At 34.9% G+C, this 72,089-nt stretch overlaps 5 protein-coding genes across 8 annotated transcripts; 1 reads left to right on the top strand and 4 right to left on the bottom strand.

The window, feature by feature from the left end:
• The first annotated feature begins 1,200 nt into the window (after positions 1–1,200).
• LOC130641201 (annexin A7-like) lies at positions 1,201–8,473 on the top strand. Its single transcript, XM_057447899.1, has 4 exons — positions 1,201–1,329; positions 3,138–3,397; positions 7,971–8,108; positions 8,194–8,473. Exons 1-4 carry the CDS (start codon positions 1,317–1,319, stop codon positions 8,371–8,373), a joined length of 591 nt encoding a protein of 196 aa, XP_057303882.1. The 5' UTR covers positions 1,201–1,316; the 3' UTR covers positions 8,374–8,473.
• Positions 8,474–24,596: 16,123 nt separating this feature from the next.
• On the bottom strand, positions 24,597–26,096 carry LOC130641203 (uncharacterized). Its single transcript, XM_057447904.1, has 3 exons — positions 25,262–26,096; positions 24,990–25,040; positions 24,597–24,729 (listed from the first exon to the last, which is right to left on the bottom strand). Exons 1-3 carry the CDS (start codon positions 25,496–25,498, stop codon positions 24,643–24,645), a joined length of 375 nt encoding a protein of 124 aa, XP_057303887.1. The 5' UTR covers positions 25,499–26,096; the 3' UTR covers positions 24,597–24,642.
• Positions 26,097–26,234: 138 nt separating this feature from the next.
• On the bottom strand, positions 26,235–50,642 carry LOC130641202 (steroid hormone receptor ERR2-like). 4 transcript variants are annotated; one of them, XM_057447900.1, is made up of 5 exons: positions 50,553–50,642; positions 43,566–43,630; positions 27,968–28,347; positions 27,285–27,830; positions 26,235–27,094 (listed from the first exon to the last, which is right to left on the bottom strand). In XM_057447900.1, the coding sequence occupies exons 3-5, from the start codon at positions 28,332–28,334 to the stop codon at positions 26,838–26,840; spliced, it is 1,170 nt and encodes a 389-aa protein (XP_057303883.1). In that variant the 5' UTR covers positions 28,335–28,347; positions 43,566–43,630; positions 50,553–50,642; the 3' UTR covers positions 26,235–26,837. The 4 variants fall into 4 exon arrangements, with proteins under 4 accessions (XP_057303883.1, XP_057303886.1, XP_057303885.1 ...); XM_057447903.1 differs by lacking the exons at positions 43,566–43,630; positions 50,553–50,642 and adding an exon at positions 37,601–37,667; XM_057447902.1 differs by lacking the exons at positions 43,566–43,630; positions 50,553–50,642 and adding an exon at positions 29,808–29,852.
• An 11,569-nt stretch (positions 50,643–62,211) lies between these two features.
• LOC130641205 (mitochondrial potassium channel-like) lies at positions 62,212–67,577 on the bottom strand. Its single transcript, XM_057447906.1, has 4 exons — positions 67,232–67,577; positions 64,641–64,839; positions 63,896–64,057; positions 62,212–63,637 (listed from the first exon to the last, which is right to left on the bottom strand). The coding sequence occupies exons 1-4, from the start codon at positions 67,412–67,414 to the stop codon at positions 62,994–62,996; spliced, it is 1,188 nt and encodes a 395-aa protein (XP_057303889.1). The 5' UTR covers positions 67,415–67,577; the 3' UTR covers positions 62,212–62,993.
• A 138-nt stretch (positions 67,578–67,715) lies between these two features.
• On the bottom strand, positions 67,716–69,299 carry LOC130641204 (histone deacetylase 8-like). The gene has a single exon (XM_057447905.1). The coding sequence runs from the start codon at positions 69,183–69,185 to the stop codon at positions 67,890–67,892; it is 1,296 nt and encodes a 431-aa protein (XP_057303888.1). The 5' UTR covers positions 69,186–69,299; the 3' UTR covers positions 67,716–67,889.
• Between the last annotated feature and the right edge of the window lie 2,790 nt (positions 69,300–72,089).

Raw genomic sequence — 72,089 nt, forward strand, 5'->3', positions numbered from 1 at the left:
TGCTGACGTCAGCACACCCCGTTTTCCCGAATTTTAGCACCTTAGCGGGCTGTCGTGTGAATTGTTCCGAAATTGTTCAGACATGGCAGAAATTGCCAGTAGCGCATTTTCGACGCTATTCACCTGGCCTACACATCTCCCAAAGCGAAGCTTTTGCAGCCTGCCTGCAGAGTTTTGACAAGTTTTGACAGTTCGAGAAATAGCTTTTTCCAATAATATTACGATTGAAGATACAATTTACGCACATATAAAACTGTTCCAACGATACGAATAACAAAAAATGAATTATTTTGATGTTAGGGTTAGGGGGGAAGCTCTACCATGTTTCCGCCATTACGTTAGTTCCGCAAACACTCACTTTCGTTTTTTGATAGAGGAAAAAACATTTTCCTGGGTCGAAGATGCCAAACACTTTATTTTTCCTCCTTCGTGGGAGCGACCCTGTTGCTTTTTTTAAAAAAACATTGCGTCATTAAAAATCGACCACGGGAAATTGTTAAAAAATTGAAAACAAAATTTAACCTTAACCACGACTATGACTTTATTAAACAAATGGCTTGTGTTATTTTGGTAGCCAATCTTGTTTGGCTCTTTTTTCTTCCCTTTTTTCAACTATTGATAATTACTTTCGTGGAAGAGAAAATTTTTCTTCTGTTGACTTTCTTATGTTTTTATCTCCCCTTCTCCAAAGGCTGATTTTATTATAGCATATTTAGAGGTTTTATGAACTTAAAAACATCATGATGTGCAGCCATGTTATTTCAGACAGTCTAGGAAAGTTTGAAGAATGTATTTATTCCAATATTCAAGAATGCTTATACTTTTTAATTGGTTAGCTAAGATATTGTTTTAATGACTTCTTCCAGGAATTAACTTTCATAATAGGCAAGTGTTGATTATTTAAGAAGGACCTAAGAAAGCGTACCAAGCTATCATAGAATGCCATCAATGATAAAAAATCACATGATTTTAAGGATTAAGTGATTTATTTTTCAACTTTAAATTAGAATAGAAAAAGGTTGTGAAAACTTTTTCAAATGTAATACTGAGAAAATAAACTTTTGCGATAAAACCTTTTTAATTTTTTTGGCGGGCCTAACTTTAACGATTTCGACAAAAAATTGTGAAAGCTTCTTTTGCACAAATGTTTCTTCTTTTAAAGTAGACTAAACTAAAAATGAATTGTAGCTAAAGTGTATACTGTTGTGTTGTCCTTACTGACTTTTTTGGAAAGTTGTTGAATATTGTACATTTCATACTCCTTAGAAAAAGAGCTTATTATTAATATTAAATTGTTGATTTTGCATTGTTAAGAAATGGAAAAACAAGGTATGTAAATTTAAACAAGTGTATATAATTTAACTTTTGTGAATCTTGTTTTAAAAAATGCAATAAGTGGGTTTATTAGTTTATATATCTGTTAGTTGCTAAAATATACGTCACTTCATTTCATTCCATTTCATTTCATTTATTATATACCTGTCAACTGTTTTTTATATACAAAAAAAACTAAATGTTCCGTACAACCGTGCAATACCTGACCGATATTCCACACTTGTTTTGGTATTTTAATTTGCAATGCAATGACTTCTGTAAAACGTTCGAATCATCAATGCAATGATACAACACAAAAACGAAATCAAGATATTGTTACTCCCTTTAATGGGCCTTCTATTTGCCAAAAATGCAATAGAAAAATAAAAAATGTCTAACAAAAAAAGAGATTTTAGGTACATAATAATGCATATATTGCATGTCTGTTTGTCGACTATCAGATTTATCCACTTTTGATGAGGCAATATTGCTCACCTTGAGTGGATAAATCTTGATCTTCAACGAACGGTCCTGCAATATCTGCTTATTACTTTTGTGTCTGACGAACTGACAACAATGCCCGAGCAAAACATAAATAATGGCTAGTAATTTTTTAATACGTCACTATTGAAAAATGATTAGTAAATAAAAAATGATAGATTTTTCAAAACGCTGATGGACGCCCAAAAATATAAGTCAAAAATGGAATGTCTGCAAAGTTACCACTGAAAACACTTTTTGCTACCAGTTATGAAAATTAAGACCATCTTTAAAACATACCAAGCCAAGTCTGGGGTTAGAAGCAGACATGTACAGGGTTCAAATTATCAAATTGAAATACTGTCTTAGAAATTGTTAAAATTGCAATCTCATTTCTCATCAATCATTTGTATCATCTATTTTACTAATGGTTGTTGCAACAAAAAAACATTAACAACGGATTAATGGCAAGTTCCCTACAGTGCTTCCAGACAATAGCTGCAAACTGAATATGGAATTTATATTTTACAATTCAAACCCAATTATGTAAACTAGATAGATAAATAGGTACTATGCATTATAATCTTGATATTATGTTGGGAACAACGCATTTTAAAAAATTTACACCGCATTTTGATTTGCTAACTGCCCTCACCATTTTAAAAATGTGGAAAATCCACCTCTCCCTGTTATTAGACCCCTTGACCTGCCATAATTATGTTAAATTAAAGTATAAAATAAAATAAAGTGTGCAATTTTCAACGAGTCAGACATACCAAAATTAACAGAGTGAAAATCCACCCACTTCAATTTAATAAGGTTCTCCCAAACTATAGATTTGAGAAAAGTGATCTCTCTCCCACCTTAATAACCTGCCTTATTAAACCCCTCACCCCCTTCTAAATAACCCCACCTTCTCAACCTCCCTGCAATTAAGTTGTCATGAGTAATATATTTAAAATAACGCGAATTTAATTTTAAATAAATATGAATCGCAAAGCCGATGTTAGGAGTGTAGGTAGACAACCAATAGTTATTGTATTGTGCCCATCTCAGACATTTTGTTATGAAATGCCCTTTCTAAAATAAGTTTTTGTTGACCAAATATATACAGACAATAGGGAAGGGGGGTGTATATAGTACGAAAATTTATTTTTTCATATATGTTTATATATGTTTTTTATATGCAAGTAAAGAAAACAATGGTTTGTATTTTCTAAACTAATAGTTTCATGCCGCCACACAGTTTTATATGCAAAAATTTGTGTTTCTTACCATGTGTGATAAGTTGTCCAAAATATGTGTAATTACATGTTGTTCTCAACAATTTCTTTTTTCTTCAGGACCACCTCCTGATTATCAGCCACAATGGACTGCAGGCCCAGAACCACAACCTACAGATCCAATAAAAGGTCAGCCTGAAAACCCACAGTTCCAAGCTGGTCAACCAATTCAACAACAACCCCCAGGCTATCCCCCAAACCAGGGTTATCCCCCACAACAACAAGGTTATGCCCCACAACAACAAGGTTATGCCCCACAACAAGGATATCAACAGGCTGGTGGTTACCCCCAAGGATACCAACAACAAGCTTATGGCTATGTAAGATTATTATTGCATTAGATTATAATTTTCCAGCTGTGTACTAAACCTAATGTATATGCAAAACCTTAAAGCAGTTTAAAAAGCCGTAAAATTTACAAGAAAACAATTGAATCAACATTTGTGTAGTGTAGCTCTGATACCTCCTACTTCTTGGTAAGTTATTCTTAAAACGTAACATAAAAAACTTTTTTTTTGAAGGCATAAAAATTTATCCTTAAATGTTTTTCCTTAACTTCAGTTGCTTCCCCTCCACCTTATTGGCATAATCTGTGAAAAGCGACGAATTTCCGTCACTTTTAACCGACGAAAAGTTTTAACCCCCTCTCAGAAGAAAACAGTTTTTTTTACTTATATTTGACAAAACAAACGCTAATCAATAATAATAAAATCTTTTTTTTCATTTCCAAGTCATTCTTCGCTTTCCTCTTCCTCTTCTTGTACCTCAGTACTAGTACTTTCTATTTCAAGGTCAATTTTAAAATCACTATCGTCAGAGTTTTCGTCGTTTTGAATAATCCCAGTGAAATCATAAAAATCTTTCATTGTATCTCGAACCCATCGCTTGGGACAGGATTAAGTGATGGCTTGTAGTTTAACGACTTTACATTACCTGTGATTTTTTTCATTCTTTAGTTTAATGAAGAAGTAAGTGAAGCGGGAAATTCTTCTCGACACATGACCAACGGTTTTCCATCTATCGAAGTATCTTTCTTGTGCTTTTGCTGCACAGGCATATGGATCAATTTTATATTGGATCATGATATTCCCCAAGGTCTTGTTTTAAATCTTGACTAGTCCCCTCTCTCCCGTGTACCTCCTGGGAAGTATACATTTTCATTGAAGGGGGCAAAAAATGTCCCAATCAAAGGGCTTGATGACAAAAGACAAATTACAGCGCCTTTTGTTGTTTCTGCCACTAGTGATTTTTCTACCTGTGCAGTTTATTTATCAAGGGTAGTCGAAAAGATGTTTACCAAAATATGCATTTTCGACCAATTTTCATGTCACGTATACTCCAAATCATTGGTCTAATTTAGAAAAGTGTAAAGATCTATTTAAAATAATCATTTTCCCATATTTATCTGCCAAAAAGAAAGAGCTTGGTTACCCAGAAGAACAGTAGTCCTTAATTATCATTGATACTTTGAAAGGTCAAGACTACGACGAAAAGAAGCGATTATAAGCGAAAAACAATTGTGAATTGGTTATAGATTTTTTTATTCGGGATTTATTCCTATTTCAACGTCATTACGTTACTTTTAAGGTCTACCATTTTTATCTATCCTAATTTACAAGTTATAGGAATTCTACATACACTATTAGTTATGCTTCCATACATTTTAAGAGAAGTTTTTTTTTGCGAGAAGAAAAATTCCCGACTTTCACGAATTATCCTCGCATTTGCGAAGTTAAATTCTCGCGAGAAATTTGATTTTTTAAAACTTTTAACTTTCTTCAACAATCAAACATTTTTTTATGTTAGATTTCAATGGAAAAAGTTCTCCCTTTTCATCTTTACTGTCATTCACCTTGATTGTAATGGGAAATTTCTGAAAATACTGTTATTTATAATTAATGGGAAATTTTTGAAATTACTTTACTAAAAAAGTTAGATTTCTCCAAGATCTCGCAACATAGTGACATCTAAATAACTTTGCCGAAATTAAGAAACATATTAAACAAACAGGAGAAATCCAAGGCAAGAAAACAAGTTTTTTTTGTTATCGTGCATTAGCTTATACAAACTATCGTCGGTTGAAGATTATCGAAAATTTTGCCTGTTTTCACATCATTTTTCATCTTATTTCTCAACATCATAGTTGTATGAAATGCCATTTGTAGTATTTCTGAACATCAAAAAAAAATGGCTCTTTTAAATCATCATCATCATCATCATTCTCGGCTTAACGTCCGTTTTCCATGCTAGCATGGGTTGGACGGGGTATATTAATGACCCTCTTCCAATCTGATCTAGACTGTGTTAGATCTAAACTCAACTTCCTCTCTATCAAGTCTGTCCTTATAACCTCCTGCCAAGTCTTTCTCGGTCTGCCTCTGGGCTTTGCCCCAGGAACTATCAAGTCTCTACACTTTCTTACCCAATTATCCTCCTCCATTCTTTCCAAGTGCCCCAGCCAATCCAATCTTCTTATCTGGATAACATCTTTAATTCTACGGAGACTTAGCCTGCTTCTTAGCTCATCTGAACTCTTTCTGTCTCTCAGACTGGCATTACACATCCACCTAACCATTCTCATATCATTCCTTTCTAAACGGTCAAGATCTTCCTGCTTCACTGCCCATGTCTCACTACCGTACAACATAACACTTCTTACACAGGCCTCATACAACCTTCCTTTTACCTCAATTGACAGGACTCTGCTAGTCAATAAAGGAAGTAACTCTCTAAACTTTTTCCAAGCAGAACCTATCCTGCAAGTAACACTTCTTCCAACACCCCCTTCACTACCCAACATATCACCTAAGTAACAGAAGTTCTTAACTATCTCTAACGAGCCACTGTTGTACATCATTAAAGCTGGAAATACTTCATTCTCTATAATCTCACCTTTGCAACGCTTGCATACAAACTGTATGCCAGCTCTTAACCTTCCACTAATACTACTGCACTTCTTATGTACCCAATGCTTGCAAGTCTGACAAAAAATTGAGTTACTACCAACCCCTTTCCTGCAAACTCCACAAGGCCACTTTCCAACTACAAGGTCACACTTGGCTGCAATGCTACTTATCATGACTTTAGACTTTGCTGTGTTTACCTTCAGCCCTTTCTCTTCTAGTCCTTTCTTCCACTTCTCAAACTTTTCAACTAATTCTTCCATCGACTCTGCTATGAGAACCAAATCATCTGCATACAATAACTCCCATGGACAACCTGTTCTGAACTCCATCGACAGCGCTTCTAAGACTAGAATAAACAACAAAGGACTAAGTACAGAACCCTGATGTACACCAACATTTACACTAAATTCATCACTACGTGAATCGTTAATCCTGACACGACTTCTAGCATTGCTGTACATAGACTGAACCATCGTAACTAGCCACTCATCCACACCTAATTTTCTCATAGCCCACCAAATAACTTTACGCGGCACTCAAAATCTTTCTCTAAATTTACAAAGGCAAAATAGAGATTCTTTCTCTTTCCTAAATACTTTTCCTGAAGCTGTCTGAGTAAAAATATTGCATCTGTAGTGCCACGCCCTGGAACAAAACCAAATTGCATCTTATCTATATAAATTCTTTCTCTAAGTAACTTATCAATCACTCTTTCAATAACTTTCATTACTTGATCAACCAACTTCAAACCTCTATAGTTACCCCTTTCTAATGCATCACCCTTGCCCTTGAAACAATTCACTATTACACTCGACTGCCACTCACTCGGAATAGCACCATCCTTTATAATCTGGTTAGCAAGACTTGTAATAAGCTCAACTCCAATATATCCAGATGCTTTTACCATCTCTGCAACAATACCTGATACTCCTGCAGCCTTGCCAATCTTCAATTTCCTAATAGCCTCCACTACCCATTCTGTCTTGATCTGCATAGCTGGCCCTTCCACGACATCATCATCAGACAAATTATCCTTGTCCCAATCAAACTCAGTGTTAAGCAACCTCTGATAATGATTCTTCCAAGCTACCCTTTTCTCCTCCTCTGTGCTAGCCAAAACACCTTCATCATTACGTATACACTTCTCACCTACAATATCTTGATTAGTCTTCTTCATTTGCTTTGCTATCTTGAATACCTCATTGCGCTGGTCTTCCCTTCTTAACACATCTGCAAATCTGTTTCTCTCTGCTTCTGATTTTGCCTTATACACTGCTGTACGAGCGCGACGCTTAGCTTCTCAGTAAATATTTTTACTACCACCTGACTTCCACTCTTTCCAAAGTTTCCTCTTTTCCTTTATACACTGGTCAACCTCATTATTCCACCACCAGGTCTGTCTATGTCTAGCTGGTCCTTTCGTCCACCCACAGGTATCATCAGAAGCTTCTAGAAGACAATTCTTCAAAGTAGTTCAAGTACTTTCAACATTGTCACTATCACATTGACTATTGTAGGCTAACTGCTGAACTTTTGCACTAAATTGTCTTGCTACAATCTCTTCCTTCAGCTTCCAGACTTTTCGACGGGGCCTGTACTTTCCCTTGGCTTTTTTGACACTCTTCAAGATAATATCACAAACCAGCAACCTATGCTGGGAAACACACTCTTCCCCCGATATAACTTTCACGTCCTTCACCACTTTCTTGTCTGACTTTCTAACCAAAAAGTAATCTATCTGTGTCTTACAACCACCTGACTCATATGTTATCAGCCTACTCTGTCTCTTACTGAATGATGTGTTGCAAACCACCATGTCCGTTGCCATTCCAAACTCAAGCAATCTCTCCCCTTCCTTATTTCTGCTCCCAAATCCATAGCCTCCATGCACACCTCTATAACCTTCAGATGACTTCCCAACTTTTTTTAATAAACATATTTTATATAGACACGAAAAAGTGATGTTTATTTGAACTGTATGTTTTAGACTGCGAATACTGTTGTCATGCCGGCACCAACTCCATACGTTGGTACTGTTCCTGATAACCACAGTACACTTGCGTGGCTCACATGTTTGTGTTGTTGCTGGCCTTTGGGACTTATCTCAATCGTTAAATCCATGGAGGTATTTGATAGCCATATTTTTAACGTTATGATAAATATATTTTTAATGTTATGGACAGTGTTGATATTGATTGGTGTTATTTTAGGTAAATAACGCGGTTGCGCAGGGAGATCTGTTTCGCGCAAGAAGCGCTTCAGATATGGCGAAAAAGTTTGGATATGCCGCACTTGGTTTTGGCATTTTCGGTTATGTCTGTACGGCAATCTACTTGGTGATTTACTTTGCTGTGATATATCCGAATATAAGCAAGAATTATTACGATTGAAATGTAAATATTGAAGTGTAATTTTGAAGTAATATAGAACAGTTAATTTTGTAAGACGAAGATTTAATTACTATACTAAATGGCACGATAATAATTTTTATAGACGCCTGATAATTCGATTAAGCGAGGAGTCTAGTATAAAACATCAGGTATTTTTCAAAGATATACTTAATACGAAGGCTAGATATGATTTGGACAAGTCCGCCTTACAATATTTTTTCACAAACAATAACAAACCTTATTGTTTTTTTCTGGTTTGTTATTTACGAAATCGAATCCTCGTGTAATGAGAAGTAAGATTGATCATACGTGAATTTTATTTGGCGGGAAAACTACTTCAAACAGCGCTGCACCAATACGTCGTTGTAAAAGTAAGTACTATAAATCTTGATCAAATAATTATGTTTTTTTTTTAATTTAGAAAATTGATGTAAATAAAAAATACATTCACTGTATATAAAATACAAGCAATTTCTTTTTTGTTCTACGAATTAGCCGGTAGAACTTTCAAATTAGCTTCTTTTTTGTCGCCGTTTTTACTATCGAGAATAGTGGAGCACGGAAGGGTACCAGTCTAGAGTAGCGGTAGCTAGTAGTAGTAGGGAGTGATTATAATCAGGTTTTCGCTCCTCCTACACCTTTACCCCCCAAAACCCCGCTTTCACCATTTCCACCACCACCTCCATCCCAAAACAAGTAAAAATAAATCATATGCTGATATCAACACAAAATAATATTAAATGATATATAATAGAATATACTAATATTATACAGAATATGAGTAAAGGGAAATTCCCTGAAATATCCAATCCTTGACCAAACCAAAAAAAAATGCTGGTTGAAATTGAAATCTACCTATGATAAAGATGAGTTGGTTCAAAAATGAAATCAGTAAAACATATAACACAGTATCAGCACCAGCGACGTGGCAAATTACCACAAAACCAAGAGCTCCGGGTCACTATCAAGCATGGCTGAAATCGAGGCTTTCATCGATGAATGTGAGATGAAACGCCTCGATCTGAAAAAGGCGAATTTTGGACGAAAGCCTATTTGCCACCGGAAAGGACTATCGAGACACCAGGAGCATATGAAGGTAAAATAATATTCAAGCACGTACAAGTCAAGATAATTTCTACGAGGGAGTCCCTACTTGGATGTGGCCCATTACCAGATTGGTTGCGCGGAAAAAGGTGCATTTATAGCTTTGACAAGACGGACGAGAGAACAGACAGCTGGTGCTTCTGGAGATGCCTAGCTGTTCATTACCGGGAAGGGCGAAAACAGTGCGAAAAGTTCCTCACAAGTCCAGCCCTCAAATTAGCTCGTGAGTACTACGAGGAACCCAAATTAAAGAGGGAAGAGGTAAGGGCCACGAGGCTCGTGGACTTGGAAGATCGCCAAAAAATTTGAGATTAACATAAGAGTATTTGAGCCAAAGACAAACTCCGACAAGGCCCCATGGCGTCTCGTATATGGCCAAAATCAATACAAAAAGGGGCTAGACACGATTAATATTGGTATGTTGGAAGGTCATTGTTTCTATATCAAAAAGATGGAGGTCCTAACGCAGCATTGGGAATGTGAGGTTTGTACACAAAGATTCAACAGATCGGAGAACCTCACATGACACAAGAATAACGAATGCGAAGGTATTATGACCAAGATCATTTGCAAAGGTCGCCAAGTAGAACGGATGCAGAGTAGCCACAGCGAACAAAAGCCGATAAAAATAATTTCAATCGTACCAAATTTAAAGAAGACCACATTCGGGGGCTGGGGTACAATCTTGTGACTGCATGGGAGTGCGAAAAGCTTCCCAAGGCTAAGAGGTTATTCACGAAAAAATTTCGACCATATCCCCATTTCATCGTTTTTGATTTCGAGGCTCTCCTGGCGGCATTGAACCAGCAGCAAACGCCTGATTTAACATATATATCCGAGCATATCCCCGTAAGTGTAGCCATCCACGATAGCTTACAAGAACATCCTACCTTCATTCATGATGAAGACCCAAAGGTGCTTGTGCAAAAATTCGTCGAACAATTGGAGCAGAGACAAATGAGCATTGTGGAAGAAGTCAAAAAGATGTACCCCAAGCCAGATGATTTCGATATGCTCCCGGAACAAACTCAAAATGCTTGGCACGAATGGATAAATCAGGTGACGGTGATAGCCTTTAACAGCGGTAAATATGATATCAACATGATAAAGCGGTAATTTGTCGAACGAATTGCGGATGATGATAATATCAAAGTAGCGAAAAAGGATAATGATTATATGTTTCTAACCACCTCGAGGTTCAAATTTATCGATATTAAGAATTTTCTCGCACCAGGCTTGAGTTATGAAAAATGGTGCAAGTCATTGGATTGCAATCTTGAGAAGCCCGTGTTTCCGCACGAGTGGTTGTCCTGCTACGAAAAGTTGAACCATGTGGGCCCAGTAGATCATGAGGCGTTTTATAGCACACTCAGCGGTAAAAACACACTCTCACCCGAAGATTACCAGACGTTCAGGGAGTTTTTTAAAAGAGAATGCGTCACGGTGCTGGATTAGTTAGCCGAATACAATATGGCGGACGTAGTATCCTTTGTTGAAGCCGTGGATAAGACCCGCAACACGTACCACGAGGATGAAATAGACATTCTAAAAGATGCCGTGAGCATTCCGGGTGTGTCTATGCGCTACGTCCTGAACAAGTCTCTACGAGTAAACCCCGAGATCCAGCTTTATGCTCCGGGTGATCCCTGTAAGCGTAAATGCGAGGCTCGTTGCACCAAAGCCCGATGCGAGGATTGTAAACAGGTTCAAAAAGATTGTACATCTTGTACAAAGAACGAGGCGTATGAGCTCCTGCAAACTGGCATGGTGGGTGGCCCCGCAATCGTATTTTGCAGGTACCATGAGAGTGATGTGACTGGTATTCGCTCACATACTTATACCGAACCGAAAAAATGTAAGACCATCCTGGGATATGACGCCAATATGCTCTTCCCTAGCACCTTGATGCAGGACTTCCATTGTGGGAAGGAGAAGCTGGTAAAAATGGTAGACCCTGCTGAAAAAATAGACGATCTGGTGCGAGACATTCTTGATGGATCACTCTTCGGGTTTGCCCAAGTTGATATTGAGGTGCCTACCGAGCTGCACAACAAATTCAGCGAAATGTCCCCGTTATTTGTAGCCAAAGAGATACCCGATGAAGCCATTCCGCAGCATATGCACGAGTATTTAACCAAGACCGGGCGAAAACGTATACCGCGCACTAAAAAGCTGTTGGGAGTGATGAAAGCTGAGAAGATCCTGCTTTGTACGGATGGTATCTTAATCATGGGTTGAAAATTACGGCTTGTTATCAAATAATCAAGTACTCAAGGGGTAAACCATTCGCATGGTTCCCGGAAGAAATAGCGGATGCGCGGCGCCAAGCTGATAAGAACCCTGATAAACGTATTGCGGGCGATGCTGCCAAACTTGCGGATGCTCGAATTTTACTATAATTTTCTCGACAAGTACGTAGATCGTCGAGATTTTGAATATGTGTACATGGATACCGATAGTGCTTATTTCGCGATCTCTGGAGATAAACTACGTGATGTTGTTCGTCCTGAATTACTCGAGCAGTACGATAAGGATGTAAAAAACTGGCTCGTTACCGATAAATATTCAAGCAGAACCGGAGGGCTATTTAAAGAAGAATTCATCCAGAATAATAGCGCTAACAGCCAAATGTTATTTCGTCGAAGGTAAAAATGGCACTAAGTTCTCGTGTAAAGGTATGTCGAAAAGGCAGAATGAATTGACATGGTTGAGATATATGGGAGCACTGAAGGGAGAGCTTGATAATGCAAAAAATGTGGGCTTCCGCGTATATAACCAGGGTATGGTCACATATCAGCAAAATAAGCTGGGTTTATCGGCTTTTTATGACAAGAGGTTAATGCTAGAAGATCGTATACATACAAAGCCATTAGATTTATAAATGATGACTATTGTCCCAAAGTTTGTATATACTGATAGTATATACAACAAAAAATGGAGGAGACTAAATGCTGTTCAAACTGTAAAAGATCTTGTTCTTTGGCTAATTTTAAGATTAAGGAGGACGGACAACGGACAAAACAATGTATCAAATGCTTGGATAGTCATAATGCGTCAAAGGAACGTACCAAATGCCCGCATAAAAAAGAGAGATCACACTGCAAGGATTGTGATTTTCCTGGGTATCAGCATATCCTTATTCTAAATAGGATTCGTGCTGCTCTAAACAATGACACTGAGATAGCATCCACAGAGTGCCTAGGGTGCGGTATCTGCACATTTATTGGGCATATCCAAGCTCAATTTAGAGATGGGATGTGCTGGGGAAACCGAGGTCAATGGGAGTTCGATCACAAAATCCCTATTAAATATCGAGTAAATGGTGTTCCACCTAGTATAGAGACTCAACTCGTGCGGTTACATTATACGAACATGCAGCCCCTGTGGGCAATAGAAAATCAAAAGAAGGGTTATCTAAGGGTGTTGTGAGACACCACCTTTACACAAAGCTGGAAATAAAAATGGAGGTATTGCTATTAATCGCATTGCTACTACCTTATGTCTGTATCATCCTCGGTTATTTAAAATATAAACGAGTATTAATAAAGATGTCTGAATTAGCTGAAATTTTGATGTTGTAGATACACCAGCAGAGGTCGTTGAACAAAAAAATAGACAAACGTCAAACATTGAAAGACATCCGTGAGACCAAGCCACATTTACTGCCTAAAAAATATAGCGAAGGTTTCCTGGACAAAGCATCGCCTGAAGTTATCGAGAAAATATATGATGAGTATATAGAACATGACCTCCATGAGAAAGGAGAAAAAACTGCAAAGGCATTGTCAACTCAAGCCCTTGGGTTATATAGCAAAGCTATTGGTAACCTTATATCACTTGATAGTTCTGAAGCCCTCAGTCATGATTTGGAAAACGATCCTATTATTAGGGAGAGCATGACTGATCTTGGAATCCTCGTCTATACAGCGTTCGGAAAATTTTTAGCGCCTCTGTTGGTGGTTGTGCACATAGTTAACCACTGTCAACTACCCGCGTCCAAGATGAATGAAGATAAGGTTGATGTAGAGCAAGAAAACAATGGGGAATACTCTATCAAAGATACACATGGAAAATCCTGAAGTGTTTGAAATGGGACGTATCATAGCAGATTCATTGGGTAATAGCAGAATAAAATCGCGGTACACGGATTGGTGTGGTATCTACAGTGACTCCTACTCACGTGCTTTGGAAATCCTGACACCAGCAGCTGATCGATTTCCACCACAAGCATGTATAATTGTAAAGCCCCACATATGCATCAAATAAGATACGCTGGCAGAAACGGTTTAAGGCCCTCCGTGATATATCAATACCTGAATGCGTGATCAAGATCTTTTATGTGTACTCCTTGGTACACATAATAAATGAACGAAGCAACCTGGTAGAGTGGCCCAAGGCTACAAGCTAGCAGCACTGATGAAGAAGAGGAAGGAAGATCTTAAACAACAAGAGGGTACTGTACAGCCTCCAGTCAAAAACTCTTCTGGGGTGAGTTCTGTACAGTCAGGTGGTGTACTATACATTTGTGGAAGCCTTATTATCCTCGCATGTATTGGAAGTGTCCTATATTTTACTCGTAAAAAATCCGCGAGTACTCAGCAGCCTCCACCAGCGGTTCATCAAAAACCTACCACGAACCACGATATCGATATTTTTTGTATGAGATAAGCCTATAATAAAGTATGAGTTCTAATGTTACTCCCCAACAGAAAGAGATTATTGATATGATACATGAGACCGTAGTCGACCTCGGTTTTACTTTCGCTTACGCGATGGCTGGAAAAAAATTCCTAGGGATCTCGAGTCCTATTACTAAGCTGGATGGCAGCGATGTTATGAAGATGGTTGCGTATTTCACAGCTGGTAGAGGAAGCTGCGAAATGGCAGTAAGCAGAGGATGGTTGCCCGCGAGTATAGTCCCAAAGCCTAAGTAAGCATATGCAAATTTCGTGTATACCACGTGGTATACATGAAAAATAAAATGACTCTAGACATCGTTAAAAACTCCTGCACTACAATCTTCACGGGTCCTACCTCATCTGGAAAGACGCAGCGCGTGCTTGCCCTCCTGGAAAATGAATACAGAGGACACTTTCATAACATCGTGATCCTATGTCCAACGATCCGGTGGAACAACACTTACCTTGATAGATCATCACTTTTGAAGGATGATTATGTGTTTTTGATAGCACCGCAGGATCAATTGTTTGAATGGATAGGCAAATTTTCGTCGCTGCTGGCAGGTGAAGAAACATTATTTATTGTCGATGATATCATAGCTGATGAATCTCTCGACAAACGAAGGCAACCTTTACTTGAGCTCGCAATCTCTGGGAGACATCGAAGGCACTCGTTATGGATCTTGACTCAGAGTTATTCGACAGTGCCGAAGAATTTAAGACGACAAAAGAAGCAGCGGTTTATGTGGTACCCTAGTGAACGTTCCGATATGAAAATTATTGATGAAGAGACGAACCTGATGGATTACTGGGAGCCTATAAAGAATCAGTTGAAAAAGTCTAAGCACGCGTGCCTATATATTCGTCTCGAGCACCCTAGAAATTGGAGCATATTGGAATAAATAAACATGTCATATATCAGAACCTTGGAAAAACAGCTGAAGGCTTGTCACAATGAGATGGACAGAATACCCTATCTAGAGGGGAGTCTGGAGGCCCTTCAGGAGGAGCTTCGTGATGTTCTGGAGAGAGAAAGGATCCACAGGAATATTAATCATTTTGTATTAATGTCAACCGTCCTACTCATTGTGACCCTGGGTGGAACCATTATTTAAATAAAGATGTCCTCACTTGCGTTAAACACATTGCCCGCCATTGAGATATTGGTAAACAATCAAGGCCAACCAATGTTTAAGCGTTCAGATCTTGGAAGGTTCTTGGGTATTGTTGATATAAAAACATCCTGTAGAACGCTTAATATAACGGAGAAGACGCGTATGGAGCTAAATGTTCAGGACCAGGCGTGGTATGCCGGATCAAAGGAAACTAAAAATGCTCACGATGTATTCATCTCTTTGGACGGTGCTCTTGAGATTTGTGTACATTCAAGAAAACCAAAGGCTCTTAAAATTATGAGATGGCTTGCGGCGAAAGGTATTAAAAAATTACAAGAAACTATCGAAGAGCATCATCAAGCTCTTGCAATACTCAAAGATGACCTTCAGGAAAGGGTCCTAACCATTGCCAACCTTCAGGATGATCGAGAGAAACAGCTCGACCTAAGAACATTGGAAATTGCGGGACTTCGTCAAAGACACGTACCACATGCCAATGATGTGGTCAAGGATAATGTGATCATGATTTTTCGGAAACATACTACTCCTGACGACGATAGGTATCATCATCTTACTCGCGACGACTTATACGACCTGGGTGATACGGCATTAGAAGATTAGAGACGCGTGGTTTTGTGTGTTATGAACACACAAAATCGAGAAAATATTACCAATCTTTCACATGCTCCGGAGGTATTTTAACATCTTTGGAAATCAACATTAATTCCTCTGACACGAAATTCCGATCAGGCCCATCTGCCAAGTAGTATAACAATCTCGTTCCAGTTACGATACGGTCGAGCCTGTATGTTTTCTTACTCCACCAGGCATCCGTAGCGCGGCGTCTTACATCGTTGTGCTCTTCGCCGGGTTGAAGCAAGTACAAATAGAGCCCGTCCTCAGGTAATGCGTTTTCCTCAGGATGCTCATCGCTTTTTGCGAGTGGTACATAATCAAGCTTGATAGCAGATGAAGGTTTAATACCAATCATAGCCGTCTTGGAATTGTTCATGGTTTTTACAATATTGTATAGGTGTTTTACCCATGTAGTTCTGGTTTTGTCAGAGGCAAGCTCCTGAGCATCTTGGGGTTTAAAGAGTCTCTCCGCGAGTACCTTATTGTAGCTTTCGACAAACGCCGTGAAAGTATGATGGTATTTGGTAGTTGCCCGCTTGATTTCCACACCTTTACCTTCCCGGAGCTTCGTGATGTCCGATTTGAATTTGCTACCTTGGTCACATTGGGAAGTCTTCGGATAACGGAGAGGTCCCGCTTCATAAATATCCTTGAGCATCTCCACAACCTCCTTGACCCTCTTGCTACGTAACGGCCGCGCTACCTTATACCTCGAGGCAACGTCAATATCCGTGAGGATATATTTGTATGTGTTTTTATACACATAACCGACGTCGGGAGGAACAGCGTGCTGCTGGATAGAGTTTAAAGGAATTAGAGGAAAATATGAGACAGTACTATATTGCAACGATCGAGAAGGCTCCAAAGCGATCGAGAAGGCTCCTTGGCCCTCCTCGGGTTCGTAGCGTACAAATACATGTAATCGTTTTTTATATATAATAAATGTCAAAGCATATCATTACTTCAGAAGAAGCGGAAAAATTAAGCAGCATCTATTACCAACCAGAACATCTTTGGACTGGACGAAAAGCCATTACGATACTCACTGAAAAATCTGGTCTTTCCAAAAAGAGAGTTATTCACTGGCTGAGTCGCCAGCTCTTGTGGCTGAGACATGTCAAGGGTCCAAAGCGCATTAATTACCCTCATTTCACTGTTACGAGACCTAATGAGATCCACCAATTCGACCTGCTCTATATGCCTCATGTTCCATATGATCCTTAGGCACCATGGCATGTGAATAGAGCTCATTGGGGCTCCCTTCGATTGAGATCTTCTCGATCTTCGGATTATAAAATTTTTCGTTATTCCCAGCATATTCCTTAACAACGGTAGGATACTGGAATAATAGGAGGACTCCCTTTAAGCTCTTGGCAGGGGTATCTAATTATAGGTTGTAGGATGTGTCAGCCTTTTTCAGGGTCACCACTTCACTTCTGAGGATCCTTTCATATGGTAGGGCAAGCCTCGAGTATCTCGACATCATGGTACCTGCCAATTCTTCGTTGGTCACTTTATCAAACTCTAACCAAATATTGCTGATCTTATAAGAGGAATCCGCGGCCTTTGCCGCTGTGCTTCCAGATGCCGCAGTGCCGGAGTCCTTTATCACGTCACCGTACGATGCAAAATGAAAAATGAAGCTGCGTCGGTCATGGATTCCAGCCTGGTAGAAGGGTAAGTCTCGTGTCAACGAGAACATCTTACCGATAGGAATACAGAACGTGTTACCGTAGGCCTCAGCGATGGCCTTCTCTTCGTTATTACCAACATGGTCGCTGGCTTTGACTTGGAGGGACCTAATGGTACCATCGTTCGGATTGATACCCTGAAGGATCAGGTTATTGTCCCTATCAAATTTTGGCAGCCAGAGATCACGATAAACCGCGAGCATGTTGTAATCTAGTATGTTTTGTATTTCGTTGTTGTTAAGGCTAATTCTAAGGTTTTGAACCAATGCTTTGCCGATATTGCTCACAATTGTATGCTTGCTGTTTGTACCAGTCAGCTCAAGGTCGAACATCAACTTTATTGAGCCGGGGAAAATGACCTGATTTTCACCCATATTAGGAAGATCCACGTACAAATTTTCATTGGCACCAATGGTAGAAGGCACGTGGCTTATCTTTACCCTTTGCCTTTTGCCTTTCATAGAAAACATAGTCTTGATTTCCCTGTATGGATTTAGTTTATTTCCGAATATGTCAGACATGTTTATTTATAGCAGTTTGGACTTGAAAAAAACTATGGATAATCCGGGATATGATGACTTTACGCCAGAGGAAGATATTCCAGACGAGCCTGAGGAGTTTAGTAGCGAGATCCTTTGACCCGAGCCTGATGTCAGCCTAACACCAGGACAACAGCAGGGAGGTGCGCGTGGGCGATTGGATGTTGGGCTTGGGGAACAGAATTTAGAGGAAACCGTCGATGATCTTTATGCTAAACTTAGCGAGCATTTAGTATTAAGGCTGTCAACCGATAAAAATTATCATTATTTTAGGGTCGATGAAGGTAAAAAGCTTGTTTTTAGGGCGGTTACGCTGGGGAGTAAAGAATATAAAGAGATAGCGCTTACGACTGCGACCGGTGAGTTAAGAGCTATTACAGCTATAGAGACAGCCTTAGGACCTACGCGTCTGAAGGGTTTTGCCGACTATGTTACACCCAACAAAAGCAGTAAAATGAGAGCTCAAAAACTCCTGAATGATATTGATACAGTCGCGAATAACTCTCGTGAAATCGAGATGCTGCCGCTACTCGAGAACGTGCTCGATGACACGGAGAGCCTGATCGAAGATACTTCCTTTGGTGGGAATATCACAGAGAGTGAAAGAGGAGGGTTAAACCTCGAGCTTCAAACGTTACATGGTAACCTCAAGCACTTGAAAGGCAAGATGGTCTTTTACGACTCTCAGATCTCCGAGAGAGAAGCCAAGGTGAAAGAGCTCGAGAGCAAGAAAGCCACACCTGGGGCATCTGATGAACAGCTAGCTATCTGGGACAGGGATATAGCCAAGGCCAAGGAAGACCTGGAACGACTACGTGATCACAAAGAGGCTACTGCAAAAGCGCACGGTTTACTATCATCCGACACTCAGAGCCAGCTGCTACACATTAAAGACACATTAATGAAAATCGCAGGGGATGATAAAACTTTGGTTGAAAAGCTCAAGATTCTCTTCAAGGAACAAGGCTTGACTATAGCGAGTATTATCTCAGCCGTGGGCTTACTGATATCAACCCTGGTCCTAGCGCTCACGGGAGGTAGTGGGGCAGCAGCAGGTGCAGGAGGAAGTGGTGGTAGCAAAGGATTTGTTCAAAAACAGCTGGAGAGATTGGGAAAATTCCTTAAATATCTAGCAGGGAAGGCGGGGGCAGCTCTTCCTGGGATAATTGGTACCATCGTATCATTTTTCTTCTGGGTAGCCGCCAAAATCGTGGAATATGTAGCGAGGCATCTGTATTTGGCCATCGCGGGTGCTGTGGGTATAGTTGTAGCGTATGTAGGTAACAGGGGGAGTAAGGGTAAATCGCATTGAGAGTCTAGTATGTTGTTCAACACATTAGACCTATTTCTTCACCCATATAAATGCGAGTATAAGTCCTACTCCTACCATAACCAGCGTGGCTTTGGTATCCTCGTGAACAGCAGCTTCCTTGGTATCAGGCGTGGTTTTCTTTATATGTTGCCTCGGAGGTGTGGTGAAGGATGCCTCATGCTTGACAGCTTTGGTATTCAGATCTAACTCCACACCTATACCTACATCAGAGGGCGCGATTAGAACATTGTTGTTATACCCTACAATCTTTCCAATGCGTAGGTCCACGCTGGGCATTACGGCGAAGTTTACCGGTATAGTATACTTTCGCTTAGCTTCGTCAGGTCCTCCGATTTCAGGCCCTGGGAGGTTGGTATGATGAATTTGGCCCAATCCCCATCAACCTGCGGCCACCAACGGCCGTTGGTGAGTGACGACATTACTGCTTTAAACGTGTACAAAGCGTTGGGATCCGCACCATATTCACGCCATACTCGCGCATACCCCGAGGTACAGTAGGGGTTATCGTACTGAGAAAAGCCTCCCTCGTATGGTATGGGTACCTTCATTCTCGCTAAAATACGACGCATATGGTAGTACACGTGAAATTTGAAAATAGCGTTAACGAGGGGTACGGAGCCACTCATGTGCTTGGCAGATATCCCCAACGCCGTTGTTGCGCAATATTTCAAGGCTCGCCCTTTCCAATTTACATTTACAGAATCGTTCAACAGGTTAGTGGGAACTTTGATGGGATAATTGGTAAACTGTGGGAATGCCATGGAAATGTGCTGAGTCGTAGACACGTATAGCTCCTGATGCTCCAAGTTAGTTACGTTGAGAGGCCACTCGCCTCTGTTGGACTTTGCTGTAGGATTATAGCTATAAATATTCATCTTTTCTTTAAAGAAAGAAACAATGAAGCAACTTTACGTTATTAATATTGATGAACCAATAGTCTTTGATGAATATCTGAGTGAAGAAACCAGGATCGCTCTGAAATCCATCAGCATTAGAGCTACATGGCTGAATCTTTTCGAAAAAAATAACGATATTAAAATTTATAAAGCGACGCCTGGTTTGACCAATGATGGGGATTTTAGCGTTGGGGATTTTGAAATCCTTATTATTATCGAGAAGGGCCTATAGAGAATAGAAGATCTCGCTGCCATAGTCTACGAGCATGCGGGAGGAAGGATCAAACTTTTTGTACTCAGGAATGGAGTATGTAAAGTCAGAGTTAGTAAAGGATATGTTGCCATAGTTGATAAGACATTGACGGATCTTATGGGATATAATTTTGATACCAAATTAATGTTCACCGAAGGCGATCACGACAGCTTATACAAGGCTGATGTCTACCAGAGGCTTAGACTCACTTGTCACCAGCTAGATGAGGAAAGATGCCTTCTTAACGGAAAAAAGTCCAAGATACTAGCAATACTCCCTATCAAAGAGCTTACTGCTTGGGGAGATGAGATGATATGGACTTTTGATAACCCTGTTTACCTTCCTTTAAAGGGCTCGACGGATCACCTAAATATTATGTTGACGGATGAATATCACCATGATAAAAACGTTTTATTCATAGGACTAACGATGTGCATGCTTATAAAATAAATGTCGGATATTATAAAACTTTACCCGAGCTTACCGCCGAGTGCACCGGATCATGAGAATAACTAGGGGCACGTGTATCGTTTGAAGAAAATAGAGGAAATAGAACATTTTCTGAGAAGCGAGGTCAAACAACATGAAAAACTCGCTAAAAAATTTGGAATGCATGGTACTGGATCCATTATATGGACCACGGATTGCTCGCAATAAGCGTGATAACATAAGGCGTAGGTATCGCTAGTATGCTCAGTGGGATAGGAGTTCCTCTAGCCGTCGCTATGGGAGGAATCTCAATAGCCGTTGGATTGGGACAGACTGCTTTAAAACAAGGTGGAAAGAAGCTGAATTATAAACTTAAGAAACACGACTCAATAAGACTCCTTGCAGAGACTAAGCTGAATTCAATAGTTGATTTGATATCAAGGGCTATTGAGAATGGAGTGATAAGTGACTATGAGTTTAGCCTGATAATGCAAGAAAAGCAAAAATATATGATGCTCAAGGAGCAAATAAGACAACGTACGAAGAAGATCGTTAGCGAGATCAATGACCAAGAAAGACAAGCACTTGTCGCGAAAGGTAGAGATGAAGCAAGGGTTGAGTTGTTAAAAAACTTGCAATCTGCACAATATGTAAGAAATACCTAGGGGCACCACCTAAATATTCATAATCTAATGTATATTAACAATACATTAGATGGTACCCACAACCTCACCTGTAATGGCATCAATCATTAGGTGACCTTCATATATAATGGTGCGCTTCTGTCTCACTTCGAGGCCTGTTATGTACTCATCAAGTATTTTGATAGCCGCGATATCCGAGCATGGCTTGCAATATGGCCTAAAGGTTTGTGTTGCAGTATCTATATATTTTACTTTGTGAATAGCAGCGATAAGATCAGATTTCTTGAGAGTGGACTAGCCACGGATACCCAGCTTCTTTGCCTTTTTTTTTAAATCAATCATGTTTATTGCACTACAACGAATGGTTCCTCGTTATCTGAATCAAGGTGTCGTGTCCTTAGGGTTAAAGGTACCGGCTTGTATTTTCACTCTTCGAGTAGGACCTGCATATAGTGCTTATTCCCCTGTTGATAAATGCTGGATATTTTTAGTATACAGATACAGGAACATGGTTGTCGCATAGGTATTGGAAGATCGTAGAAATACGTGTTTATCTTACCATCCCATTCTTAAATTTTTGTGTTCAGGTATCTACCGTTCTTTACTGATGAGGTCGTGAACTCACTACCATATAGTTTCTCAATCCTGGCTAGGATACACCTGTATTTTTTCAGCCATTCAGGATGGATATACATATCAAATGACATTGTAGCTAAGGGAGGATCCATCATCGTATCTGGATGCACCGTTTGAATACAGCCCCTTTGGCGTTATGATCAATAATGACGATATCTTGTCACCATGTTTATAGCCTATAACATATCTAGCATCTTTGCCTTTGTTGGATTTAATTGGATCACTAAGTACGATATTCCTAATTTGAACCTCTTCAATATAAAGTACTGTCGGTTCGCTGTAAAAATTCTTGGTATCTATGGAGTTATTACAAAATTTGAACATCCTTTATTATAATAACCAGGGCCCAACTAAGGATTTTTACAAATACACCATCCCACCGTTGTACGTTATATACATCATATAGTGCTGCCAACACAGCATTTTCACACATATAACTAGCCTTCTTCCACAGGAGCATCTATCATATTTATCGAGATCAATCCCACATTCATCACAATATTCCTTGGTCTTATTTATTTGATAGAACTCTGGTAACTGGCAATTTAGGAATTTCCCATACTCATATTCTGTATAATATTAGTATATCCTATTATATATCATTATGTGTTGTTATTGGTATTTATATATTATTATGTGTTAATATCAGCATATGATTTCGTTTTTTACTTGTTTTGGGATGAAGGTGGTGGTGGAAATGGTGAAAGCGGGGTTTTTGGGGGGTAAAGGTGTAGGAGGAGCGAAAACCTGATTATAATCACTCCCTACTACTACTGCGGTACGTAAAATAGCTAAACTACCCTGTTAAAAGTCTACTTTTGGAGGAAATTTGCGAAAAATGTGTTTTTACAATTCTCTTTCGAATGTGAGACTGAAAAAGATCATAAACAATGGCAGATGTCTTTATTCCTCGAGTTGAGGGCCACTTATAAACACTATAGGTACAGCAAATCTATTGGGAAAATACTGCCAACTATGGCCTATGGAATGCCTGAAATTTTAGTTTTTGGCTTGCAAAAAGTTTTAACTTTTAAACAAACTTATACCAATCCTCTGAAGCCGTTGGCAAGGACGGGGAATTCCTGTGATTTTCCTCTGTGACGTTTTTTTTTAGGAAATTTGACATTGGTTGATGTATTGATTCTTTTTATGTATTTACCCCAACCAGGGATGTATATCACACAAAGAGTAACATCTTTTTAAGAACAGTAGAACAATTGAAATCATGCTTGATCCGTAAAAAGGTGCCTTAACCCAACTCAATCTCGTCCCCCAGGGGTCCTTGCCTTTTTGACATCAGGAAACAAACCCTGGAAACGAGGGTGAACCCAACCTAATTTTTTTTTAAAGATGCAAGTGTTATTATCAGTTGGTCTTGCCGTTCAGTTCACAAAAGTGGAGTCATTTCTCCAAACTTGATAATGGCTATTCTATTCTAGAATGGCAGGGATAAGCAGCGGGAGACTATGCAGCCTACACCTCTCACTTAGCTCTCATTAGAGACCTTTCAAATGTATATTCAGAGAAAGTATAATCAGACCAGAAAAGTTGTTCTTTTATAAAAATCTATGCAAAAAAGTGTTATGAGAAAAAAAATGACGGATAAGTCCCTAAATTTTTCCAACCAACCAATCCAGCTTCGTTTCCAGAGCTCTTTCTTAATTTTTGATTTCGCACCGTCGTCAGTTAAAAAGGTCTTAGGAACAGATTGAGCAAAATCCTACTTTTGTTAGCTATCACAGCACATTTTAAGAGGGTCTTAAAAACGCTATAGACACTGGGACCGAGGTTGCAACACATTTTAGTCGGCTTTTTTGATCCATCATACTATAATCCATCCAGTTAATGTAAACAGCGTGGTATTGTCTACCATTTTACCCGTCTTGTAGGAGAAAAGGGGTAACACTTTTTTTCGGAAGATTTTATCACCCATTTCAATTTATTAATCTCCCCCTTCTATGTTAAAATATCGAAAAGTTTGCATCACCCCTTTTACTAGACCCCCCCCCCCCCCCCGTTCCCCTTAATTATATAGATTAAGAATCTTCAGTACGATTGAGAAATAAAAAAAATGACATTTTCAACAAAAAAATCAGAATTTATTAAATCTACTACAAGTCATTAACACCCTTCCCGCATGTAAAGACCCCCTTCTCCCTCCCTCTCTTTCTCTCCCGCAGGACTGAGAACTAGAATGGCGTCTAAAATATTTATTATGTTTTCGTTATTTCAATATAAAATGTAACGAAAAAAGAAACGAGACGCGGATGAAGAACTTTTACTTCGTCATTTTCGTAACTCATTATATACAACATCAAGTAAAGTTTCTCCTCATTTCTTCTAAACATGCAATCGCCTGCTGGCTCAACTCTGGATGGGGATGTTCAAGAAGAGAGTTTTTCTGAAGTGAAAAAAATTGTTCGTATGAAATGGCACCACTGTGAAAACACAATTCAGAAAAAGGCACCTTTTCAGTCAACCTTGTCCCCAAGGCCTCTTGTATCCTTTCTGATACAAGATGTCAGAATATCACTAAGGAAACTTAACCTCGTTTGCAGAACCTGCTGGTTAAAAAGAATTAACTTGCGACTATGCCCTACACGAAAAGCAGTATTTGCCACACTCAGTTAAATTATCACACATCGTTTATTCATAACCTACCAGGATTTCAGCAAGGTGTTGTGTCGCATTTCTTGTTGTTTGCCTCCATACCTAAAAATATTAAAATTTGTTTTTTTGTTTTTGTTGAAAACATTTTTCTTTGAATGGAACTGTCTTTCTTGTTTTGAGCAACTTTTAGTCGTAGTTTGGTGTTACCCTAATGCGTGTTAATTTTACTATCGTTGAGTATTTTCGCTATCGTAGTTATAAAATGTCGTCGAAGCGATGTTAAAAAGTAAAATTTTGTATTTAAAAGGATCTTCTAAACAGACCTTTTGCGGTTCCCTGCTCTCCATATTAATGTCCTTCACCAATGTCCACTGGCCAGGATGCGGTTCTTGATGGGTGGTACTATCATTTCCAATCACAGTAGATGCACCCAACGCCATTATTTCCGCACGAGTGGATCGTCTTGTCATGTTTTGTTGTTCATAATGCAACACAACAGGGCCCTTTGATTGAGGTGAAACAGTTGAAGTTCCAATATTATTTGTTTCATCGACACTCATTTTTGCCGTGTTGTATAATCAATTATACGTCACGTAACACTTATAGTTCTGTAGACGTCACTACCATAAGACGGCATTACAATAACACTGTCATAAGACGTCACTACCATAAGATGGCATTACCATAACACTGTCATAAGACGTCACTACCATAAAACGGCATTACCATAACACGTCACTACCATAAGACGTCATTATCGTAACATTTCACTACCATAACACGTCACTACCATAAGACGTCATTATCATAACACATCACTACCATAAGACGTCATTATCATAACACAACACTACCATAAGACGTCATTATCATAACACGTCAATACCATAAGACGTCACTTTTCTTTTTAATTTCATGGTAATTTTGTTCAGTTCAATATTTCTTATGCAAAATATATTTTGAAAACCCGAGGAACGTGAATCCAAATTTCAGTAATCCTCGACAAACTAATACTTCACAGTGACACTAACGCATCCCAACCAAGTCGTCGTTTCCAAGGGGAGTAAAGGCGACATTTCAGCTGTAGAGCTAAGTATGTTTAGAACTGAACTACCGATATCGGGGAAACCTCCTGCGAGGCGGGGTTTTTTAAAATCCTTAGGATATCTAGAGTCCACATTAAAGCCAGATTGGCGACGTAAGTTTTGTCCAGGCTATTGTTTATATAAATTTTGCCACATTTTAAGACTCAAAATAAATTTTACCATGAACAACACGCCGAAAGAAGAAGTAATATTATTTGTCAATATTTTATGCCGTTCGATCGTCAATTAATATATCCATACAGAAAAGTTATTTACATATTTTACAGAGTAGCTACACAGCCGAATCTCTACTGGGCGAAATATTCCGGACAAAATAAGCTTTTTTAATTTTGCTGATCGTGTTTGAATTGACTCTTTAATACAACAATTAATTTTCGCACAAAAAGCGTGAGAGTTTCAATAAGTTACAGTAACAGTGAATATTTAACCAAATGGTGACTAAGCTTCGAGGTGAAATCATTCGATACAATACACATGAAAAATTTCGCCAACCACAAGCAGAATTTTTGCTTATTTTGATCCTAGAATTTAACTATAAAATAAAAACATTAAGTGTCGCTAAAAAGAATATTAACAAGTTCCAGCCAGCGAAAATTATTGATACATCTCTTGTGTAGAGGTTTCTTGTTCTCCTTGAACACTGTCTCTGTGTCAAGATTAATACGAACCACGTATTGTTTAAACAGAACTATTTGAGTGTATAGTACATATAAATTCCATATTGCTTCTTTTAAAAACTGTATGTACAAATTTAGAAATTATTTTGATTGCATGTGAAATAACGGCACGGCTATTACAGCCGCTGCTTAGCTTCGAGCATTTCAATGACCAAATCCGACAAGTTCGATTCACTTGAATTGTTCATTTTCATTGTATATAAATATTCTATGACTTGATTAACCATGTATTTCAGTTGAGGAAGTATTAACACAAGCTTTGCAAATTTTTGCGGATTTTCACGATGGCGACTGTTTGTGTAGTATTGAAGAGTGGATGAAAATGTTGTGATCAAATCGTTCACTTTTTCAGGCCCAGCTAAACTACTTGATTCTAAACAAAAAACATGTGGAATTATATGAAATTTTTCTGTTTTTGCAGTTACGCACTTCATACACCAGTTAAATACACACTAAATCTTACTAGTGATATTCTTTGAAAACTTCTCTCCCTCCTTCCTTTTTGCGGACAAATAAAACAAGTAAGATCGTTATAAAGAATAATAAAAAAGTGTGACACTCACCAGCGTTCGTGAGACTGATAGCTTTTAGACAAGCAATCTCCTCTTCGTCCATATTGTATTTTTTTGCTCGATTTGCCAAGGAAAAAATTTGACAATATATATTCTCACAACCAAGTTCTCTGGCTTCATTGTACGTTATGGAAAAGAATTTTGAAAATTTTATAGCCTCTTCAACATACACCGAATGATACACCCAATTTAATGCGAGCAAATCCACCCACGCTGCTTGTAATAATATAGCCTGGTCGCTTATGACCAGATTGCAATAGCCTGGCAGCTGTTTTGCCCAGTCTATTATGTGAACCAGCTGTTGGTCGACCGTCCAACTAAATTTCTGAGTGAGAGTTCTCGTTTCAATGGTACAATCTTCAGGCTTCAAATACAACTCCGCATGAAGAGAGGTTAAACTTTGAATAGCATTTTCGATCTCAATTTCTTGAGCATTCGTAGAACTTTCAACAAAACCTTCCGGACTCGATTTATCAGATTTTCGACGCGGTTTTTGTTGCTTTTCTTGTTTTGGTCTTTTGATTTTGTTGCCAAGAACTAAGGTGAAAAACAAAAATCGTCAAAACTAAGATTTCTCTTTTGCAACTGACATGGTAATAACATTTGAAGTGCCTAACATTGAGCTAGATATCCTAACCTCCGTCAGCCGTTAATGTCAAACAAAAAATACGTACATTCTTTCGACATGCCAACGTCGTGGCATTTCTTTAACCGACAGGCTTGACAACATTTCCGACTCATACGATCGATCGTACAATTACTTGATGCTGGACATTTGTAGTTTAAGTCTTTCGACTGCAGGCTTCTTTTAAAAAACGCTTTACACCCCTCGCATGCAGGCACACCGTAGTGGTATCCAGACGCCCGATCCGTACACACTACACATAAGAAGGCTTGGTCGTGCTTGTTCGATTGTAAACGGCTTTGTAGGTTTGCACGGGGTTGAGGTGGGCGTTCACTTTCTACTTTCACTTGTTCTTCTATCTTCACTTCCATTTTCTCTAAGACGGGCATTGCAGTGTGCGATGCTTCTGAATCCATTATTTATCGCGATCTAAAATCAAGTCGAACTTATCAGCTTATTCTTACTTAACAAGACGAACCGTCTAAGAGTTTTAATTGGAATACATTGATTAAACAAGGCAAAAAGCTTCATTTGCAGTAACATCTGATGAAGTAGTAATAATTATTAGTTAACATGGCTGGCACAATTACATTGATTAAATTTCGACGACGGTATTCAAGTATTTTTCGAAAAATACAGTGAGAAATAACTTAATACAGTGAGAAATAACAAATATTAAGCTTAGAAATAAAACAACGACAACATCAACACTACCACCACAACCGCAACCGCCACTGCCATTACAACAATAACAACAACAGTATATATTGGTTAGATCATAACACAGAGAACTAGACAATACCATGCACTTGTCAAACACATTAAATAAAGGACAACACCCGCAATAAAAAACAAGGAGAAAATCTTGTTCTGAATTTCTTATTTCTTTACTTATTATTTAATAAGAAAACAAAGATTAAACTAAAAATGCATTTTCGTCATCAAGAAATAAATTTGTCATTCAAAGAATAGGTATGATGCAGTAAATTTTTTTTAAAAAATAGTTTTCTTACATTTTAAAAGACATGTATCTATTATTCTTTTGATATCTTATCTATGAGACTTGTTCGTACCTATAACACGACGCATGGTAACGTTGTTAACAGAGTTCTTTTATTGTTTTTGTTTTAAAAAATTATAAAATAAAATTAGAATGAGACATTACTTGAGTCTCAAAGTCGACAAATTAAAGACGATATTTTTTATATTTTTATCCCTTATAACACATTCATAACACAATGAAAATAATATCGAAAACAAACAGACGACTAAAGGTCAGGAATAAAGACAAAAAAAAACAATTTTTCCACACATGCAAAAAATTGTCACAAGAAGAAATATTAAAATTTCGAAAAAGGAAATCATTAACACACAGTCAAAAGTAAGCGTGCCGAATTTGAGAAAAAAAATAACACAACAATAACAAAAAGTACACTAAACTTGACATTTAGAAACAATTAACAAAAAGTAAGACTAAAATTTTATTTTGATAGGCAACCATCCAATAAGAGTTTAGTTTTGTACGTTCAAGCAATAATATTTTAAAAGGATTGTAATAGTAATCTCCTTCATTACCTCACCGGTATTAAAAAAAAGATTTTTTTTTAATTTTTTAAGTATAGCTGTTAAATAACTAGCTAATGTTGATATTATCGAAAAGAAAAGTAAGTAAGTTTTCGAGTTCCTAGATGCTTATTAAAAACAGTGTTTGGTCACTCATTAATTGTATTTTCAAAGAATTTTAAACTTATCAGCACAAACATAAGAACGTCTCATGATATTCTCGATGTTCGCTGTTCTTAAAAACGTTCTAATCAAGTCAACACATGTTTAAAGGCACTATAATCCAAGTAATTTATTAGCACCCATAAAACATAACGTCCACATACCTTTTAACGCAAAAAACGTGTTCTCAATTTTCAACCTCCCACTTTCTGTGAAAAGCCAACAAAAAGTTAATACAGGCTACTGGCTTCTAAATATTCCCAACTGATTTTTGTTTCAATGAAGAAGTCTAATGACATCAAGTTATAGGTCATTGTATAATTAATCAAAAGAAAAGTAATTAAAGTAACATGGCATCCTTAACTATGCGTGGGGTTCCTTACACGTTGCCAAGGTAACCAGAAATAACAAGATAATGTGATCGGGTTTGCAGCAAAAAGTGGTCGCGGTAATACATGGAATAAAACTAGGCGCTCATGTTGGGCGGAGAATGTGGGGTTAGGCGACGTGAATATAAGTTGCAGGCCGAGCTTATTCTGATGCTTTTTGATAAAAATCATTTCATTTTGCTGGTCAGGGAGGGGGGGGGGGGTGTGAAGGGGGTACCGTTGCAAATAGCGCGGGAAAAATATTTTTAACGAAAAACTAAGCTCTCCCTGTGCTGATTGTGGCATATAGATTTTTTAAAGCTTTTATTTGAATAAGAAACATATGCATTGCGGTAATTCCTACAACATACTTATTACATATTATCATTTATCTGCATTTTGCGTCACGTTGGACTCTGTAATTGCTTTGGTTTAAAAGGAAGAAACTTTATCGAAATAAATTTTCAAGCTCCATCTTTATTCTAATACAAAACCACTGAAAGGTCTCAAGAATATTCTCTATCGTAGATGATTGATTTCCCAAGCTACGATGTAACTTTATTTTCGGTGTCCAGTATTATAATCCATTGGATGTTTAAATGCTTCAAAATTTTGAATTATTATGTGGGTCAGATCTTGCCTCATTTAACCAGGTCAAAAATGAGTAATACTAACTCAATTAATGCTTCTTTATATTCAATATCATTACATTAAAATAGAACTAATGAATCACCATGGCAACCCACCCCCAAACCATGGTAACACGCCTTCGAAAGATAACAACAAAAACTCATGTGTAGGCATTATGTAAATTAGCTGGTATTACATTAAATTATTTTAATTCGATAAACCAGAAGTTATTTTTTCCACAATTTTGAAATGTTTTCGAAATCTCATCATTAAAATCAGACAAAGCAAAAAAATTATGTTAATAGTTTTTGACCTCGCATGGTTTTAAAGTATATTTATGTACCAAATCAGGCTCTTAGACCAAATATAGCACTACTGGGATATTACCATATAAGGTAATCGAACAAGAACCACAAAATAATCGAAGAAATGGTTGACTTATCATTCCAGGTAAAAAACTCGAGAATCGTGTAAGTGACTTTCGAGTATCCTACCTCGAATAGTCAACCCACCAAATTTAAAAACGACAAGAAAACCCGGATCAGCTTAATGATCACGGAAAATCTACAAATCATTTTGATCGATGAGCGTGGTTTATAATACATATCTTAAAATATTTTATGCTTGTATGATTCTTACATTCACAGTTTTCCAGGTAATTCTTTCTTATAGATATGTAAATATGATGAATAAAATTATTTTTAGGAGGGGGGTTAAAAATAAGAGGTAGCTAGTTCATACCCAGTCTAAGGAATGCTTTTTGGCAGGAAAGACGGAAAGAAGAAAGCATTCATGTCTGCAGTTGTAATCGCAATGCGTTGAAAAAAGAAAAAAAGGATAGGTCTCATTTTGATGTTATCTCCCTTTGAAATTGTTTATCCTCGAAATAAAGAGCATAGCAATTCAAATGCTACGCTAACCGACTTCAAAATTTGTGCATTCAATTGTAATCCTAAGATTGGGATCATGTAAACACACAACCTTCAATGGTAGTACAACACCATCGTAACACAACTATTTTAACACATCGTAAATCAGCCGATACCTACTTCGTTCTAATTTTTACGCAGCGAAAAAAAGTCTATTTCGTGTGTATCAAATTTTTTGCGTATTAATTTGTTTGCTATTATTTTCTTATTCTCACTAAAAGTGTATTCTCAACGTGTGTGTTTGCTTTCTTGCAACGAAAACACTAAAGAAAAATGGCGCGAATTTGACCTCTCCAATTTAAATACCCGTATTCTATACAAAATGGTAGCCGAAAAAATAATTTGTTCTAAGGACGAAACAACGACGTTCGGCATATTGTGATAAGGTAAAATCTTAGGAAAAAAAAAATCGAATTTGTGGATTTTACAACGAGGTTTTTAACTAGTTATATTGCACCAGTATTTTGTCCTTTCAATACTCCTGAGCGTAGCTTTATTTCGGGTCCCCATAATTTCTTGCCTAGCATAATTTCCGTCGTCCATAGGAAGGTTTCTTACCTTGTTCCCGACATTGGGGCGGGAATATACAGAAAAAACACAGTGATAAAAAGTGGAGCGGTTGCCATGGTAACTCCCAAAATGAGATTTTTAAAAACATTCAATAAAAAGTTCCCAAACAGACAAAATATTTGAAATTTTAAGCCCTGTTGGTGCTGTTTTTTAAAAACTTTAATAAAAAAAGGTAGGTGGTATGATACATTTCATAAAAGAAAGGAGAAATATTGTATCCACTGAAATATTATCTTGAAGCGATTTGATTGGCACATACATTTTAAAGTTAGCGTGGAAAGAAATCAAAGATCATCTACATTTTTGCAGAAAAGGAATTTTCTATTTTGTGGTATGCGTAGCGAATATGCATGATATAAATAGGGAACAAAAGAATAAAGAAGAATAGATAAAAAAGAAAGACTGTACCAAAGCTAAGTTTCTTTTTAACAACTGTTGCTTAATTACGGCAGCAAGGGGAGTAGCATAAGGACGGCAACCGTCGTTTTAAAGTATGACCTTACGCAGAAAAAGTAAAAGCGCGCGTAAACTTTTTATGTATATTACGAATAAAGTGATATGCCTTTTCCATGACAAGTAAGAGATGTTTTTTTTCTTGCTCGTGCGAACAACATGATTGACGTTGGAGAATTTAACGTCCTAAACAGATTACAGAATTTAAATTTTCTTACTCAATTAAATTCGAAAAAAATATAATTCTTAACACACCAATACAAGAAGTCCCAATTTGAGTGAACTCAAAGAAATATATTTCTATTAAAAGTTAAAAAAAATTGCAAAGAAATCTTGGAATGTCAAGGTTTAATCCATTAACAGCGGGGTGTTCAAAATAGGTTTCCCCTGTAATACGCATGCGCAGTAAAGTTAACACTGTCGTATTCTCTTCACCTTGTTGGCTACGCAATTTGGAATACTAAATTTTCATTCTCGCTAGATGCACCAGTCGAAATCCAACTCTATTTTTAATAACCGCAGGTTTCATATGTAAGAGGTCGTACAAAACTTTTATAACTTACATAAAAAGGAGAGGAATTTTAAAAAACGGAGTTGTTGCCTATTGACTTAACTTTTTATAAGAAACTTAGGTTTTTAATCAGTTCTCACGTCGCTTAATATCTACACGTAAAGTTGCTTTATGGTTGCTAAGATTTAATCAAATAATTTTCGTAATTTATGTAAGGAAAAATAAGTGATATTTTTAGTAAAAGAAAGTTCTTGAAAATAAACTGAAGTATGCAACAAAGAATTTATTGTAGTTTTCCTTTTCTTGTAGTTTTATTTCTGATTTTTATTTGTATTCTATTTCTTTTGTTTCTATTTTCGCAACAAATAACTTTTTTTCTCAACACCCAACATTTTTTAAAAATAGTGCCAAAATTATTGGTTATTAACGCATCTCTTTAGTGAAACCGAATTCACATGTTTGCTAGCTAGCTATCTAGCTAGGTTGATCTAACGATTTCTATCCTTATAGGGTTGATGCGCCAATAGTAATCGAACTTCTTTTTTAATCCAGTTTCTCATTGTATAAAACTAATCTGACTGTCTTAGTCTCAGAAAATATTTCTTTTTATATAATGTAGGTTATTGCTACATATATATATATGTATATATATGTATATGTATATGTATATATATATATGTATATATATATATATATGTATAGTGGTGATTCGGCAACTATAGGAAGCAATACGACATATTGAAGTCTAGAACATTAAATAAATCAACAAATAAATAAAATAAATTAATCCCATCAACTTAAAGTGACATTTTCACAGTTACTCTGCCACAAAAACTAGTTACCGCCGGACAGAGCTTAAAGAAAAAAAGAAAAAATGGTTTTATATGTCTAATTTACAAGCTTTTTAAAAGCGATGATTTTTTCCGACTCAGCCACACTGTTGTTACAGATTTTGTTGACTCCAAGTAATTCTTTTGATTAGATGTTTCCCATTTAAAAAATAAGGACAGTTAAAATAAGGCTTTACAGCAGCATCAGAGAGCTTGAAGTTGGTCCAGACTGTAGCGACAACAAAGTTGATACAAAAATAGTCGAGGTACTAGCGTAAGGAAAACATGAAAACATCATCTTTCCGTGTCTAACTTTTGCGACTGCAAGATAATATGAACTGTTGATATTTTAAAGTCATACTAAAACTAAATATATATATCTTGTTACTACTTTTTTTATAACTAACACACCAAATAAAAACATGCTACGTAAAATATATATTTTTGTTGTTATTCTTTAGTGAATCTGCAATATTTGTTTAAAAAGAAACTGCTGTAGTTGGCTGAGAAATTAATAATTTATTTGAATACAGTTTCACATCTTCGACTTTCAACAAAGGCGATGCAGCAGAGCGTCTGAATGAATTATACAAAACTGATTAAAAATAAATACCCCCTTTTTTTTGGGGGGGGGGGGGGGGAGAGGGGGAGAGAATCGATAAAGCAGAATTTAAAAAGAAAATTTTTAACAGGGTTTAGCGAGCAAAGTTTCATTTTTTCCCTCGCTCGCTTGCCAAACAATATTGTTTATTTCCATATTCAGTGAAGCGTAATATTCCCAACCAATTTTAACCAATCAGCGTTAATTATTATATTTATTTCCTGCGTAATACTATTGTTGACATTTGGTGCGTAAGGTTAACGTCAAAACTAACATGGCAGATCAGTTACGAGGACCAGACCATCAATCAATTGTCATTGCTAAAGCCTAGTAAGGGGTTTCAGAAGTCAGAATTCCGTTTTATGTAAATTTTTGCATGTAGAAATAAAAACATTTAAAAAATCAGCTTAAAATCTGATGATTTCAGCCTGGAGTTGCTTAAAAGGGTTTTCTAGCTGAGACAAAAGCGTGATTCTCTAAAGAGAGTTCTAAATGAAATATAACTAAATTGACTATGTTGTTATTCATTCATTCATTCATTCACTCATTCGCTGTCCCAGGAAGGTTTTAGTGTTTTAAATTTCATAAACTATTTTTAAAAAGACAATCTTTCTTACCTTGTTTCAACGTAGATATTTCAACATATACAAAATAACTTTTCAGACATTATTTTCACACCCAGAACTTCACTGACTACTCATTTCGAGGGTCACAGTAGATGTGCAATATCTACTATGTGAACATTCGAATCCTTTTTATGTAGTTGCTTGGCAACAATTGTTTATAATAGCTAGGACTAATTCATTATGACTACGCTGCCCACGATAAAATTACATCCCGTCCTGAAATAGCTTGTATTTAACGATAAAATTACATCCCGTCCTAAAATAGCTAACTTACAATTGACATGCAACAACACCCTTTTTAAACAAATTTTGTGTGTCATTAAAACTGACTAAGAAGTGATAAATAACCCATTGCTTGTTGATATCCACGCGCCTGTTGAATGCTCCTGTTTCTCCCTTTACATTTTTTAGCAAATTGTTTCTAGATGTGCTTTTCCACATCAAACAACATTGATTCATTGACTTTCGTATTTTAAATATGTTGACCGATTTCGAGCAACAAAAAACACCGATAGGCGTTTTCTTTTCTTTCTTTTTTTGTTACGTGCATTTTTTCATATAGTTATTTTGCTCATTTTTTTTTTAAAGAAAAACAATATTGTTAACAAAATGCTATTCTACGCCTTCTATTTAACCATTCCTTAATCCGACAAAAATAGCTTTAGTATGCGTTTTTAGCGGCGTCCGAAATTTTAAAAGTATCTTAGTGACCGGCTTCGAGTTATCTTATACAACTTAGTTAATTGCTATGACAACGAAATCAATAAAAATTAAAATTAGTTTTTTCAGTTTTGTGATATAACTTCATTGATTGTAGTTTGAATGTCAAAAAATTCTGTACGCATCTTCCATCCATTTTTTATCTGTTTTGAAGTTGTATTTTAGTAAATACTCTTGGTAACTCAATTATATTTATTAAACCAAACAAGAAAATAGATCATCCGCCATTTTAGTAGAATCATGTACAGTGGAACCTCTAATAGCGGCCACTTTGGGGGACCCAGCTTAGTGGCCGTTGCATTAGAGGTGACCGATGTATGGAGGTTTTATATGAATACACTTTTTTTGTCAAAACGTCTGGTCGGGAGAGGGGCTCAAAGAATGATTCATGATCAAAGCAAGGGGACATGTGGAAGCGTTAAAGTGGATAGAGCAAGTTACGAAAAAGATCCTTTCACATGCTACTGACCTCGGTAGAAAATAATTCTTTTTATTTTTCCTTTTATTTGCTTGCATAAAGATTTTTTTTGACCGTTAATAGAGGTGGAATTAGACATTTGGACAATAGAAAGTGGCCGTTTGGCCGTTGATTGGAGGTGACCGATGTATGGAGGTTTTTTTTATAAGAGTTTGACCATGAATTTGGCAGGGATTTTCTTTTCTGGCCGCTTATCAGGAGGTGACCAATGTATGGAGTTGACCGTTAATAGAGGTTCCACTGTATACAGAAATAATGATAATAACTGAAAAAAAGTCAGACTTTTTTTCGAAATAAGTTCAACGTTATAAGAATAAAAACAATTAAAAACGCATGCCAGAATTTCTTTAAATTAACCACTTTATTATTTTGATTATTGTTTCAAATTTTTCTAATCTCTTATAAAAAAGTGTAACAAAAGGATGAAATGAGAAGACATAGGTACGAAATGAAATTAGGTAAAAAAATCTGGTATTAAAAAAAACACCATGTTCGTCAGTATGCCCGACACCATTAAGGTTGATAGGGGTTTTAACCTATAGCTTTTATGCAGTGGGAAAGAACATTCTGCTGAAAGATATACGCGACGATAAAAGTATTTCGTTGCGCAGGCACGCTAGAGAATACTACACGCTATTTTGCACGCTCTCTCTACCTGGCCAACGTATGCGAAAAAAGTAGCGACTTTGTAGCCTGCCAAGTTAGTGATCATTTTAACCATTTGTCTGTGTTTAAAAAATGACAAAAAACCGTGTCCATGATTGTATATAAATTTTCGTATCCGAAGAAATTTGCTTCCCCGTCTTAAAACGTCTTGTCAGTCATATAAAAAAGTCAGGGAAAAGTGACTAAATTTTCTGCCCGACCAAAATTTCCCCCGATTATTTTTACCCCGACTAGTACTTTTACCCGATTTTTTTTATACCTGGCTAACCCCGGCTATTTTTTTTCTGGAATTTGTTCAAAAAACATACATGGATAAATAAAAAAAAATTGATTCAAATTCTCTTGTGAGGTTATCTAAAAGAATGTTAAAAATTAGTCGGGGAAAAGTGACTTATTTTTCAAAAGTGACTTAATTTTCCCAGATATAGTTTTCAAATAATACTTCAACCTATGTACAACACAAGAATTTTATACTTAAGCGACAGTATATTCAAAAAAGAAAGAAAAGAAAAAAATATGAAGGGAGACTAGGATATATGTTTTCATAGCATAACCTTTAAACAGAATTATTTTACCTATTTTGATCTTTTGCGGTAGATCCAAGTTGCAAACAATAAGTTTTCTTAAAAAATAGACTCGTTTTATAGACATTTTATTGTATCAATAATTAATTCTTGCATCAATAATTCTTTATTCAAACAAACTATCAAGTATACACACACGCGACTAAATATGAATGAGTAGACCTCCATTGCTCAAGGTCAAAGCTAAAAATAATTTAATATCGTGAGCTACCCTGCGTCAAGCTTTAAAACCACATAATAAAATATACAGTTTCTAATAAGTTAGTAATGTTTAATATATCTTTCACTTAATTATTTTCTTTCGTACACGGCAGCCTTTGATAACCTCCGAATAAAATGTTTCACTGCAACCACCCAACCATGGTGGAGCTAAATTATCGCTTTAGTTAGCTTAAGTAATGTAAAAACCAAATAGAAAGTGTTACCTGTGAGAATTTTTACGTGCAGTGTAAAATGAAACAATTAAAACACACCTGTTTTCCCCTTATTTAATACAAAAAGCGTATCATAAACAATCGCAGAAATATAGGAGATAAACGATAAATAAATAAAATAAATATAAAATTTTCTGTCGCAAAAAATAGGGATGATAAAGTGTGACAAGGGGGGGATTACAAAGTGCCGCGGGTCAGGGGATTAAACATTTCGATAGGTTTGGGATTAAAAAGTGAGACAAAAATAGTTACAAATGGCAATAGGATTATAAAGTGCAACAAAATTGGATTACCAAGTGCGATGGGATTACAAAGTGATACTCTACAGGGACATTATCATTTGTTTCCCTTTTTAGGATCACAAGACATTACTAGACCCGCAACAACCGCAAAGGCTGCAATTGCCCAACCACTGTAGTTAAGCATCGGGGTTAAGTAGCTGAAAACACTCCCATGCTGAAAAGCAAAATCAGATATTTCATAGAAACTATAAAATCTATCCACAAGTTATGAAAATTATAAATAATATAATCAAAACATGTTTTCACAAACTTTTGCTTCTTTCTGTGTTTTTGTCCATCCTGAGAGAAAACCTAGTGGAAGCAAAACAGCAATGCTTCGAAATTTCAAAACCCGTAGGAACAACCCTTAAAAAAACAATCTAAGCTTCGAATCTAAGAACAATGATCAGATCATCGTTTTCAACAACTTGTTAATAAAACATCTTTATGCTTCTTAATCTTTCCTGAAGTTCACTGCTCTTCCAGGAAAAGCATACATTAAGCCAAAATGGAGGATGAACTTCATCTTTTAGGGGCTACAAAAGTAAAGGGATGCTACAAAAAATAAAGAAATAATACAAAAAATAAAGATATACTACAAAAAATAAAGAAATACTACAAAAAATAAAGAAATACTACAAAAAACCAGGGAAACTAAAAGAAATAATACGAGAGTAAAGGATATTCAAGTGAAGGTAAATTTACCTGATACTAAAATTTCGTCAATAATTTTTTTAGAAATAACATAATTTTCGTGCATATCATGTCTAATAACTTCACCCTGTCATTAAAATTAATAATTAATCCCAAATTTGCGTCTGTAGCTAAAAATAAACCATTTGATTTGACAGTGTGGCCAGCGGAATCACTGCACAACAGAGAAAGCCAGTGACGTGAACCGTTTAAAAACTACGCTGAAACAAAATATGAATTAAAAATTTGAAACAATAATCAAAATAATGATTGGATAATTTAAATAATTGACAGACTGAAAGTGCACATAATTTATTAAACCCAAATAATATTATTAAATTAATTTATTCCCTACGATCCGCGAAGACCTGGAAATATATGAGTAAACGAGACATGCTGATGTCAGCAGAAATTACATGGTTATTTTATTAAGTCGAAACATTTACTAAATAACTAATTGAAATTGATTATTGATTATTATTATTATTTGAATTATCTTATTATAATTAACGTGGAATGAAAAATATTACTTTTTTACAGTTAGGTTGTAAAAACATTAAAAACAACCCTAGGCTAGTTTTCAAGTGAGTATTCTAAATTTTTGTCAGTCAAATATTTTCGGAGAGTTAAGACTTTTAAAATTTCAATTGCACAGCGAGTAAAGACTATAAATTTTACTTTTACAAAAGGGAAAGGAGCACGTGAGTTAATTTTCGTTACTTCATTCTGTACAGAGAATGCTCTTCTTTCAAGTAAATTGCAACTTTTGAAGCACAAGTATTCCTCTACTTGTAATAAATACAAACGGCAAATTATTATAATTTATCCCTATTCTACAAAAAAAAGTATGCTCACTCAAAATTCATCCCTATTCTACAAAAAAAAGTATGCTCACTCAAGAAACAGGGTTGTCACAGTTTTTTTACAGTCACATTGGAGGAGATTTCAGGACTTCTGAAGAGGGTTTTCAAGCTTTTTTGAAAAGATGAGGGTGTTTTCATGAAGGAAAAAACTGTAGTAAATTTCCTGCAAATTAAGAAAATTTCGCATATGCGCATGCGCAATTTTATAAAAGATAGCCTCCCATAATTACGTAAACTATTCTTTTCTAATCTATACAGTTCACAAAATTATCAGTTTGTTTTTAGAAGTTTCTTATCATTTGGGTGATCTAATGCAGGGTGGACTATTACAGGCATTTTCAAAACAATTAATTTGCACAATATGATTCTCTTTTTCTTTCGTTCCCTCTTTTTTCTTCACATACCAGAAAAACACAATCAAGGAGCTCAAATAATATCACATCATTAGATTTATTTATATATTTACAGTATTTACTTACTTTCCTGTTTGGAATTGAAAGTAATTCGGAGTCTAACCACACAAAAATACAGATATTAAAAAGCAATCAATCCTTGTCTCCTACTGCCTAATCATTAGTAACATTGATACAATCACAGGTATTCCCAGATCTCCCCCGCACAACAGTCTTTATATTAATTCTTTTAGAATTTTCTAAATTTGTCAATTTTGATGAATAGAATTTTAAACTATGACCATCCATGGCACAACTTATGCACTGGGTTGGGTAACATTAATAAAAACAATCCCCGATTGCATCTGAATATCTCCCCTGTAAAAAAATTATAAAGAAGTTTAGTCCAGTCCCTACAAAACTATCTCGTCTATATTGTGAAAATTGTGAGTCTTTTATTAAGATGTATGCAATAATTGGTAATCTTTTTTCAGTTAGATTAAAAAAAACCCGTCCTTTATGAAACCAATAATGCTGAAAAACAACCCTAAAAGTACGATTTTTTTATGTTGAATCTGTTTGAGAGAGTTTTTCATTCAACATTTTCGAACTTTTAAATTTTTAAGCAAAACATAACTTGATGTTGTGGAGAAAAACACACGTACGCTAAACAAACTACTGGCATAATGAGCAGTGAAAGTTAATCAAACTATGATGTAGAAAAAGCTACCCTCTAAGAGTTTATGAAAGAAAAGAACATCTGCTTAAATTCTTGTTGATCTTCTGGACAACGGAGGTTTAACTATGGCCAGCACTTACAGAGTTAAAAGCAGATAAAAATTACCTGGATGTTTCTTAAAGGAAATTTTCTTAAGAATTATGGAGTCAAACCCCTGTTTTATACCCCTAAAATTATTTTTAGCATAATTCTTGTCACTTTATCAATAAACTTTTTTAATTTTCTCACAATTTTGCAAGAAAGTGGTAGAAGTACCTATAATCTCAGCTTTAAGTGAGTCCTACACAGCGCAACAAACTTATCAGACCACAAAAATTTTTACCACACCAAAACCATAATACACTGATCATTTACCAGGCATGAACTATACAGTTTGAAGCAAAACACATAACCTTGCATGCATCACAAAAAAGCAATAAGGTATAATGCCCAGTGTTATAATAATGTGGAAAATTTATAAAAAGGACTGTAAAAAATGACATAAACCAGGCACTCTTATTGGACAGGAAAATAAGCAAGTACTTGTCAAGATGGTGAAAGTTATGTTAAAGTTCACGTTTGTCGGTAGCAAAACAGTGAAAGTCCCATTTAAGCAGTTAGGGGCCATTCAATAATTAAATAACATTTTTCACCACCCCTACTCCTTCTTATGCATCGAACAAATCTAGTACCACCTACAGACCCCCTCATCTTGTTAGGTAATATTTGGAATCTTAAGACCTCATCTTTTCATACTAAAAACCTTCATGTAACAGATAATCAGGCAAACTAATGCTAATGAGAAAAACATATACCCGGGCGATTTATTTAGCACACAAGATGACATTTTCGGTACTATAACAAAAGAGCTCTGCAAGATAAGGACTAGAATCATATATAGGCATATATAACAAACTTCACACAATAAATGGAGTAGTTGATTAATCAACACTAGAGCAAAAGATTTAGCAGATATTGAAAAGAAGGCAGAACATATAGTAGCTGCATAAATGTATGAGTTAAAATCTTTTTACAGACCTTTTTTAAAAAAAAGATGAAATTTTTCTGACAGTTTCCAGAAAAATTTGCTTACATTTTTAACCCTGATGAACAAAACAATATGTGGCAAGTGTTGACCACAAGTTGGGATTCTAAGCAACAAAGAAAAACATAGGCAACTCTCATATAAGGAGCATTCATGTCAGCGAGCAGACATGTTAACAAAAAAAATAAAAAATAAGGGGTAAATGAAGTGTACTACTGCCGAAATACCACTTGACACTAAAAACAACACAAGTTTGTAGTGACGGTCTGGCCAAGACTAGTATCCTCAAGGTAAAGTCATGAGTAAAAGTCATTATAAATTCCTTAATTATCTGAACATCATGCAGAAAATAATCAGATTCATTATCACTGTTATACACAGAGAAGAGAACTGTTGCGAAGATAACCTGCAGGTTAGTCTGATGTGCATTTTAAATTAACAGGTATTAACTCAATTTTTTGTCAGACTTGTAAGCAATGATATTTCAGGAAGGTTTAAAGCTGACATTCAGAATTCCACGAAGTTATTGCAAGAGTGAGATTAGAGACATCAAAACGTTTTCAGCTTTAGTGATATTAACAGTGGCTAGATAGAGATAGTCAAGCACTTGTTTTGCTAGGATATGTGTTGGATAATGAAGGTGGGTGTTTCATTAGTGTTATTTGCAATAGATTCTCCTTTGTTGACTAGCACAGTCTTGTAAATTGAGGTAAAAGGTAGGTTGCATAATAAGAGTTGTTGTTAAGTAATGTGCATGGACATTGAAACAGGAAGATCTTGACTGTTTAGAAGTAAAGATATGAGAATGGTTAGGTGGATGTGTAACAAAATGAGTTCAGATGAACTTAAGAAGCAGACTATAGGTTTTACATTTAGTAATGTTATGAGATGAGAAGAATGAGTTGGTTTAGGCAGTTGGAAAGAATGAAGGTGGGTAAGAAAGTGTAGACGTGATACTGAGTTAACAATCATTTTTTCAAAAACGTGACACTAAAGAAATATTAATAAAAACATCACATAGCTGTGGAGATAAAAATATGTGATATTACAAATTACAGGTATGAAGAACAGTGATGATAAGCATAATAACTAAAACAGGTAATGAGTTTCCGCAGAACCAGTGCAGAACTAGCAGAGAACCAAAGTCTCCGCAGAACCACCACAGAACCAGCAGCAAACCACTACAGAACCAGCAGTTTTTTTAGTTATTACGTGTAATAAGTTCAGAACACGGAAGTTAAAGTCTATCACAAGTTGAAATGCCCTATAAGTTCAATGCAGTTTCACAGTTTCATCAATTTAAATGCTTGTAAACTAGACAAGTATGGTGACCCTAAGTTTTCACAAAATTAAGTTTAGAACAGATAGAAGTTGACATGTTTTAGCTAATGTTGTCTAATTTGTTGCTTATATATAAAACTTTAACAAATTTGTCGAAAGCGAGATTAAAACTACAAAATAATAAAGATGGTATATTAGGACGATTATAGTACATATTTTCTAAAAATTAAAACAACACTAAAAACTAACCTTCAGTTGAATCTTTAAAATCTTCAGGTTAGTTGGACTTCATTCAGCAATACAATGTTTACGTTCTAAACAACACGTTCTACAAATTAAACAATTAAAAACGCATGCCAGAATTTCTTTAAATTAACCACTTTATTATTTTGATTATTGTTTCAAATTTTTCTAATCTCTTATAAAAAAGTGTAACAAAAGGATGAAATGAGAAGACATAGGTACGAAATGAAATTAGGTAAAAAAATCTGGTATTAAAAAAAACACCATGTTCGTCAGTATGCCCGACACCATTAAGGTTGATAGGGGTTTTAACCTATAGCTTTTATGCAGTGGGAAAGAACATTCTGCTGAAAGATATACGCGACGATAAAAGTATTTCGTTGCGCAGGCACGCTAGAGAATACTACACGCTATTTTGCACGCTCTCTCTACCTGGCCAACGTATGCGAAAAAAGTAGCGACTTTGTAGCCTGCCAAGTTAGTGATCATTTTAACCATTTGTCTGTGTTTAAAAAATGACAAAAAACCGTGTCCATGATTGTATATAAATTTTCGTATCCGAAGAAATTTGCTTCCCCGTCTTAAAACGTCTTGTCAGTCATAAAAAAAAGTCAGGGAAAAGTGACTAAATTTTCTGCCCGACCAAAATTTCCCCCGATTATTTTTACCCCGACTAGTACTTTTACCCGATTTTTTTTATACCTGGCTAACCCCGGCTATTTTTTTTCTGGAATTTGTTCAAAAAACATACATGGATAAATAAAAAAAAATTGATTCAAATTCTCTTGTGAGGTTATCTAAAAGAATGTTAAAAATTAGTCGGGGAAAAGTGACTTATTTTTCAAAAGTGACTTAATTTTCCCAGATATAGTTTTCAAATAATACTTCAACCTATGTACAACACAAGAATTTTATACTTAAGCGACAGTATATTCAAAAAAGAAAGAAAAGAAAAAAAATATGAAGGGAGACTAGGATATATGTTTTCATAGCATAACCTTTAAACAGAATTATTTTACCTATTTTGATCTTTTGCGGTAGATCCAAGTTGCAAACAATAAGTTTTCTTAAAAAATAGACTCGTTTTATAGACATTTTATTGTATCAATAATTAATTCTTGCATCAATAATTCTTTATTCAAACAAACTATCAAGTATACACACACGCGACTAAATATGAATGAGTAGACCTCCATTGCTCAAGGTCAAAGCTAAAAATAATTTAATATCGTGAGCTACCCTGCGTCAAGCTTTAAAACCACATAATAAAATATACAGTTTCTAATAAGTTAGTAATGTTTAATATATCTTTCACTTAATTATTTTCTTTCGTACACGGCAGCCTTTGATAACCTCCGAATAAAATGTTTCACTGCAACCACCCAACCATGGTGGAGCTAAATTATCGCTTTAGTTAGCTTAAGTAATGTAAAAACCAAATAGAAAGTGTTACCTGTGAGAATTTTTACGTGCAGTGTAAAATGAAACAATTAAAACACACCTGTTTTCCCCTTATTTAATACAAAAAGCGTATCATAAACAATCGCAGAAATATAGGAGATAAACGATAAATAAATAAAATAAATATAAAATTTTCTGTCGCAAAAAATAGGGATGATAAAGTGTGACAAGGGGGGGATTACAAAGTGCCGCGGGTCAGGGGATTAAACATTTCGATAGGTTTGGGATTAAAAAGTGAGACAAAAATAGTTACAAATGGCAATAGGATTATAAAGTGCAACAAAATTGGATTACCAAGTGCGATGGGATTACAAAGTGATACTCTACAGGGACATTATCATTTGTTTCCCTTTTTAGGATCACAAGACATTACTAGACCCGCAACAACCGCAAAGGCTGCAATTGCCCAACCACTGTAGTTAAGCATCGGGGTTAAGTAGCTGAAAACACTCCCATGCTGAAAAGCAAAATCAGATATTTCATAGAAACTATAAAATCTATCCACAAGTTATGAAAATTATAAATAATATAATCAAAACATGTTTTCACAAACTTTTGCTTCTTTCTGTGTTTTTGTCCATCCTGAGAGAAAACCTAGTGGAAGCAAAACAGCAATGCTTCGAAATTTCAAAACCCGTAGGAACAACCCTTAAAAAAACAATCTAAGCTTCGAATCTAAGAACAATGATCAGATCATCGTTTTCAACAACTTGTTAATAAAACATCTTTATGCTTCTTAATCTTTCCTGAAGTTCACTGCTCTTCCAGGAAAAGCATACATTAAGCCAAAATGGAGGATGAACTTCATCTTTTAGGGGCTACAAAAGTAAAGGGATGCTACAAAAAATAAAGAAATAATACAAAAAATAAAGATATACTACAAAAAATAAAGAAATACTACAAAAAATAAAGAAATACTACAAAAAACCAGGGAAACTAAAAGAAATAATACGAGAGTAAAGGATATTCAAGTGAAGGTAAATTTACCTGATACTAAAATTTCGTCAATAATTTTTTTAGAAATAACATAATTTTCGTGCATATCATGTCTAATAACTTCACCCTGTCATTAAAATTAATAATTAATCCTAAATTTGCGTCTGTAGCTAAAAATAAACCATTTGATTTGACAGTGTGGCCAGCGGAATCACTGCACAACAGAGAAAGCCAGTGACGTGAACCGTTTAAAAACTACGCTGAAACAAAATATGAATTAAAAATTTGAAACAATAATCAAAATAATGATTGGATAATTTAAATAATTGACAGACTGAAAGTGCACATAATTTATTAAACCCAAATCATATTATTAAATTAATTTATTCCCTACGATCCGCGAAGACCTGGAAATATATGAGTAAACGAGACATGCTGATGTCAGAAATTATATGGTTTAGGGTCCTGCTGATCAAAAAACCTAACAAAAACAAGTAACTGCGACATATTACTTTATTAAGTCGAAACATTTACTAAATAACTAATTGAAATTGATTATTGATTATTATTATTATTTGAATTATCTTATTATAATTAACATGGAATGAAAAATATTACTTTTTTACAGTAGGTTGTAAAAACATTAAAAACAACCCTAGGCTAGTTTTCAAGTGAGTATTCTAAATTTTTGTCAGTCAAATATTTTCGGAGAGTTAGGACTTTTAAAATTTCAATTGCACAGCGAGTAAAGACTATAAATTTTACTTTTACAAAAGGGAAAGGAGCACGTGAGTTAATTTTCGTTACTTCATTCTGTACAGAGAATGCTCTTCTTTCCAGTAAATTGCAACTTTTGAAGCACAAGTATTCCTCTACTTGTAATAAATACAAACAGCAAATTATTATAATTTATCCCTATTCTACAAAAAAAAGTATGCTCACTCAAGAAACAGGGTTGTCACAGTTTTTTTACAGTCAAATTGGAGGAGATTTCAGGACTTCTGAAGAGGGTTTTCAAGCTTTTTTGAAAAGATGAGGGTGTTTTCATGAAGGAAAAAACTGTAGTAAATTTCCTGCAAATTAAGAAAATTTTGCATATGCGCATGCGCAATTTTATAAAAGATAGCCTCCCATAATTACGTAAACTATTCTTTTCTAATCTATACAGTTCACAAAATTATCAGTTTTGTTTTTAGAAGTTTCTTATTATTTCGGTGATCTAATGCAGGGTGGACTATTACAGGCATTTTCAAAACAATTAATTTGCACAATATGATTCTCTTTTTCTTTCGTTCCCTCTTTTTTCTTCACATACCAGAAAAACACAATCAAGGAGCTCAAATAATATCACATCATTAGATTTATTTATATATTTACAGTATTTACTTACTTTCCTGTTTGGAATTGAAAGTAATTCGGAGTCTAACCACACAAAAATACAGATATTAAAAAGCAATCAATCCTTGTCTCCTACTGCCTAATCATTAGTAACATTGATACAATCACAGGTATTCCCAGATCTCCCCCGCACAACAGTCTTTATATTAATTCTTTTAGAATTTTCTAAATTTGTCAATTTTGATGAATAGAATTTTAAACTATGACCATCCATGGCACAACTTATGCACTGGGTTGGGTAACATTAATAAAAACAATCCCCGATTGCATCTGAATATCTCCCCTGTAAAAAAATTATAAAGAAGTTTAGTCCAGTCCCTACAAAACTATCTCGTCTATATTGTGAAAATTGTGAGTCTTTTATTAAGATGTATGCAATAATTGGTAATCTTTTTTCAGTTAGATTAAAAAAAACCCGTCCTTTATGAAACCAATAATGCTGAAAAACAACCCTAAAAGTACGATTTTTTTATGTTGAATCTGTTTGAGAGAGTTTTTCATTCAACATTTTCGAACTTTTAAATTTTTAAGCAAAACATAACTTGATGTTGTGGAGAAAAACACACGTACGCTAAACAAACTACTGGCATAATGAGCAGTGAAAGTTAATCAAACTATGATGTAGAAAAAGCTACCCTCTAAGAGTTTATGAAAGAAAAGAACATCTGCTTAAATTCTTGTTGATCTTCTGGACAACGGAGGTTTAACTATGGCCAGCACTTACAGAGTTAAAAGCAGATAAAAATTACCTGGATGTTTCTTAAAGGAAATTTTCTTAAGAATTATGGAGTCAAACCCCTGTTTTATACCCCTAAAATTATTTTTAGCATAATTCTTGTCACTTTATCAATAAACTTTTTTAATTTTCTCACAATTTTGCAAGAAAGTGGTAGAAGTACCTATAATCTCAGCTTTAAGTGAGTCCTACACAGCGCAACAAACTTATCAGACCACAAAAATTTTTACCACACCAAAACCATAATACACTGATCATTTACCAGGCATGAACTATACAGTTTGAAGCAAAACACATAACCTTGCATGCATCACAAAAAAGCAATAAGGTATAATGCCCAGTGTTATAATAATGTGGAAAATTTATAAAAAGGACTGTAAAAAATGACATAAACCAGGCACTCTTATTGGACAGGAAAATAAGCAAGTACTTGTCAAGATGGTGAAAGTTATGTTAAAGTTCACGTTTGTCGGTAGCAAAACAGTGAAAGTCCCATTTACGCAGTTAGGGGCCATTCAATAATTAAATAACATTTTTCACCACCCCTACTCCTTCTTATGCATCGAACAAATCTAGTACCACCTACAGACCCCCTCATCTTGTTAGGTAATATTTGGAATCTTAAGACCTCATCTTTTCATACTAAAAACCTTCATGTAACAGATAATCAGGCAAACTAATGCTAATGAGAAAAACATATACCCGGGCGATTTATTTAGCACACAAGATGACATTTTCGGTACTATAACAAAAGAGCTCTGCAAGATAAGGACTAGAATCATATATAGGCATATATAACAAACTTCACACAATAAATGGAGTAGTTGATTAATCAACACTAGAGCAAAAGATTTAGCAGATATTGAAAAGAAGGCAGAACATATAGTAGCTGCATAAATGTATGAGTTAAAATCTTTTTACAGACCTTTTTTAAAAAAAAGATGAAATTTTTCTGACAGTTTCCAGAAAAATTTGCTTACATTTTTAACCCTGATGAACAAAACAATATGTGGCAAGTGTTGACCACAAGTTGGGATTCTAAGCAACAAAGAAAAACATAGGCAACTCTCATATAAGGAGCATTCATGTCAGCGAGCAGACATGTTAACAAAAAAAATAAAAAATAAGGGGTAAATGAAGTGTACTACTGCCGAAATACCACTTGACACTAAAAACAACACAAGTTTGTAGTGACGGTCTGGCCAAGACTAGTATCCTCAAGGTAAAGTCATGAGTAAAAGTCATTATAAATTCCTTAATTATCTGAACATCATGCAGAAAATAATCAGATTCATTATCACTGTTATACACAGAGAAGAGAACTGTTGCGAAGATAACCTGCAGGTTAGTCTGATGTGCATTTTAAATTAACAGGTATTAACTCAATTTTTTGTCAGACTTGTAAGCAATGATATTTCAGGAAGGTTTAAAGCTGACATTCAGAATTCCACGAAGTTATTGCAAGAGTGAGATTAGAGACATCAAAACGTTTTCAGCTTTAGTGATATTAACAGTGGCTAGATAGAGATAGTCAAGCACTTGTTTTGCTAGGATATGTGTTGGATAATGAAGGTGGGTGTTTCATTAGTGTTATTTGCAATAGATTCTCCTTTGTTGACTAGCACAGTCTTGTAAATTGAGGTAAAAGGTAGGTTGCATAATAAGAGTTGTTGTTAAGTAATGTGCATGGACATTGAAACAGGAAGATCTTGACTGTTTAGAAGTAAAGATATGAGAATGGTTAGGTGGATGTGTAACAAAATGAGTTCAGATGAACTTAAGAAGCAGACTATAGGTTTTACATTTAGTAATGTTATGAGATGAGAAGAATGAGTTGGTTTAGGCAGTTGGAAAGAATGAAGGTGGGTAAGAAAGTGTAGACGTGATACTGAGTTAACAATCATTTTTTCAAAAACGTGACACTAAAGAAATATTAATAAAAACATCACATAGCTGTGGAGATAAAAATATGTGATATTACAAATTACAGGTATGAAGAACAGTGATGATAAGCATAATAACTAAAACAGGTAATGAGTTTCCGCAGAACCAGTGCAGAACTAGCAGAGAACCAAAGTCTCCGCAGAACCACCACAGAACCAGCAGCAAACCACTACAGAACCAGCAGTTTTTTTAGTTATTACGTGTAATAAGTTCAGAACACGGAAGTTAAAGTCTATCACAAGTTGAAATGCCCTATAAGTTCAATGCAGTTTCACAGTTTCATCAATTTAAATGCTTGTAAACTAGACAAGTATGGTGACCCTAAGTTTTCACAAAATTAAGTTTAGAACAGATAGAAGTTGACATGTTTTAGCTAATGTTGTCTAATTTGTTGCTTATATATAAAACTTTAACAAATTTGTCGAAAGCGAGATTAAAACTACAAAATAATAAAGATGGTATATTAGGACGATTATAGTACATATTTTCTAAAAATTAAAACAACACTAAAAACTAACCTTCAGTTGAATCTTTAAAATCTTCAGGTTAGTTGGACTTCATTCAGCAATACAATGTTTACGTTCTAAACAACACGTTCTACAAATTAAACAATTAAAAACGCATGCCAGAATTTCTTTAAATTAACCACTTTATTATTTTGATTATTGTTTCAAATTTTTCTAATCTCTTATAAAAAAGTGTAACAAAAGGATGAAATGAGAAGACATAGGTACGAAATGAAATTAGGTAAAAAAATCTGGTATTAAAAAAAACACCATGTTCGTCAGTATGCCCGACACCATTAAGGTTGATAGGGGTTTTAACCTATAGCTTTTATGCAGTGGGAAAGAACATTCTGCTGAAAGATATACGCGACGATAAAAGTATTTCGTTGCGCAGGCACGCTAGAGAATACTACACGCTATTTTGCACGCTCTCTCTACCTGGCCAACGTATGCGAAAAAAGTAGCGACTTTGTAGCCTGCCAAGTTAGTGATCATTTTAACCATTTGTCTGTGTTTAAAAAATGACAAAAAACCGTGTCCATGATTGTATATAAATTTTCGTATCCGAAGAAATTTGCTTCCCCGTCTTAAAACGTCTTGTCAGTCATAAAAAAAAGTCAGGGAAAAGTGACTAAATTTTCTGCCCGACCAAAATTTCCCCCGATTATTTTTACCCCGACTAGTACTTTTACCCGATTTTTTTTATACCTGGCTAACCCCGGCTATTTTTTTTCTGGAATTTGTTCAAAAAACATACATGGATAAATAAAAAAAAATTGATTCAAATTCTCTTGTGAGGTTATCTAAAAGAATGTTAAAAATTAGTCGGGGAAAAGTGACTTATTTTTCAAAAGTGACTTAATTTTCCCAGATATAGTTTTCAAATAATACTTCAACCTATGTACAACACAAGAATTTTATACTTAAGCGACAGTATATTCAAAAAAGAAAGAAAAGAAAAAAAATATGAAGGGAGACTAGGATATATGTTTTCATAGCATAACCTTTAAACAGAATTATTTTACCTATTTTGATCTTTTGCGGTAGATCCAAGTTGCAAACAATAAGTTTTCTTAAAAAATAGACTCGTTTTATAGACATTTTATTGTATCAATAATTAATTCTTGCATCAATAATTCTTTATTCAAACAAACTATCAAGTATACACACACGCGACTAAATATGAATGAGTAGACCTCCATTGCTCAAGGTCAAAGCTAAAAATAATTTAATATCGTGAGCTACCCTGCGTCAAGCTTTAAAACCACATAATAAAATATACAGTTTCTAATAAGTTAGTAATGTTTAATATATCTTTCACTTAATTATTTTCTTTCGTACACGGCAGCCTTTGATAACCTCCGAATAAAATGTTTCACTGCAACCACCCAACCATGGTGGAGCTAAATTATCGCTTTAGTTAGCTTAAGTAATGTAAAAACCAAATAGAAAGTGTTACCTGTGAGAATTTTTACGTGCAGTGTAAAATGAAACAATTAAAACACACCTGTTTTCCCCTTATTTAATACAAAAAGCGTATCATAAACAATCGCAGAAATATAGGAGATAAACGATAAATAAATAAAATAAATATAAAATTTTCTGTCGCAAAAAATAGGGATGATAAAGTGTGACAAGGGGGGGATTACAAAGTGCCGCGGGTCAGGGGATTAAACATTTCGATAGGTTTGGGATTAAAAAGTGAGACAAAAATAGTTACAAATGGCAATAGGATTATAAAGTGCAACAAAATTGGATTACCAAGTGCGATGGGATTACAAAGTGATACTCTACAGGGACATTATCATTTGTTTCCCTTTTTAGGATCACAAGACATTACTAGACCCGCAACAACCGCAAAGGCTGCAATTGCCCAACCACTGTAGTTAAGCATCGGGGTTAAGTAGCTGAAAACACTCCCATGCTGAAAAGCAAAATCAGATATTTCATAGAAACTATAAAATCTATCCACAAGTTATGAAAATTATAAATAATATAATCAAAACATGTTTTCACAAACTTTTGCTTCTTTCTGTGTTTTTGTCCATCCTGAGAGAAAACCTAGTGGAAGCAAAACAGCAATGCTTCGAAATTTCAAAACCCGTAGGAACAACCCTTAAAAAAACAATCTAAGCTTCGAATCTAAGAACAATGATCAGATCATCGTTTTCAACAACTTGTTAATAAAACATCTTTATGCTTCTTAATCTTTCCTGAAGTTCACTGCTCTTCCAGGAAAAGCATACATTAAGCCAAAATGGAGGATGAACTTCATCTTTTAGGGGCTACAAAAGTAAAGGGATGCTACAAAAAATAAAGAAATAATACAAAAAATAAAGATATACTACAAAAAATAAAGAAATACTACAAAAAATAAAGAAATACTACAAAAAACCAGGGAAACTAAAAGAAATAATACGAGAGTAAAGGATATTCAAGTGAAGGTAAATTTACAAAAATAGTTACAAATGACAACACGTTCTACAAATTTCTATAAGCAAAATATTCCTGAGTATAACGCAACACAATTACCATTGTCAAGCCTCTTTCTTTCTCTTCTTGAAAATACAATTCTTAAAAAATATACACTTAATTATTTTTTCTAGTTTACTATATAGAAATTTCTACTTCTGCCAGGAACAACATTACATTTCTGCCTGCACTTAAAAATAAGATCATAATATAACTTCTAAACTTTGATTATGTCAAGATATAAAAAAACAGTTTAAGCTTACTACCAAGACTAGTGAAGCACAGAAGGGCACCAGTATAGTGTAGCGGTACATAAATTATAAGTTTTTGAGTGTTAATAACAGAACTACCCTGTTGAACAGTTTAAAAGGTACTAAGATGTATTATTTTGACAAATAAATCATTTTGCTTTATTATTTTATGTTCAGTTGGTTTCTTCAGTACAAAGCTACAACCGTTGTTTGTTAAATATAAAACAAATACTCCTCCATAGAGGGTTGGAATCATTCAGTAATTTGCCGTAGTTATGCTGTAGTAACTTCCTGCTGAAATTTTTTTTTATGTATTTTTTATATATTTTTATGTATTTGATAACAAAAATTAGCTACTTTTGCTAAAATATTTATAATACAGGTGAAAAACAAGACAGATCATTATTGCCATAACACCCTCCTCTGTTATGAATTTTTGCTGCAAAAGACTTTAAACATTGTGAACTAAACTAAAGCCTGTAAAAAGATTTTGCATTTAGATTTACATTTTCTTATAAGAACTGCAGAAAGAAAAAACATTACAATTTATTATAAAAATAATTTTTCTGATTTTTTTATCAGTTTATTTAGTTTTTATTTAATTTATCATAGGAAGGAGAATAACTTGCTGTAAAAATTCCTAAACATCACAAGCATATTCTGCATAACTTTCATAACAACACAAGTATATTCTGTATAACTTTCAAAACATCAGAGGATGCGAGGAAATGGTTTTGTAATCAATGTAATAAATACTTTTTTGATAAAACTTTTAATTCTTTTTTTTTTAATTTTTTTTGTAATGAATCAAAATGTACTATATGTTTGCTGATGATACAAATGCGGTGATTTACAATGAATGAAGAATCAACTGCAAGTGGCCTTGTCATCTTAAAATCTACTAAGCACCCCTACCCTAACAGCAAAGAAATAGAGATCACATCACTTCCCATGTATCAGCTGCTGGAATATCATTGCCTCCAATTATATATATTTTTGACCGGGTTTTCCGTTTTGGTCCTAATGCCGTGGAGTCGTAGATTAGTGGTTATAGCTGTCATATTCTGTGCAAGAGACCGGGGTTCGACTCCTCTTGACGGAGATTCAACATGGGCGAGTGAATGTTACCATAGCCCGAGTTAACCCAATCCATGTGAGGGAAATTGGGGAGATGGTGCACTGTATGGGCCATTGGATGTTGTGAGGCAGTTGTCTGGCAGAGCGCTGACCTTAATTGAGTTTGCATAGCTCAAAGGGAGCATTAAATACTCCAGAGCCATAAAAGCCATGGCCCCTCCTGGAAATAATAGACATGGTATATCCCTCAATATCAGCTATCTATCTACCAACATTATGGTGCTCTCATACTCATCCATTTATTGTCAACACTTTCGAAAGATATTGTTCTTTTCTCTCGCACAGGGCAGGTTTTTAAAATATTAATTTTTCTCTATTTTTTTTTACTTTTTACTTTCTTTACTTTGTCTTTTCTATCTTTTTTTTCGTCTTCTTTTGCCTTCTCTTTTAACTATGGTAATATTCAATTGCCCATATTGAATCCCTGCCAAGGGGAATCCAACCCCGGTCTCAAGAGTGATAACCACTAAACTACAACGCCAAAATAAACTATGGCGCCACAATAAACTACGGCACCACATGTATGAGTGTTGCTGCGCTTTATGTTAAGGGTCGAACCAATCAGTTGAAACAGAATCACCTAGATTGGTTGCGATAAGTGCTAATGTTGGTTCCATGGCATTTGTGCAAGCCATCAAGGAGGAGTTGTTAAGTAACACCTATTTATATTCCACTTGTTGGTTGAATAAAAAAGATTACTGCAAAAATCTTTTGTTACCATTTTCCTCTAATGATTTGTAACGCCTATGAAATATTCTGTATCCAATTTGTATATGTTGAGTCGATTTGTATACATTTAATAACAGACACTCTTAAGTTAGACCAAAACCTGTTAGGAGTCTAAAGTAACGTTTAAATACTCGAAATAAATAAAATATAGCTAGCTGCCGCCTACCATCTAAATTACAAAAAAACAGTCCGTAATTGGATGTAGTCAGCGCTCCAGAAAAATGGTTTTACTGTTAAGCTAGCCAATAGATATATCTCCTGTTTTAGCTATTGTAATTGCAAGACTGTACAATTTTGTGTATCCTAATTGTACGTTTATACGTTAGCTAGCTAGCTATTCACAATTTTCCAAAACAGCCATTTTATATCAACACAGGTAGCTACAGCTACAGAGCTTCCAAGATATTTTTTTAATAAATATGTAGCTACACAAGATTCCTTATTTTATTTATACCACTAATTACATATCACTAATTGTTAATATTGCTGGCTGATGAGGGAAGTCAATGTCTATAACTAAAGGACAATGTTGACAAAAAAAGACAAAACTTAATTGTCAACAACTCCTCTGTTTCTTCGACACCCTAGTTGGTTTATATAAAAGATGAAGACACCTGAAAAGCACTTCTCAATATTTCTTTAAAAAAGAAAAGATGGCAAAAAATTAGGTGAATAAAGGCAAACGAAAGGCAACTCTTTTGGGCAAATGTCTTGCCCGCTGCCAAGCCAAGTAACCTTTGCCATTTGTCTGACATGCAACCAGATTGTATAAAGTAAACAAACAGGCTTTTCTCTTGATCGGAAAAACTGTTGTGACAAAACACTGTGCTCAGGAATTGAATAAAGGAGCAAAATTCATCTCTAACAAATTCAGGACCGGAGAACCTTGTACCGTATCGATCAGGGATAAGGCAGTTTGTATTGTGTTCTATAATTCTTTAGCATTAAGGGTCACTCAATAATTACGTAGCGCTTAAGGGGTGTGTGTGGGGGAAGGGAGGGTTGTTACGTAATTATTAAAAGATCCCTTCTATATGGCTAGTTAACATAGAGCAAAACTCACATCATTTCATAAAAGCTTCTTTCTTTCTTTGCAGAACCACTTTGCTAAAAAAAATTCATTACAACGCGTTTCTGCTGGCAGCTTTTGCAATTCATTTATAAAACAACTTGTTAGCTTGCAGCTACTAGCAGTTAAGATAACCTCGTTCCCAGGGTTTCTTGCCCATATCAAAACTGCCAGGGCTTTCTTGACGTCGATGTCAAAAAGGCAAAAGCTTTGGAGATGAGGTTGCCATTTAAGAAAATAAGACTGAACTTGTTTCATAAAAAGGTCTTTTTCATATTTATGCTGTTTGTGTTATACTTTTCATATTTTTTAATTTATTTACATTTTTTATAAATTTTTCCACATCAAATAGAAATAAAATATAAATTTTTTGTTTCTACGCAACACCGCCACCATATTTGAATTTCCGCGCCCGAAGGCGTAGGAAATTCTTTAAAACCGTCGTTTTTTTTCTTTCGGAGCATTTTTTGAGAAAAAATCGACCCTGGGATTTCACGTTGGTCCGTCACAGATGTAAACTTCGTACCCAAGCTCCTTAACTACTGGGAAGTCTAGTATTGACGCTTCAGGCCAAAATTGGTATTTGTTTTTGACAAAATTTGGCACAGTTAACAAAAAAAGTATGCTGAACATAATGGTGACATAATAATTTTGAGTTTTGTCACCTAAATGTGATTTTAGGCCAAAATTGGTCCAAAAATTAGAACTACTTTATTTTTAACAAAATTTGGAACAGTTAACAAATAAAGTATGCTGAACATGATGGTGACATCAAAATTTTGATTTCCTGTTACCTGAATGTCATTTTAGGCCAAAAATGGTCCAAAAATTAAAACTACTTTATTTTTGACAAATTTTGGCACAATTAACAAAAAAAGTATGGTGAACATGATGGTGACATCAAAATTTCGGTTTTTTGCCACCTTAAATGTCATTTTAGGCCAAAATTGGTCCAAAAATTAAAACTACTTCATTTTCAACAAAAAGTGGCAAAGTTAACAAAAAAAGTATACATAATGGTGACATCAAAATTCAACCTCGTCCCCAGGGCATCTTGTATCTTTTCTGACCCTGGGACGGCGATACGAACATGGCCCTGGAGAGGAGGCTGGTCCGATATGAAACCTGATTGGCGCGGATATGTCAAATAATTATTGCGTCATACAAAACATTTTGGCGAGGCGGCGAGTCTGTGACCAACAGGAGGAAGCTGTTCGTTTTAAAATGGCGGAGGTGTATCAGCAGTATCAAGTTTTTTTTAAAGTGAAAAATTTAATAAAAAGCATTACTAAGCAATGAGAGTATAAAATAAGACATCATAAAGTAATACTGCTTACATGACAATATTTCAATAGCTGGGAATGTTTAATAAAGCTAGAAAAGTTGTTAGCTAGCACACTATACCTAACACACTATCAAGGTAAGAACAAAAGAAAGAAACTCAATTTGTTTCCAAGTGGCCAGGTTTGATTTGCAGCTTTTTGCAAAGACTGACGTTGCATAAAATTGCCGCCCATGTTATATATCAGGTTGTTATTAGTGGGCATGTTTTATTACCTTATATGCTTTGGTTACTATAAAAGATATAGGTTAACCGTCGGAGCCATTTTATCATTGAATGCACATTTATCCGGCCTAATTCAAGAAAATTCAAATTGCAAAAGCTTCAGTAAAAAAATAAAGTTATTGACTTGAAACTTGTTAAGGAGTACCTTTAAACCTATCTGATAAAATATAAAATTACACCAGGCATGAAAAATTTAAAAAGCCATTTTGAGGAAGAGAAAAAGGTAGGAAGATTTTCTTAAACTGATTCTTGCTAGGCCTTTTTTAACACGCTATGAAGAAATTTCAGAAAATCGAACTCAATCAAATTTTATTGAGCGCTCAATTAGGCATATGGTTAAATCCAGGATGTATTGAAGATGGTGGTAGATATTTAACAGCTCACCACTGTGATATATTATCTCAAGAGTTTTAATACAAATTACAAAGAAGTGAACATAAAAAATCACAAAAAAAGTCTAAACCGAGTATATAGTTTATAAATGAATGAATGAATGAAATAAACATATATTTCAGTTTACTAGGAGATAAATATACATTATTAATTAAAAATTTTTTTGCCCTAGTAAACCCCGGAAACTGCCAAAGTTAGCAGAGCTCGAAGTATGACAGCCACCGTGGACAATACAAAACACACAACTTACACAGACAACACTACAAAACAAGACAGACAAGCGAAAAAAATGTGAAAAATATTGCAATTGCAAATCCCAAGAAAAAAGTGGTGTGAAAGTGATTGTGAACAATAGTAATTTTAGGTATACATAAATTAAACATAATTAGACAACAATGTATGCTTTATTAGAGATTTAAGTCTATGCAAAGGGAGATCTAAAAGTCCCATAAGCGTCCCATAACTTCAGTAAAAATTAAAATATTGACTTGAGATTTGGTATGATATGGTTTTAGATTGGTTTGATGAAATTGAGCCAAAAAATAGTTCTATTATCATCATACATTCTGAGTTTCAGAATTTAGCCCTTTTCAAAGACGCCGATAAGCCGTTTTGACAGCATATCAATTTTGACCAAGATACAGATTCAGAAAATTTTAAAAGCTATTCTAACCTCAGAAATGTCAGATAAGATTCAACCTAAAATTATGCTAGTAAACAAAAAATTTAGTTGCAAGGAATGTCTCTTTGCTGACATCTTTTTGTGATAGGATGCTCTTATGAGAATACTGAATTAATCTTCACGGTTAGCTAGTTTGGCATTTTAAATATTTTCCAAGCAGAATGATAACAATAAATAGATGTATATATCAATAAAAATCGATTTTTGAACAGCAGCAGAATTTTGATGAGCTCTAAAAAGTGCGAATTTATGAAACTAATTTTGGTCCAAAATCCCCAAAATAATTTCCTCAAAAAATTATTCCCAAAACATTTTTTTCTCAAGGTAGCAATACTTTGCTGTTCGTAAAGTCGTATATCAATTCTTTCTAAACTATTAAGGCAGTGATACATTAAATCGAGAAAACAGATCACACGCAGACTTGTCGTTCTCGATTTTCAAACCAGCATAATGCTTTTGATAAAATTTTTGAATTATTTATGTTTTAAACAGAAAAAAACCTTGTTTTTGTATAAATTAGATGCAAATTAAGTGTATATACAAAATAAATGTGAGCTTGCTGAGTAAAAAATAAAAAAGCTGCAAGGCGTTTTAAAACATGTCATTAAGAAAAGAAAAAGCAGAATTTATCAGTAATGGGTGGCTTTTTGGAAATGTTAAGGCCACAAATGTAAAAGAAAAAAATACTTCTAAAGTAAATACTCTTCTGAAGCCTTTTTCACCCAATATAACTGCAAGCAGTGAGTCCACCATAGTTGAATTCAGTTTCAGCTAAGTATTGTTTAAATACAGCAAAATCTTTGTCATCATATAAAAGCAGTAATGCAGACACAGATATGAACTCACGGTAAATGAGAATTCTAAAGTTCAGCCAAAATGAATAAAAAATGTAAATGTTAATATGAGGTTAAATTTCTGCCTAGCTACTTTCAGTCGGGCACCTAGAATGATACGAACATTTGAAAATTATGTAGCCATATCTGCACCTTAGAGAACCAACGAAGTGCTATGTTCAGATGGGCAAATCATTTACTAATTTCCAAGTTTCCCCTAGCTACAAGTTTTGCAACCCAGTGCTTGCTAGTCAACCAATTCAGTGAAATACACATAACTAAATTGCTTGAATTTCTTCAAGTAAACAGCAGCCTAAATAACATTATTGTATATTTATACATTTACACAAAACAATCAAGGGCAATATGCGAGAAGTTTGTGTGTTGCGATGAGAGGAATCAAAACAAACTCGCCGCACGCATCTGTGACGTAAAAGGCCGATCTCGCTTAGCTCTGCAAGGTTATATATAAAACTTTGGTACATTGAGACAAATCTCATTAAATATTACACACAAAAATACTGTGTATTGGAGGGTCACGTGACGAGGCCTCCTCCAGGGCCATGTTCGTATCGCCGTCCCAGGGTCAGAAAAGATACAAGATGCCCTGGGGACGAGGTTGATCAAAATTTTGATTTTTGTCACCTAAATGCCATTTTAGGCCAAAATTGGTCCAAAAATTAAAACTACTTCATTTTCAACAAAAATAGGCAAAGTTAACAAAAAAGTATGCTGAACATATAATGGTGACATCAAAATTTTGATTTTTGTCACCTAAATGCCATTTTAGACCAAAATTGGTCCAAAAATTAAAACCACTTCATTTTCGGCTAAATCTGGCACGGTTAACAAATAAAGTATGCTGAAAATGATGATGGTACAAAAGTTTGATTTTTTGTCACCTAAATGTCATTTCAGGCCAAAATTTATCCAAAAATTAAAACTGCTTTATTTTCGACAAAAATTGACACAGTTAATAAAAAAAGTATGCTGAAAATGATAGTTACATCAAAATTTTGATTTTTTGTCAACTAATGCCGTTTAAGACCATAAACGTCTCAATCGCAAGAATTTCAACCATGAATGATAGGCTGTATTTTTTGTTAGCAATTTCTTTTAAAATGTGAGTTTATTATGACACGTTTCGTTTTGTTTGCGTTTTTTGTAAGATAAATGTCACTGATGGGCTTTATCTTCAGAGGTTCATGCACCAAACCCCTTCGAATGTTTGGCACAATAACACAACGAATTAGCAGGTTTTCATCAAATATTTTGGTAGCGCGCGGAAATTCTTAGAGCCCCCAGGGCTTCTTGTTTATTTTAAATCGTCGTTTTATAAGCACATCATCTTTTAATCTACGGCTCACGTAAAAATCACCCGATTAATTATGCAATATCTAATAGCCAATCAATTCGCCATGGGAACCAGGAACTAGGCCTTTTTCAGGCTCCGCTCTATGTAAAAAAACAAAATCGACCTGGGGGAATTGATTGAAATCCATCCTTCCATCTTAAAGAGTGCTTAATTTTACTTTAGGTAACGTTGTGTATCGAGTGCTCATTTTAATCATAATATTTTACAGATTTACCCAGCTACCCTGTGGATTTTTTCCCGGGTTGACGACTAGTCTATATTAAAATACCCGTATCCCCGTATCTATATTAACCTGTATTAAATCTATATTAAAATACTCCTATACGTCTGTCTGTCTGTCGCGCAAAAAGATACCGCAAGAAGTGAGACGCACGCAATTAGCCAAATTCATACGGCGCGGTCAAGTTCGTCTGAATTCACTTGTAGGGAAAAAAATGAAGATATATTTAAGAACTACTGCAAAATGAAAACATATGGTAGTTTAGGCCAACAAGAAAAGGCTATTAGAATGTTACAGAGTAGAAAGATAGTTAACACTTTAGTTGATAGTTCGTGTTCATATGTTAAAGCAATGGTAAAAAAGTCATATGGTACTGAAGCAAGGCCAGCAGTGCTTGTTTTTGAAAATGGGTACCCTCAAAAAGCTCAATGCAGTTGTCCAGTTGGTGCAAGTGGCTTATGCTGTCACGTTCTTGCAGTTTTGTTATTTTTAAAAATTTCCACGACACTGGCAATCAAATTTTGGAACTGACTGTGACACAACAGTTACAAAGAACAGACGAACCCGTAGATTTTTTCACGGGCCACCGACTACTATTCTATGTTTGTGTAAAAATTTTAAATGTTTAGCGACACTACTCCATTGTATTTGCAACCACCAAAATATATTGACGATTGTTCGTAAACTATGAAGTGGATTATTCCGTAATTTCCGAATTGCTTGGGAAAACCTGCGTAGTACATGCGGAAGTTGCATTTTTGCAGCCTCGTTCCCAGGGCGTTTTTCCCCGGCTTGTCAAAATATCTTTTCACAATAAAAAGTATTTACACTAAAAAATAGAACTTCTTAGTATTTTAAGTCTTACATGTTCTTATACACATATTTCTTATTAAAAACACGTGTATCTGTGTTTTTTGGCTTGTGTACCCCTTCTAAAAAAGGCTCGTTTAATTCTAAACTACTTACAGTGATGAAACTTGGCACAGCTGTCGAAAGTTTTAATACAAACTCATTCTACCTAAAACAATTAATTTAATGACATTTAAGTTCTCACGTGCTTCTGATGCTACAACCTTTAATTATTAGTATATTTGTGCACTGTGGACCACAAAATGATTTGATTTTAAGAAAAATTTTTCGTGAAGTAAGTTATTGCATTTACAGATGTTTAAGGTTGGACAACAATATAATGACGTCATAAGGGTCAGCAATGACGTCATTCCGCTGAATAACATATTTCTTGAAACTTTGATTTGATTTGATTCCTGGTGACGATATATTCGTGCTTAGCAACCCCTTGAGAACCATCTGGTGACCAATATACATGTCATAAATATTTACATAACAAGTACATTTTGCAACAACCACTTTTCAAAATTCACCAAAAATACCCTGTTCCCAACAATCCAATCAGTCCACCCCCGCAAAGTATAACAGCCATAGTAAAAGTTAAGAAAAGTCACAAAATTTAAGCACTCAATCACATGGCGAACAAAAGTTATGCCCAGTCAAAAAGAGCACTTTGTGCCCTTCCCTCCCCCCCTCCAGTTACACAAGGGCTAACACCCGGTTTTCACTATGTTTTAATATTTGCAGGAATTACTTTCCTCTTTGAAGCAACATGCAAGTCTAAATGAAGGGATTTAAACTGGCTTATATGAACAGAGGTTCAAGATATTCATTGACAGGTTTTAATTTACTTTGTTATCCTATTTTAAATTTTAATCAACTTTTACCAACAGTGCTCCACGCAATACAAGCAAGTGTTAGTATACCTACAATCAAATTTAAATTGGTAATATTTACATAGTCAAGTATTAAATGCTGGTCGTTTAATGAAGTTAACGAGGAAGTTGGAAATTGGTTATCGTGTAGTGTTGCCACGTTGTTGTTGCGGCGTGATAAGTTTTGTGAATTGATTGATTGATTTTTATTTTCTTCTAAAACAGTGACTTTCCTGTCTACATCAGCATTTGTAGTTTCTTTTTGTTTTTTTATTGTTAATACAACTTGTTGAACATCATCACAAAGTGACAGTAGACTCTTATTGATGGAGGAAATGTTTTCCGAATATTCCATCGCTACAGGAGCTATGCTTTTGCTCAAAAACCCAACATCTTTTATTAGTTGTCTAAGCAACGTCTCAGGTAGTAAGCGAGTTAAAGTTCCGGCTTCTTCTTCTTCATTTTCACCAGTGCTGTTATTATTCAGAAACATGTGCTTTAAGACTTGTACTTGTTCGCTAAGAAATACTTTTTGTTCGTGTAAATCATCTTGTACATGCGCAGTAGCTTGCGATATAGAAGATGACGTCATCTCTCTCATCATACTTAGACGATACTGCGTAAGTAGTGAGGAAAACATAAGTCCTGAAAAAAATTGCACAAAAAAATTAAGGTAATCAAACAAACAAACAAACAAACAAGCAGAAAAACAAGCGCAACTTCAGATTTCGCAAGTGTCCAGAAAAGATAAAGGTTGTAGATCACATAAGTTGCCTGTAAAAAAATAAAGGTTTTCAGAGTAATCCGATATCATCATGATTATAATATGTATGTTTTCTTTTAATTTTAAACACAGAACAAAAATACAATGAACAAACAAAAAATCCGGAAAATCAAACACACCAAACACAGTTCCAGTGATAGAGCCGATAATAGACCAGTACTTTGTGCGCTCAACCCGTGATCTTTCTTTTTCATGAGACAACCTGACGGCAGCCGAATACGCTGAAAATCTTTCTCGCTCAACGTCCTCAGCAGAATTGTGTTCACGTTGCAAGTTGCGCACTAAAAAGTTCAATTACATTAAATAAATATTGCTAGATCAGTTGGCAGAAAAAAAAACCAATGCCTTTTACACACTTGCTTCGCTTCGTATACGCTTATAAAATATTTGTTCCATATTTCGAGGTATCTTTCGCTTTAATCCTCAAGATATAGACACTACATGCCTCTAGCAATTTTATTTTATTTATTCTTTTGATGATACACGGCTGGTCCTATATTTTAACGTAAATGACAAAAAAACGCTCACTTCGGAATAAACGCCAAGTTATACTGTCAAAAATCGTGAATAGGTTTAAAAGGATAAAAACTGTAGTTTTTCGGTACTCCGTTTAAAGTCCTTATTTTGTAACATTTCCAGAAATACGGACAAAAGTATGAGATAAATTCCTTGACATAACTTCCGAAAATTAAATCCAAATATTCGTTTCTGCCATCATATGCGCCAGGTGAAAAATTCTATTTTTTTATTAGACCCCAAGGCTCTTAAGCGGTAGTTTTTGGTGCCAGAGACAATGAGATTTTCTGCCATCGTAAACGCCATTTCAAGTCCAAAACGCTGCACACTGAGACAATGAGATCTTACCTTCTAACAATAATGTATGTTCTTCACCCACATATGTCAAATATTGTGGATCAGATCGATCACACCTATCCAATTGCTTTCGTGTTTCATTTAACACGTCTTGCCTTTCATCCAACACTGCTTTTATATTCTGAACATGCTCACGCGCGTTTAAGAAACATCTTTCTTCGTGCGACACATTTTCTTGTGCCTCGATTACCTGAACATTACAATATCGTATTAAAACCACCTTTTGTAGCAGAAATTGTTTATAAAAGAAATTATTGGCCTCCAAAAGTAATTTGCGGGTTTTAATTTCACGATAAAAAATATATTTCGCTTTTTAAAAATTAAAACGCCTTTAACATCTTTTTCAAATTTAAAAAGCTTTTCGAAATCAGTTTGCGTGCGCGTATGGGAAAGGGCGGGAAGCCAAGATCGGGTCCAAATTTAATTTTCTTGTTATTAAAGTTCATCGTTCTTTATATTCATGTTTACTGTTTTTTTTATTTTAAGTTTTTTTTTATTTTCTTAATTAAGCGTTTTGTTTAGACCTGGTAAGTCGTCCAATTAAGCTTGGTTTCCACCTAACGCTAACGAGCGGTAACTAGCGCTAACGAGCGGTAACCTTTTTTGAGCGGTAACTAGCGGTAACTTGTTATGTTTCCGCATAATTATAGCTAACAGTAATTATTGTTAATCTTTATGTTTATTATTTGTTAACTTTAATTTTTTAAAGCTTCCGTTGAAAGCATGGATTCAGTGGAGAAGATTTACCTGGATATTTTTTTATTTTTGATGAAGAGAAAAAGTAAGAGAAAATATCGTTTTTTGGGTTTGTCATTAACATACCGTTGCATACAAATTCTAGCTGATATACAACTTCATTCCAAGCATTCTTAACAACTGCTCAATCTTTATACTCCTTCTTAGATTTGTCGTGCAGACACGGATATTTTCGAACAGCTTCAGATAACTCTTCGTTTTCTTGAATAGTGAGAGCTTGTCTTCTTATTTTTTAGCCATTTTTTCACAAAAAAAGTTATTACATTCAAAAAACACTTTATTACAATAAAACGTTACTTCTCTTTCCATTACATTTATTAGCGGTAAATATGACAAAATTTTAAAATTTAGCGCTACTTATCGCTCGTGAAAAAGTTACCGCTAGCAAGCAGTAACTTTTTTTTCAGTTTTCACTGAAGAAAAGGTTACCGCTCATTTTTTATCGCTAGTTACCCCTCAATAGCGCTAGGTGGAAAACAAGCTTTAGTCACAAATAAAACAGTCAGCGAATTTGTTGATTTTTATCCGCATAAATCGTTGATCGTTTTTGCCTTGTTTACAATCATTGACCAATCTGCACTAAAATAAACTTTGATGTCCATCTTTATATGCCACATGCTATTAGAAGAAACGACTGAATACTATTCCCGTATTGTAACCAGTCATGACTTTTTAAAAACGATATCTGATAGACTTTAAGATCGAGCACAATAGAAAAAAAGAGTTACCAGATAAAAAAAAAATAGATAATAAAAAACATTGCTGAACCTGAATACAAAAACCTTAACCTAAACAAAAAATCCTTGTGTAACGCTTGAAAAAAACCGTAACCCTGATCCGTAACCCTGATTCGTAACCCTGAGCCGTAACCCTGATCCGGAACTCTGATCCGTAACCCTGATCCGGAACCCTGATCCGTAACTCTGATCCAGTATTTTGACCTGAATTTTGCTACAATAAAACAACCATAGTGTATGTGTAAGTTTTCAACTCATCTCAGCATTTGGAAATTTGGAGTGACATTATTACGATCGAAAACTTTTTGCGACTTGTGATAAGTCTTGTTTTTAACTGTTGGTATACTAAGACATTAAATTGAATAGTTGAACCAGATTGTGTGCTCACTACTGTGACTCTGAAATATTAGAATTTATCAAGTTTTAAAGTTAAAAATAATCAAAACCGTAAATTTCACTAGCTTAGTTGATATTACGTAAAAATGCTAATCAAAGCTTCACTATTTTGTCAACCATTAATGTCAAGATACGTTGTTGTGTTTGTCCATTTATGCAAAAGTTCTTATTCAAGACGGTGGATATGCTGAATCAACACGCATGTAGCATGTTAATGTAAGTCCTGTTTGTATCAATATAAATCAGGCAAAGGAAAATATATTTCCTCAAATACTAATGTTACACAAGTGTTTTGAAATTAAGTTGTTTTGAGGCAAGCTTTAATAAGGAACAAAAATATACACAATTATCAAAACTCAGCAAAAGTTTGCTGTGCCATTTGCATTTACAAATCACCATGGAAACTCAAAAAAAAGGTCCTAGAAACAACATTTGGAATAAAGAGGAAAAAGTCATGTTTTTTTACATTAAAGGGTGTTTTTAAAGTCATAAAAACATAAAAAAACCCTTAATGTAAAAAAACATGATTTTTTCTCCTTTTCAAACGTTGTTTCCAGGACTTTCTTCAGATCAAACCAAATTATTGACTTCTTCATAACTTCTTGAGTTTCCATGATCCACGGCTAAACTTTTGAGTATTTTTCTTGAAAAACAATTCTCCCAGGAATAAATAGATAAAAATAAAGTACAAACCTGGGTGACTCCAATTGATTCATCAATGAATTTCACTGAATCCTTCACACGTGTCTTTACAGGAACAGATAAGGCTTTTTGTACGTGTCTTGCCTTCTCTTTTCCAATGCGTAAAACAGCAGCTGAATTTTCTTTTCCAGATTTGATTAAGTTTTGTGAATGTTTTTGTATTTTTGAAAACATTGAACAAACGTTTTGACAAAATGTACTCTGTGAAATAAAATAAACGTATTTTTCACATTAAACTCTGTACTTTATACTTGCTTTTTTGTTTTCCTTTTTATAAAGAATAAATTCATCAAGCATTGCAGAGACAAAAACATTTAATAATAATAGTCTAACATAACACATTTTTTAAAAGAAGCTTGCAGGGAGAAATTATAGGTAAAACATGTTGAAAATCGTTTTAGATCAAAAATATTCTTGAAAATGATAGTTTTCTATAAATTTTGTTTTAATGAGAGCAAATACTAAAAACAATGACTAAATTTGACATAAAAAGTATTACAAGTACATCAGTTTAAAAATAACACTTTTTCGTAATGAACAAAACTAGATCTAAAATATTTGTAGGTATCTTAAATTTTTTTCAATTCAGTCGCGTGATCAAAAAGACTATGCACTTCGAACCATTCAAAAATTCACGTTTTAAAGCATGTTAACAATTCTTTTCCATCAAGGTCTGCTTTTTTACCAGTTTGTCAGTAACAAAGTCCTTCTCAGTTTCATTTTTTAATGTGACATTTTCTTTGTTATCAATTGTTTTACTACTGTTTTCCTTTTTTATTTTCATTTTTACGATATTTGTAGTTACATGCTCCAATAAGTCTTCAATATAGGCATCAGTGTTTTCATTCTTTCTGTTACTACTAGCAACATAAACACTAAAATCAGGACCATAATGTTCCATGTAATCATGATCAGGTATATCCCCAGATATTTCTTTCCCAACAACCATTGCAGTAAGTTGAGTCCAGCATCTTGAAGTGTTTGCAAGATTATATCCACCACCTCCTAATATCATGACAGGTTTATTGCATGCACAGATATCTTTCACGCAGTCAATAATACATTGGCTTGTCAAATTAAAACCACCAAGAGGATCGAGGGACAATGAGTCTGCACCACACTGCACAACAAAAACATCAGGCTCGAAAGACAAAACAACTTGGTTAAAGAGCTTATGAAAAACAAAGTAATACATAATGTCATCAATACCATCTTTTAATGGAACATTTACAGAAAAATATTTACCACTGCCTTTTCCTACGTCTTGTTTGGCACCTGTCCCTGGAAAGTAGCCATTTGAATGTTTATGTAAAGAAAACGTTAACACGTTTTTAGAGTATCGAAAAGCTTCCTCAACTCCGTCACCATGATGAACATCCAGATCAATGTACAAAACTCTTTTAAACCTACTTGTTAATTTTAATACACCAATAACTATATCATTTACATAACAAAAGCCAGCTGCTTCATCAACATGTGCATGATGCCAACCACCATGTAAGTTAATAGTAACGTCTGCCTCACCATTAATTAATATATCAGCAGCTGTAACAGTAGCTCCCACCACCATCTTTGCATAATCAAACATTTTTTTAAAAACAGGGCAGTCATAGCCAAATCCATAGTCACTTATTTGAAATTCTTCCTCCAACTCATCTAGATCAAAGGTTTCTTCACAGGAATCTTCATTTTTATTGTGATCAATCATTTCACATTCTAAAATGTTTTGAATTTTTTCAAGACAGTTAACGTAGTCTTCTGAGTGGAATAGCATTAAATCCTCCCGTAAGACAGGTGTAGGTGCCACAACAAAGACTTCATTAAGTAAATTGTATGCTTTAATTAGCGAATCCACCACCACAGCTCTGTTTTTAGTCTTTGGATGTTGATTGCACAGTGCAACATAACTCGGTGAAGTAATGTAGGCTACCTTTTTCTTGCTCATTGTTCCGTAAAATGTTAAATATTACGAGTTTTTGTCAACTACGTATTTGTTTTTTTATTTATGAAATTTACTATTTATTACATAATTTACCTAAAATATAAGAAATTCGTGCAATTCAATTTTGTCTTTATTTTCCGTCTCTTACATAAAAGCCCTTGAAAAATAAGGAAATACTTGCAAAAAGAACTATATATCATCTAAAAAATGCTTGTCTTGAAAACAACATAAGGAAGTGGTAGATTGCCTTTAATCAGTGGAAGAAAATTAACTGAGACACTATAGAATGCTAAGTAAAAAGCGATGATACATTGACATAAAATATTTGGAATTGTTAACAAGAGAGCAGAAAAAACCTTCATAATATTTTTGTAATAATATTTGTAATAAATATGTTTAAAATAATACTTAATGCATAAGCTTTTCATGCGCAAAGACTTCACAATTATTTAGTCTTTTTGTAAAATTAATAGTCATTTGCAATGGAAGTATAATAAAAAACTTACAAAATCAATTTTTGTAAATCTTTATTATAAATAGTTTCCTAGACAGTCAATACAGTATTTTGCAGTATTAATTAGAACTATCATTACGGAGGAGTGTGTTATTTTTGCGGCAAACACAACAGCAGTTGGCATATGGTCGTGAATTTTAGAACCCTTTTTTTAGGCAGCGCTTTTTTAAAATGGACACTGCAAACTGCAACATCAATGTCCACTATGAGCTACACCAGCTCTTTCACTCATAAACAAGAGTATTAAGTTTCTTCAGAAAGTTATTTATATTCACCTTTTTTCATTGCACTTTTCAAGCTATCACTTTAATAAAACAGGAGGGGAGCATGAAAAAGAAAGACAAGTAACATTGTGGTACCAATCAACACCTTAACCGTGCACTTTGAAAGTAAAAACAGTTTCAAAAACTACATTTTCTTGTCTTTTTAACAGTACTAGGATAACTAACAAACTATAGTCAACAAGGACCCCCAATAAAAATCAGTTGTTTTGGGGACTTTGTTTTTTCAAAAAGATGTTGAGTTAACTTTGACAAAGTGGAAGACAATGTTGGATACATATTTTCTCCATTATTGGCGTTTCAACTAATTGGTTTATTAGATTATATATATATATTTTTTTAAAGCATTGAAATAGGTTTAGTATTATTTTTAACATAAAAATCTGCAATTTTTTAAAAAAAAGTCATAGAATCATGATGCGTAAAGGGCATAAAAACACTAAACTTAGGATAAATCTGTTCCGTGCAGTGGTACAACTTTTTTGTTGAAATCCCAATTTGTTAGACTAGGTAACTAAAGCTTTTTTCATGGATACCAAATTTAGTTTCTCTCAAGCAAAAGGTTAAATGCAAACAAATTTCAAAGCAAATCCCTAAAATTCAAATTCTTCTTATAGCAAATACCAAATTACAATCAACCAATGAGCACAATGTCAGCGTGGTCACATCTTACTCTCTTAAATAATACAAAAATTAAATATTTGTTCAGGTAATAAAGTACGAACCTGTAGTTTAACTAGGCAACAAAACCTACTGTTGTTGTAAATACGTTGAAATCATTGTGTTCCACACTACAATTTTTATGCCAATCATATCTCTTTACTTTGCAGCAGATTTTGACTAATTATTGTCTCATTTTCATCTCGCACTGGCAACTTATGGCTTAAACCTTCTGTTTCAATCTTTTTTGCTCTAAATAATGGACCTCAGTCACCCATGCCACATCCCACAAATTTTCGGAAAGGGAGATTTACATCGTTTTATTACATAGATTAACGTTATTACCTGCCCGATGGCCATTCTCTAACAAGTGGCGGAACAACAAGAAAATAAAAAAATAACAACGAAAGAGGGTGTTGCGACAAGCATATTTTTTTCTATGTATGTTTTGCTTGTATTAGCGAATGTTAAATTAGCGAATGTCTGATTTAATGAAAGTTCATGGAAAAATAAGAATGTATGGTCGGAACAACAACAAAAAAATAATAATAAAAAAATAACAATGGAGGAGGGTGTAAGGACAACCGTTTTCTATGTATTTTTGCATAATGCATGCAGTTCATATTTTTAAGCTGCGAAGGAAAAATAATAATAATTTGTCTCACTAAAATAATGTAACTAGTACTCAAGGTGAAAAGATAAAGATATGCAATTTTTTTTCGTGTTGCTTTGAAAGTTATACAGCAAGAATTATTCTTGCGCTGTTGCGAAAGTTATACAGAATATACCTGCATTGTTTTGAAAGATATACAGCAGGTTATACTTAGGCTGTTTCGAAATTTATACAGCAAGTTATTATTTTCCCATTTAAAATAATAAAACACAAAATTTATTTTAATAAAAAGTTAAGCGTTCTTTTAAATTTTTTTTGCGCAGTCTTACGAAAATTAAAATTTAAGTGCAAAAAAGTTTCACTAAAATTTAAAAAATAAAATAAAATTTAAAGTCTTTCGCGACATTAAAATTTTTATTTATATTCATAACGGAGGAGGGTGTTATGACATGTGTATTTTACGATGTTTTAATTTTTTTCAAATATCATTGATTAAGATTTAATGATATTAATTATTTTTCCTGAATGATATCGACTAAGAAATTTAAGATTTCAGCAAGTAACGTAATTCTAAACATATATTAATCACAACGAAGGAGGGTGTTACAACATTCATAATCTGTTTTTTTCACAAGATGGGATAAGAAAATGATTGTTTGTTGATATTTCTATTATTTTTTTTATTGTGAAAGTTAGGGTCGAGTGAGCCCGTAGAACAACTAAATAAGTTAGAGTCTAAACAAGCAAAAAGCTTACGACAAAATATTTTTGATTTAAAACAGACAAAAAACAATTATTCATATTTAATTGCGTTATTCTCTCATGACATTAATTACGTG

The sequence above is a fragment of the Hydractinia symbiolongicarpus genome, chromosome 4 (assembly GCF_029227915.1).
Source record: "Hydractinia symbiolongicarpus strain clone_291-10 chromosome 4, HSymV2.1, whole genome shotgun sequence".
NCBI lineage: Eukaryota > Metazoa > Cnidaria > Hydrozoa > Anthoathecata > Hydractiniidae > Hydractinia > Hydractinia symbiolongicarpus.

Excerpts from the sequence above, each read along its gene's own strand:
- LOC130641202 (XM_057447900.1), bottom strand. The coding sequence starts at position 28,334 with ATGGATTCAGAAGCATCGCACACTGCAATGCCCGTCTTAGAGAAAATG. Across the intron at positions 27,831-27,967 it reads CGTTGGCATGTCGAAAGAAT|TTCTTGGCAACAAAATCAAA; the intron begins GTACGTATTTTT and ends TTTTCACCTTAG. Across the intron at positions 27,095-27,284 it reads TATCAGTCTCACGAACGCTG|AATCAAGTAGTTTAGCTGGG; the intron begins GTGAGTGTCACA and ends TTTTTTGTTTAG.
- LOC130641204 (XM_057447905.1), bottom strand. The coding sequence starts at position 69,185 with ATGAGCAAGAAAAAGGTAGCCTACATTACTTCACCGAGTTATGTTGCA.
- LOC130641203 (XM_057447904.1), bottom strand. The coding sequence starts at position 25,498 with ATGAGTGTCGATGAAACAAATAATATTGGAACTTCAACTGTTTCACCT. Across the intron at positions 25,041-25,261 it reads AGAGCAGGGAACCGCAAAAG|GTATGGAGGCAAACAACAAG; the intron begins GTCTGTTTAGAA and ends TAATATTTTTAG. Across the intron at positions 24,730-24,989 it reads AACACCTTGCTGAAATCCTG|AAAAACTCTCTTCTTGAACA; the intron begins GTAGGTTATGAA and ends TTTTCACTTCAG.
- LOC130641201 (XM_057447899.1), top strand. Across the intron at positions 3,398-7,970 it reads AACAACAAGCTTATGGCTAT|ACTGCGAATACTGTTGTCAT; the intron begins GTAAGATTATTA and ends TGTATGTTTTAG. Across the intron at positions 8,109-8,193 it reads CAATCGTTAAATCCATGGAG|GTAAATAACGCGGTTGCGCA; the intron begins GTATTTGATAGC and ends GTGTTATTTTAG.
- LOC130641205 (XM_057447906.1), bottom strand. The coding sequence starts at position 67,414 with ATGTTTTCAAAAATACAAAAACATTCACAAAACTTAATCAAATCTGGA. Across the intron at positions 64,058-64,640 it reads ACATACATTATTGTTAGAAG|TGCGCAACTTGCAACGTGAA; the intron begins GTAAGATCTCAT and ends TGAACTTTTTAG. Across the intron at positions 63,638-63,895 it reads TATCACTGGAACTGTGTTTG|GACTTATGTTTTCCTCACTA; the intron begins GTGTGTTTGATT and ends AATTTTTTTCAG.